Source organism: Mytilus galloprovincialis, chromosome 11 (assembly GCF_965363235.1).
Source record: "Mytilus galloprovincialis chromosome 11, xbMytGall1.hap1.1, whole genome shotgun sequence".
Taxonomy (NCBI): Eukaryota; Metazoa; Mollusca; class Bivalvia; order Mytilida; family Mytilidae; genus Mytilus; species Mytilus galloprovincialis.
In genome coordinates this window covers 14,648,463-14,713,087 of record NC_134848.1, presented here as the reverse complement: position 1 = coordinate 14,713,087, position 64,625 = coordinate 14,648,463, and the positions used below count along the sequence as shown (strand labels likewise).

Genomic DNA, 64,625 nt, shown 5'->3' with positions numbered 1-64,625 from the left:
ATTGGTTTCCGGACAATAACTTTAGTTTAAGTGAATGGATCTCTATGAAACTTAAACAAAAGGTTCAATACCACAAAAGGAAGGTTTGGATTGTTTTGGGGGGTAATGGTCTCAACCGTTCAGGAATTAGGGGCCAAAAAGGGGCCAAAACAAGCATTTTTCTAATTTCTGGACAATGACTTGTGAATAAAATTTTTGATTGCTATGAAATTGTACCACAAGGTTCAATACCACAAGGTTCAATACCACAAGTAGAAGGTTGAGATCGATTTTGGGGGTAATTGCCAAAACCGTTCAGGAATGAGGGGCCAAAAAGGGGCCCAAAACAAGCATTTTTCTAGTTTTCAGACTATAACATGTGTTAAAGTGTATGGATATCTCTTAAATTGTACCACATTTTACAAATATAAAATTTCTTAACAAATTTGGGGGGGGGGGTAAAAAAAAAATGGGGGGCCAAACTTTTTTTTCTTCCAGATTTACGAAATTACCAGTTTTTTTGGAAAAAAAATTGGGGGTAAAATATTTTTAGGGGTGGGGGGGCAATTTTTTTTTTTTTTTTAAATTTAAGGATTATTCACAATTTATTTTGCTATTTCTTTGTCTATAGTCTAAAAACAGAGGATTGGACTTCTGCAGTCGTATCTAGCTGCGCTCGGCGAAAAAAAATAATCTATTTTTTGAAAGTGATTTTTTACGCATTATTCTCTTATTTTTTCCCATGTTTTTTTTAATCTTTAAAAAATAGTAAAAACATTCTTTAAAATGAATGAGAACAGCAAGGTTTTCTTTTGATTTTGTGTTGATGTGTATTCTGCATGATTTAAATGTTAAAGTTTCTTGAAGTAACATGTCCAAGTTTTCACCAGTTCTTTCCAGTGAATTTGACTACATGACGATAAATAACACATGCTATTAAACATATAATTTACAATGATAATTTTGATAATTTTCTTTAAATTTTAAGAAGGGGAAATTCTGTAAACATTTAACGTTTAGCGTTACTTTTATTAATTATTAATTATTCAATATTCATTATATTTTTATACCACACATTTCTCTAATCTTCATTTTGTTTGCCGTTATTCTCTAATCTTCATTTTTTGAAGAGCATTATTCTTTATTCATTTAACCCCATCCATATATTACAGCTATCTAGATGCACAATGATAAAACTTGGCTAACATGGGTATAAACATGTTAAACCCAGCCTTTTTTTAACCTGTCCTAAGTCCGGAACCTCTAGCCTTTGCAAGTCTTGCATGTTTTTTTTTAGTTTAGTTCATCTGTAATGTTTTTGTGTACATTTGGAGCTTGGTCAAACTCGCCTATGAGTACATGAGTTCCCGCTGTGTTGAATATTGTGGTCAGGTTGTTGTCTCTTTGACACATTCCCTGCTTCCATTCTTTTATTCTATTACAGAAAGCTCCAATTTTTTGGGGATAATTTCTCATAAAATATTATAAATTATGTTAAATCATCATTTTTTAATTTCTACTAATAATTTCATTGGTCCCAACCTGTGTGATTAAAACTTGTAGGAGTGTTTAGCCCTTTAATGATTGAACATTGCTGGTTGCGGGATCAGCAGAACAAGACTGACAATTTTAGAAAAATCTGACAAACCAGGTCTTTTTGAACTATTGACCCTGAAATATAACATTTTAGTTCATTTCTCAGTTTTGCATATCACGAAAACTATAAGAGCTTGAATAAAAGTAAATCATAAGAACAAGATAACCAAAGTCCAATAACTCTTCCATAAGACAATAAATTATAAAAACGAACGATACTTTAACTACATTCCGTCTGCCAAGGAAATTGGTCTCATTTGCACTACCACATCTTCTTACCATTATAATGTACATTGAGATTCCATCAATGACAAGTTATCGTCATAGGAATTCGGGAAGAAGAATACGAAGGACAAGAGAAAAATTTGATGCCCCTGTAACCTTTGACTATATGACTAATAAAAGTTTGAAAAAACGTTTTGTTTAATGTATAAATCTGATACAAAGTGAAGGATATTTGAAATTTGTAAAAATAGAATGTACTTGACATGTTCAGTCACATCAGTACCATTATCTGGTCAATAAAATAACATGTTTGCATCATTATCATATACATTGGTCATAATCTCAGTACTGCTTTTGTTGTTTAGGAAGTGATGTAATATTGCCTTCTTTTTCTAAGCACTGTGTAATTAACAATTTAGTTAATAAACATGTTTATAATGAAATTCCTAGCTCATGTTTGATTAGAGTTTTGTGGCTTTCTTGTAGTAAGCTCCTGATATCAGTTGAAATAACAATACTTTGAGGCTCAAAAGATGGATCTTTGTGTAGTACACACCTTTTCTTAGTATGGTAATGAACAAATTCTTTCTTGAATGACATTTTTAACAACCCTGCTTCATTTACATACTGTCTGAATTCCTTCCTAGCAATAACTATATCTTGCGGTTCTTCCGGTACCTCCATTATGTTTTGTCTAAATTTCTTACCGCAACCATAACACACCATTATGCGTGTGTTCCTTAGAAAGCGAAAAATGTAATTGCTTTCTGCACTTTGATCTAATACAATACCATCTACTGTTGTCACTGTTGCTGTTGCATTAGATGTTTTGTGTCTTTTCCATGTAGACTTGTCAGTGGGCTTTTTCCCAGCAGTAGACGGTAGTGTGCTGTTGACTGCTGCTGTCAATGTGAAGTTATTTTTGTTCCTGTTGCGCCAGGTTATAAACAAGTTTAACACTCCAATGTCTTCAGCCCTAGCAACTGCATGTTGGCATATTTTGTACAGTTTGTACATGTAACAATCGCATGAAACTCGACCTGATTTTCTTGTGTATTCAACATAGTGGCTTGTTTTACTATTAGACATACTGGTCACACGTCGTGAGTCTTGCTGTCCAGGAACCTTACAAACTGCATGCTCAATTAATAGTATGTCACCTGCCTTTGACCACATATCTGTTAAAACTGATGCTGGAACATCAGAAAATGTACAGGACTCAGCTGGCTGACTAATACAAATGTTCTGATTTTTTTCTGCTACAACATTTACAATTTCTTTCTGCTGTACTTTACATCTGTTAACCTTTGCAATATGTCTTTTCCTCTGCTCAGATGTCCAGGTTGCCCATGTCTGCATTGGAACTTCCAGATGCTGATATTCCCCTTTGAATCGGTAATTTCCTTCCTGTACAATTGCCATTTTTAGTTGATTTTCCTGTGATTCAACATAATCTTTAGCCTCTGTGATAAATTTAGGCAGTGTAAGGTTCTTCCCACAGACTTTTTGCATAGCATTGTTGATGCTTTCATTGTCATTGGTTGTATACCACTCCAAGGATGAAAGGTCAGCCTTAGATCTAATAGTTTGTATCATTGTTTGTTTAAAGGTTTCTTCCTGGTATGTCTTAAACCATTTCAAGAAACCTGGACTCATATTTTCCCATTTGTCCTTCAAAGAATTAACTTTGATATCAAACTCAGCATGTGTCAGACTATCTACCAACCCCAGAATTTTAATTGATGCACTTTCACTTTTCCCAAATATGTCTGCCAGTATCAGTGACCTGTTGTGCAGAGATACACCCATGTTGATTAATTTGTTCTGAATATTTTTCCTCATGTGGTTGAAACACCTTAACTGTGTATGTCCTTCAAACGCCATTAATGCGGCATTTGTCAGTGCTATCTCTCCATCACTACCAATCGCTTTGATGCATTTCAGTTCTTTCTCTGCAGAAATCAGGGTGGAGAAGAAATTAAAGTATGTAGTAGTTTCCTTCTTCTTATGAACACATATTGGTCCTACAAATACTGGACTTCTGTTAATCATATGTTTACCTGGGGTAATGTCTTGCAAAAGTGGATGTTTGTATGTTGTTATTGTTACATCAAAATTGCCGAAATGAAATGTAGGGTCAATACCTACTATACTACATGGATGTGTTGTGCAAAATCTTTTTAAATCATGTAATTGCTGGTTAGAAGCTAACACAACTATGAAGTCTGGCCTGACATCAAATTTTCGTATGAAAGGCTGTTCTTGATTGTCATACATGTGACGAACTTCTGTAGCCTCATCCATCTCCTCTTTATTTGTCCTTCTTATGTTTTTGACCTGTTGTTCATTCCTAGGATAGGAACTAGGTCCACAAGATTCTATACCACCGTTTTCATTAATGACGCCTTTCATGATTGATTTGGCTGATGTTTTTGACTTACTAAGTTCAATCATTCTATTCAGTGTGCTTGGAGCCACTCTACGGTAAGGTGCTGCATGCTTTGACTTAGCATTCCCATGAGGTTTGAGTACAACTGGTTCTATATCTCTCGAAAAATAGAACTGCAGAATGGCATGTGGATATCCATGAATCTCTATTATAAGCCGGCGGAAATTTGGTGTTTCTTTATGAAAGGAATATGTTCTCCAAAGCTCATAAGAAGATCTGTTTGTTACCTCGGTTGTTTTCATTAGTTGTAATTTGCCTGTATGATCTACTCTGTATCTGCGTTTTGCCTTGTTTCTTATACGCCAGACACCATTTCCATCCGCTCGAATGTCGCGTGGGTCTTTTAAGTTCTCTCTGTTGATGATGAAAGCAGCTGGTTTTTGTACATACTGGGGAACAGATACACTGTGTGGATATTTTTCAGCATTAATAATAACCTCAAATATTTCCTCAACGTTCAAACCTCTATTTACAGTTGTAAAAGACTCAAACAGATCATTAAACAATTCACCTGGATAGCTTGTGAAATCTTGAACCTTTTTGGTTTTGGTGGTTTCAACTAATTTACAAACATTGTCTTCTGTTAATATCTCTTCAAGACTGGGTAATGACTCGTCACTGCTTGACAACATTGGTAGTTGTCTTTTTACACGTTTTCTATATGGTGGTCTGTAAATAGAGTCACTGGAATCGCTCTCTATGGTTATGGCATCCTTAAATGGAGACTTTTCAGAAGATGACCATATAGTTATTATTTCATCAATTTCTGTGTCAGGTGTATTCTCAGGTGTATTGTCAGGTGGTGATGAAGGTTCATCTGAAAGAGAGAGGAATGGAATTAATATGATACAATCATAAAATATTTCTTCAGATTTAAGTTAAAATTGTTGCTAATTAACATGATCTGAAAATGTGCTTTGCCGTGCACAGCTTAATACGCCCGCAGGGGTTGAACCCTGAACAGTTTGGGCAAGAATGGACACAATATTCAAGCTTGATACAGGTCTGAATTTGAATTGTAAGGGACTGACCATTTAACTTGCGGGGGGGGGGGGGGCATGGTTTTTTTCGTACATAAATATTTTGATTCTGAATTTTGAGAAAATAAATAATTTGACCAGCAAGGGGACAAAAAAATATTCTGACAGAGGATATTTAGCATAAAAAATAATGTCAAATTTGCAAAAAAATGATTTGTTGCGCTACTTCCCAAAACTAAATAATTTGTGTGCGAAGCGCGCAAAAAAAAATTCTGACCAGAAAAAAAAACCATGCCCCCCCCCCTGCAAGTTAAATGGTCCGTCCCTTATTAAATATTTGACACATTTTAGGTTTCTGACATAGAGTAAAAGTAGTCAACAAACTTGAAATTGGTTAAAATATTTGAATTTATTTTTAATTGAAGATTTTTTCTGTTGCACAATACTTAGTAAATCTGTTTTCAGACTATATAATATACCAAGAATTAGCCAAAAAATGGAAAAAAGTTTAAAATTAAAAAAATAAAAATACACAATTGTAACAGGATGCTGTTACAAAGTCTCCCAAACAAAGCCCCTGTAATTATAAACCCTGTGGTACTACCCCTATATTTTTTCCCATTAAAACTGTCCGATCACACTTGCTTATAAAGGATTTGATGACAATGAAAATTTGAAATGATTATGTTTTCTAATGAAAGTTTTGTGGGGATCTTGACTTTAAAAAAAGGGGGGGTGACCTCAGAGTCTCCTTATATTTCATTTGATTTGTTTTATTGTCCTATACAAGAATATATATATATGGTTTAGGGGTGGGGATCTCTACCATTTACAAGTTCTCAAACAGGAGGGGGTAAGGGTTACCCCCGGGGACTTCCCCTATATTTCATTTGATTTGTTTTATTGACCCATACGAGAATATTTATGATTTTGGGGTGGGGATCTCGACCATTTACAAGTTATCAAACTGGAGGGGGTGGGGTAATCCCTGGGGACTACCCTATATTTCTTTTCATTTGTTTTATTGTCTCATACAAGAATATATATGGTTTAGGGGTTGGGATCTCTACCATTTACAAGTTCTCAAACAGGAGGGGGTAAGGGTTACCCCCGGGGACTTCCCCTATATTTCATTTGATTTGTTTTATTGACCCATACGAGAATATTTATGATTTTGGGGTGGGGATCTCGACCATTTACAAGTTATCAAACTGGAGGGGGTGGGGTAATCCCTGGGGACTCCCCTATATTTCTTTTGATTTGTTTTATTGTCTCATACAAGAATATATATGGTTTAGGGGTGGGGATCTGGACCGTTTACAAGTTATCAAAAACAATGGGGGTGGGGGTGACCCCGGGAACTCCCCCTATATTGCTTTTGATTTGTTTAATTGTCCCATACAAGAATATATATAGTTAAGGGGTGGGGATCTCAACTGTTTTCAAATTATCAAACAGGAGGGGGTCAAGATGACCCCCCAGGGCTCCACCTATATTACTTTTGATTTGTTTAATTGTCCCATACAAGAAAATATATAGTTAAGGGGTGGGGATCTCAACTGTTTTCAAATTATCTAACAGGAGGGGTCATGATGACCCCCCAGGGCTCACATGTTTATTCACCTTTCAGGAACAAATTAACAACACTTAAAAAGGACATTGACAGGAACATATCTGCAAAGTTTGGTGAAATTATATTTAGTGGTTCTCAAAACAAATATCAAATCATGAAAACTTAAGGAATGACACAGACGACAGACTTCAAGTGATGACAATAGCTCACAGTGTAAAAGTCTAATAATAAGAAAAAAACTTACCTTTCATTTCTCGTTCTGGTAAACCCCTAAGGGCTTCTGCATAAGTTTTCTTTAAAAAAAATTTCTTCGACATGTTGCTTTGCTGAACCAGTATCTAGCAGTGGCTTATTTATTGTCCAACATTGGAACCATTCCCATAACCTCAGTTTATTATATTTTTAAGATGTAAAGTGACACTATTAACCTCTGTACTGTTTCAAAATTGTTTAATTGCTGACATTGTGATAAAAAGTTTACTGATAAAAATGCAATTTTATTACCTTTTCCACATACACTTTCAACAAATTGTCAGTATATTTTTTTATTTTTGAAAGGGACCTATGGTTTGTTAATTTGATATGCTACATTTCATGAGTGTTACAAGGTTGTGTCTTAAATATTGAAACACATAAAACATTTTTTTTTTAATTCTGATAACAACAATTAAATGTATACATATTATGTCATTAAGATAAATATGATTCTTCAATTCAAAATAACTGAAATAATTGATAGATATTCATCAATGCAAGTTTTTATCTTGCAAGATCTGTCACCAAATAAGCAATTTTATATAATTTTTTTCAAATGAACCATAGAGAATTTAAAATTATTTTTTTTTGCATAAGACTGTCCTCTTTATGCCATTGTATTAGAATAACTGAAATTTGTAAAAACATTAATATCAATGATTAATGCATTAACAAGTTTCATGTATTTCCATAATATACATTTTTTTAGCTTTAATTAATTATTATATAATTTTCAGTTATTTTGTATCTCGTATCTCGTATCTCGTATCTTGTATCGCTGTATCTCGTATCTCTGTATTGCCTTTTACACCTTCCCATTAAGTTCCATGATAAGAAAAATATATAGTATGAGAATAGGGAATTTAACTAACGGATCCAGAAATCACCGTTATAAGTGGGGGCACACTGACGGCCTAAGAGGGGGGTGTCCGCTCTGGTCATGCTTCAGTGATTCCCTATATAATCAACCAAACTTCCCCCAGAAACCCGGGGGCTCCCTGGTCCCCTCTTAATCCGCCTCTGAATTTGAAACATCCTCTTTTATAATTTTGACGACTCCTCTCCCAAAAACAACAGTTAAAGATGCTTTTCGAGCATCTGTACAGTATTGTAGCACGCTATTCTTCCGACTAAACTTTTGTCTTCCAAAGGTAATCATTCAGTTTTGGAATGTTGACCTAGCTATTGAAATTCTATAATTAAAAAACACAAGTTGTGCACATTGACAACGCTCCAGTCTGAACACTCTTAAATTATCCAGTAAAACTGACAAGGAAACAATTATCAGTAACTGCATAACTTCAAATTAACATGTCATTTATATCAACTCCATGCAACTAGGTACACAGCTGCATTCAATGAAACATGATCACAGATAAAAATAGATGTAAATTCTGATTCAGATCCTTTCTTTTCGATACAACATATAAAAAAAAAGAAAAAAAAGGGGGGGGGGTGTTCAAAAGACGAATTATCTTTAATTTTAAATAAAACTGATGTATTGAAATTATTAAAAAGGTGAATGTGAAATATAAGCTTATAATATATTTTAGACGGTTCAATAGAAAAGGATATTGATGCATTTTTAAAAAGAGATCATATTACTCTAAGGGAGCTACCATTTGATTTTTATAGGGGGGTGGGGGGGGGGGTTGCTAGGATGAAATTTGAAAAAAATAGGCAGGACAGGAGTTTTGAGTAAAAAAAAAGGCAGGATGAGACACTTGCAAAAAAAAAAAGTCAGGACTACATTTTAGGTAATAAAAAGTCAGGATAAACTAAAAAAAAAAGCAGGACCGAACAGAGTGAAAAATAAAAAGGCAGGACAGAGATTACAGGTAAAAAAAAATGCAGGACAACATTTTTCATCCTGCCCCCCCCCCCCCCCCCCCCATAAAAATCAAATGGTAGCTCCCTAATATACCTTTAACTTAAGGGGAAAAAAATACATCACCAAAGATTAACCAAATATTTTAACTGACAATACTACTGTGATAAAAAGTTACTAAACATCTTTACACATTAAAGACATGAATTTAGGAACACGAACATATATATATATATATTTATATAACTTCAGTGAAAATTGAAAAACAGTTAGTGAAACATGTATATTGATTGGTAAATGCAAAATTATGCCCGTAACGCGTTCATCTCTATGTATACAACTAAACTGACATTTTCAGTTGGAATGATTTCGGAGAAGTAAAGGGTTTTTGTTTCTTTGATTAATAACTATCTAGGTTTTACAAAGTATTCAAAAAGTCTTGTTTTGGCCTCTATTATTATAACAATTTTAAGCAATATATCCTTAACCCCTAAATCGACCCAACCTTTCTTTTGTGGAATAAAACCTTGCATAATTTTTCATAAGGAGGGGCCCGTCGACTGACCTAAAAGGGGCGCTCCAGTCATGATTCAGTGATTCCCTATACAATCAATCATTTTGTTACCACAAAAAGGGGGAGGGGGCCTCTGGTTCTTATGAATCTTGTGCTTTAAATTATAGATATTACTAGTATACTGATATTCCGAAAATCATTAAAAATACCCATTTGTATTCTTCACCAACGCTAGCAGAGGGGCATTTTGTTTTCTGCTTTGTGCGTCCGTTCGTCGTCCGTCTGTCCCGCTTTAGGTTAAAGTTTTTGGTCAAGGTAGTTTTTTTTATGAAGTTGAAGCCCAATCAACTCGAAACTAAGTACATATTTTCCCTATACTATGATATTTCTAATTTTAATGCTAAATTAGAGTTTTGGTCCCAATTTCACTATCTACTGAAAATAGATAATGATAGTGCGAGTTGGGCATCCGTGTATTGTGTTTACATTCTTGTTTGCACTTTACTCCTGAACGGTTTGAGCTATACCCAACAAAATAAAACCAAACCCTCCCTCCGTTGTGCAAATATTTGTAGTATAATTTTAGAGATATCAATACACTTTTACACAAGTTATTGTCCGGGAACCAGAAAAACGTTGTTTTGCTTATTATGGCCAGTTTTTGGTACCTAATTCTTTTAAACCATGATATGGGACCATAACATTCAAATTCTTATTTAACGCTATCATTGATTACTCATCATTTGCACAGGTCTGATCTGCATTTCTTTTGTGCTGATTTTTTTTTATTTCTTTTTTGCCGAATTTGTGTTTCATTTGCGTTGTTTGTGTACATGTTACTTACAGGGTCGTTTTGATCATTATAAATCTCTTCCGTTAGCCAGTACATAAGTTATAAATTGGCAATCATAACATGTATATAACTGTTGTAACATACTCAAGAGGAGGTGAAAGTAGGCTTCCAAGCAGGATTATAAAAAAGAATTTAGATGTGGTATGGTTGCCAATGAAACAACTCCCATAAAAAGACAAAAATGACACAGCAATTAACAACTATGGGTAACCATTTGGCCTTCGACAATGAGCAAAGTCGATACCTCATAGTCCTATCTGACGATGCAAAAAAAATCAAACGAGAAAACGTACGGCTTATTTTTTGTACAATAAATGAACGAAAAAACAAATATGAAACACATAAACAAACGACAACCATTGAATAACAAGCTCCTGACTTGGGACAGGCACATTACATAATGTTTCGGGGTTAAACATGTTAGCGGGATCCCAACCATCGCCCTAACGTGGGACAATGCCAATGGTATAACTGTTTAAAAAAATACCAGTAAAATTAAGATAAAAGCACTCTGTTTACATCCATGAAAATCTGCACCGTTATTCTTACAGTTTTCAACGCGTGCAGCCGACCAGCAATGAGATGGCTAACTTGAAGTTCAGCATATACAAGTACAACATCTTAGAATGCATGGATGACGGCTTCGAGCGTCAGACATAATGTCAAACGTGAAGCAATCCTCGATTTCATGGGGGAAGGAATGGTCACCGCAAAACTGCGATAGCCATTTACCAATTTCACTTGAGTTTTCTCTCTACTAGCCCAACAGACTGGACCCCCACCCCCACCACACACACACACACACACCAGTTATTTCTGCGCCAGATGAAAACGACAGTAGCTTATTTGCAGGGAACAACAATTATTATGACAATTTATAAAATAGCGAACAGTAGAGGTTTGTAATAATCATGATGATAATAGTAATAATAATCGGTGCAAAAGAGAGATCGAATATTTTAAAAAATGTTGAAATTCAATACTGGTCCGAGCCATTTGTGACGATTCATCTCTGATATAAGTTTGATTCACAATTGACAAGAATTTTACATGAGAGGTGGCTGGACAGAAACACGGACACGTTCGGACGCCCATGAAAAAGTTTTATGTCTACCGCAACGCATGTCGCGTAGGGTGATACATTTAAGAATTATAAAGAAGAACAGTGCTTACTGCCAGGTTGGCAAAATATATATTAGAGCGATATTTTTGACACGATTATTAATAAGAACTTTTTTTTACATGTACATGCAATGTACTAATTTCCGAAGTTAACAAAAATGAATTCCGATCGTCATCCCGTTCACAAAAATTTATAAGTTATATCATACCGCCTATATATGATTATCACACAGTCATGTCCCATGGCGAACAAAGCGGGTGCAAATAGCAGAAAGAAGTGTGTTTTTTTTTATTAATTAACTAGTATGTGTTCACGCCATGTATCTAAAATTACGGCGAATGAAAAAAATAATGTATTGGCGAAAATGAAAAGATGTTCATCGAATGTTTTAGAAAGACTACATAAAAAAAGAGATGTGGTATAATTACCAATGAGACAACTATCCACAAAAGACCAAAATGACACAAATATTAACAACTATAGGTCATCGTACGGCCTTCAACAATGAGCAAAGCCCATACCGCATAGTCGGCTATAAAAGGCCCCGATGAGACAATGTAAAACAATTCAAACGAGAAAACTATGCCGGGCAATTCAGATTTAAATGAATATAGTATGAACTACATATGCATGCAGAAGATCCCTCCCCATCCCCCTTGTGACACCACTGCATAAAACAACATAGGTTTGCATACATTTCATTTAGCAAAAAGCAATACAGAAGTAAAACGTAAATTATGTGTGTCTATAAGACACGTTTAAATACCCCAGCCACAGTTGATTTAGTCCAATTATTAGTTATAATGTATATGAATGTATATTTGAAAAAAATATCCTATATATATATAAAAGAAGATGTGGTATGAATGCCAACGAGACAACTCTCCACAAGAGACCAAAATGACACAGAAATTAATAATTATAGGTTACCCTACGGGCTTCAATAATAAGATAGGCCAATACCGCATAGTCAGCTATACAAGGCCACGAAATGACAATGTAAAACCATTCAAAAGAGAAAACTAACGGCCCTATTTATATAAAAAATTGAACGAAAAAAAAATACTAGTATGTAACACATAAACAAACGACAACCACTGAATTACAGGCTCCTGACTTGGGACAGGCACATTCTTATATTATGTGGCGGGGTTAAACCTGTTAGCGGGATCCCAACCCCACTTAACATGGGACAATAGTATAACAATACAACATAAGAACGAACTATTAAAATCGGTTGAAAATGGCTTAACTCATCAGATGACAAAACTACAAGTGGACGTGGCCGGGTACTTGTACATCCCCCCAAGAAAAAGACACTATAGGAACATATCTCAAAGTACTCGCAGTTAACTGACAGCTAGTTCAAAGCCACCAACAACTAATAAAACAAATCATGTATCTAAGACTAAATATGGACTTGCACATCACTATTATGCGTATAAACATCCCAGTTGCGGAACTAGAAATTTTCATAAGTGGGTCTCAGTACTGCCGAAAAGGGGGCCTGTGCCAGTCATGTTTCAGTGCTTCTCTTTATAATCAATAACAAAAAAAAAAAGAAATAAAAGGGGGGCCACCTGCTACCGCATTCCTTTGATATGCCTCTGCATCCTACAAGATATCAAGGTCGTTGTTTAAAAAATTGTAGGAGTAGCTCTAGATGCTGGTTATATACATAATTGTTAAGGTTCAACTTCCTGGCATTTAAGAATATTTGACAAAAATCAAGATGCATATATAGGAATACATGCATGAACATCTCAATTGTATGTTCAGGAAACCTCTGAAATATTAATTAAAACTATAAATTTATAGTTAAAAAAATGTCGGAAGAGGAAGCAGGACAAACCATGATCTCTCTCTGCATTTTATAATAAAATGTATCCAACTACCTTGAATTTTGAGGATATTTGACTTAAAATGTTTCAGTTGCAACTCAAAAACTGTACGAGGTGATAGCCAGACAAATCAATCTATAGCTTGACGAACAGACGAACGGGTAGACGAACGAACCTGTAGGCGATAAATTAATATACCCTTCGATGAAAGTGAGGTCATGAAATAAGCTTGAAATTGTAGTTAATACTTATAAAAAATCAAAACCTCATAGTGCTCAGTTTGCTTAAACATTTCTCTTCAGCTTTATAGCCATGAATTCTAAGATTTCTAAGATCGTAATAAATTTGAGTTTCTGAATTTCAGGGATGCGATGGTTGCTTTCTGTCAAATTGGGTTTTTTGTTTTGTTCTTGTTTTTACATACTCTAGGCTATTATTCACATTTTGTCATATCGGGACATTTTATAAATTGTTACGTATATACATTTCGCATGTGTTGGTTTATTGTCGAAGGTCGTACGTCGAGTTTTTCGATTGAATCGATGGGTGCATGGATAGTTACAATACATGTGTCGGATCGGCAATTATAGAACATTTTCTGTTGTATCCGTATTTTGCGTGGAATTCTCGCCGCGTTGAAGACCCAATTGCCTTCGTCTATCGTCTGCTTGTTTTCGAGTCGTTGTCTCTTTTACTTATTCTCAATAGCTGCAAATGTTAAATAACACCAAGATTAAAAGCGCCAACAGCTAGTGTATAGTTCGGTTGGTATAGGCGGATCCAGTGGGGGAGGGGCGTGTCCCCCTCTAGTGGGATTTTTTTAAGTGATTATATACTATATAGGGAATCACTGACTTGAAAGACCCCCACCCACCTTAGGTCAGTCAGCACCCTGTCATGTATTTATTAAAAAAAAAACAAATATATTGCCATTCACTCTAAAAACGAAGCTAAATACTTAAACCCTCTTTTAAGAAAAGTAATATTGTTTCATTTTTACAATTTATTCTCAATAGCTGCAAATGTTAAATAACACCAAGATTAAAATCGCCAACAGCTAGTGTAAAGCTCGATTGGTATAGGCGGATCTAATTTTTTAATTTTTTTTTGGGGGGGGGGGGAGCCCGGGGCCCCTGTTTGTGGGATTTTTTTTTATTGATTATATACTATAAAGGGAATCACTGACTGGAGATACCCCTCACATTAGTTCAGGCAGCACCCTGTCATGTACTTGTTTAAAAAAAAACAAATATATTGCCATTCACTCTAAAAAAAAGAAGCTGAATACGTAAATCCTCTTTTAAGAAAAGTAACATTGTTTCATTTTTACAATTTATTTTCAATACTGCAACCAAGATTAAAAGCGCCAACAGCTAGTGTATAGCTCGGTTGGTATATTTAATAGAAAGATATTTGTAAATATGGTAAATAAACTCATCATAAATACCAGGATTGAAATTTTACATTTACGACAGACGGGTATTTCGTCTACAAAAGACTCATCAGTGACGCTCGATTAAAAAAATGTTAATAAGGCCAAATGAAACTGACCATTTAACTTAAAAAATGGCGAAGTGCAAACATTTTTTTAGTTTTTCAACGCTATCCTCTTGACCACATAATGTGTTTTCATCAAAATTGGAAATGATAATATTTTATAAAGAAAAATCTTTACCTACGTCGCATTATATATACTAGTATACTAATATATTGTGTTGTAAAATGATGCTCTTTATGGGTTCTTGATTAGAGTAATAAAAATTTCTATACAATTAACAAATTCAAAATATACTGCTTTACAAAAAAGTTAAACAACAGATACATTCAAGTCAAATCTATCTTAATTTCTGTCAAGTTTTTCCATTTTCAAGTAAAGAAAATCACGCATTATGGTTCCATTTCTTTCCTGTAATAATTAGATCACTTGCATACTTATAACACACACACACAGACAATATGTATTGTTTATTTGTTGAAATATATTAAAATATGCGCTGCTGAGCTTATATTACTCAGTATAGTATATAGACGTGTATACCAAAGACAAATTTATATTGTTTAATTTCCTGTAGTGTTTGATAATGACCCAGTGACCTACAACTTTTATAATAAATAAACCACATAGGCAACGCTTCTGAATCAGTATAAAAAGTATGAATTATTTGTTAAACTAGTGTAAAATGTGGTGTGAAATAATTGGTAAAGGCAACGATATCCGGCTAATTAAATTGACCCGATGAGCTGACATGATGTTGAATTTATTTTGGAAATATTACACTTAATTTAACTTTACAATTTTTCATTATGTTTGTTTAGTCTATGTATTTGCCATAATCAAAATTGTTTTTGTTTGTTTTGCAAATAAAGAATTATTATGTTGAATATTTTAATGAGAGAACCTTAAATAATCCATTATTTTCATTTTGTTCTTAACTGAAAAAAAAATGGTAATACTAAATCCATTATAGCACAACCAAGTAAAAAAGTGTCCTTTAGTTTATACTTCAATCATAAATGAGATCATAGAACATTTCTAATCCGACAAAATGAAGATTAATAAAAAAAAATCGTTTAGGAGGGATATGCGTTGTTAAATGCTGTGCAAATTCCCCTATTCAATCATTCTTCTGGCCAATTATTTGAAAAGGGGGGGGGGGGCTTTGATAACTGTTACCCTAGCTTGCCCTACAACATAATACCCCCTCCCCCCCCCCCCCAAAAAAAAAAGAATATAGATTTCGTATTCATATAAGTCTGAAAATCAAACCCAATAGAGTTAGAATTAGATTGTTAGGCTGACAAATATTTTTTGTCAATTTACATTTGCACAAGTCTGTCTACATGTTCACCAGTTTTTCAATCATCCACTATAGTCTGTTTTTACTTACACAAGTCTTTCTTATAGCCCCCTAGTCTGTCCATATGATTTTCAACAGTCTGACTATGTCACTACGTTTTAACCGCGGTCTCTATGTGTCCGTCAGTCTGTCTCCGTGTTTACAAGTCGATATACATGTTTACCCGCCAGGTTACGTTTCTAACAGTTTGCCTTCATGTCCTACACGTCCACCAGTCTGCTTATATATATATACCAGTCTGGCTACAAGTCTACAAGAATATTATTTGCATCATTGACTAAGTCTGTCTGGATATGTCGTCTGGCGGATTTGCTTGTCTCTCACATTCTGAAGATGATGATATTCCTCGTAGTGAAATCGTTAATACAATGTACCAGTACTTAAGTCTATCAGTTTCCATCTCCATGCAAGACTCGGGGTCTGATGAAGGTTCTAAAACAATTAAAGATTCGTCTATACAGTCCTTCTGAAAGTCTTCTCGGTCAGAAGCAAAAGAATGCCCGGTTAGCGCCTCTGGATTTGCACGGGGCATGTGGAGGACCAGTAGATATCGACACACCAAATTCAGTTATTCGACGATGAATTTCAACACCTATCTCATTTAACACCAACATTACACAATAATGTCAACATGGAGTCGGTAACTGAGGTAACATTAAGTTAATTTAGAAGTCAATATCTTGTATATTTCTGTATACAGTTTATAATGCATATATCACTGTCATGAATCAAGGATTTGTATATTAATAAGGGTCTTACTATCATCGGAACTTTGTTTTTTTTGGTAACACGCCATTATTCCGACAGCCCATTAGTCCGACAGCCCATTGGCCCGACAACCAATTAGTCTGACAACCCAATAGTCCGACAACCCATTGCTCCGACAGCCCAATACTCCGACAACCTATAATTCCGACACTTATCAAGTCAAGTATCAGGATATCAGGGTAAAATAAAATGTGTCTGTCTGTATTATTACGTTTATATTTGTAATAACATATTTTAAGAAATAACTCCGTATATATAATACAAGGCTAAGGTAGTTCGTATACTTTCAATGTTAATTCTCAATTCGAAATCTGTATATAGAATAAAACAGAAAATAATATTTTATTTTCCAAATTAAAGGATCTATGTAAATCAAGAACAACCATTGATGGCGCGAGCTACTGATGATACCCTGCCCAAAGATTTCGGTAGATAGAAAGTTTTTGAGTTGTGAATCTGAAAAAGCATTACACAGTATAACTGACTTATATAAACATTGAAGCTAAATATCAGAAATCATGGTATTGTAGTACCTGAGAAAAATGTGTCAAAAGTTTTCAACTTGGCTGTCATGTAATGAGTAATGAGTTTGAAAAAGCATCACACGATATAACTGACTTCAATAAACCTTTCAGAAATCATTGTAATGTAGTTCATGAAAACGATGCAACGAAAATAGTTATGGGACGGGCGGCGAACTGACGGATGGACGGTTGGACGGACGGACAGACAGAGATAAAACAGTATACCCCCACTTTTTCGAAGCGGCGGTCTAATGATTGTGTCAACATTAAGACATTACAATACTAATATGATATAATAATATTTATAGCACTATAAGCCTCAGTCACAATCGGAGCTAAGACAAAATATAAAAAAAAAAAATACGTATGAATATCAATTAACAGTCAGGATCAGTCAGTATCCAGACATGTACTACATTATTCAAAAGAACTAACGATATGATCCTCATTTTTTTCTCCATAATAGTAAAGTTTTCTTGTGTTCACTTCGAAATTAATCATATTTGTCTAACGTTTTAAAGTTCTAATATGTGCTAGAAATATGGCGAAAGAATTCCTCCCTCAAATTATAATGAAGTGAGCATTCGATTGAAAAATGACGCTCATCCTAAACTTTATCAGCTGTACAATACGATTTTTTGAGTATTTAGCATTTTCAATTCTTCATGTAATGGAAGAGCACCGATTCTGAATTAACATATAAATTACCTTTCTAAAAATCAATGATATCTAAATATGTTTCTTCTTGAAACCAATTTTTAAATGAAAAATAAGTTTCCCACAAAACACATATTACTAAGTTTTTACAATTAAACAATTTGACAAAGACACAAGGACAAAAATGTCACACATTGTCTTATTCTACTAGTTTGTTATTGTCTTTTATACTGCACTTGTTCTACTTGAGCAGTCAAAATGCGTTGACTGTATATTTCTATGACATATACAGTCACTGACCCGATATCACCTTTCCTTATGCATATTTAGATAGAAATTGCCGAAATATTCATGTCCGTCATATTTGTTTTTCGTAATAAGTTTTGTTGTAAATCATCAGTCCTGCATCTCCACCAATCATTAAAAAAGAGGCATATCTTTCTAGAAGTTAAAATAATCTTAGGATACAAAATCGGTCTCCCAACAAAATATTGAGTGTCATCTCTCGGATTATGTCTGAACGATCGCTATTAGAAGTGCTATGTACTGTCTCTGTATTTCGTGGATTCACATTCCCGAACATGATACCGTATTCATGATTGATCATGATTTGAATTGCTCATCTTTTCTGAGCACATATTTCGTCCTATTTGTCTTCTTATTTTTTAGGTTCTGGGTACGTATTTGTCTCTTTGTTTTTCTTATTTTGACTGACACTACTTTATCCCATTATTTCTGCAACAAAATAAATTTAAATAAAACTCAGATGAGTGATACAAGGAGAGAAAGTGTTGCGACCAAAGAGGGCGGGTAGTGTTTTCCAACTCTGATATATTATTTATTTATGTAGTTCATAGTGGGGGAACCTCACTCCCCTGATACGCGAAAAGGGGGATTCGAAGATCTAGTGAAAAGAAGGTAGATCAGGACACACGTGCAAGAAATAGCGAGCTAGAACAGCACAGACTGATAGTAGACACACAAACAACGAAATATAAAGATAAATAAAGTAACTAGACACGCAAAACGAAAGAGGGGCGAGGTTAAGGACTGAGCAGTTGTTATAATCATGTGTATCAACCCCAATATACTGAGACAAAATTAATGTCCGCATGCAAAAAATAATTGGAATCAAAACGGACAACCACAAATATCAGAGAGCGGAGTTGGTTTTTTTAGAGAAAATTTATCCATACACTAAGAAAAACGCATATTGTCGGAATAATGGGCTGTCGGAGTAATGGGTTGTCGTAATAATGGGCTGTTGGAGTAATGGGCTGTCAGAATAGTGTGTTGTCGGACTATTGGGCTGTCGGAATAATGGTTGTCAGACTAATGGGATGTCACCATTTTTTTAACCCTCCCCCTTTTTTCCAATATCCGTTATTTTTTCGTTTTCTATTTTAAAATTCACTCTCTTTAGTAATATATCCGTGACCGCTGTGGACAGTAAACTTGGAATTGATAGTAAATAGCAAAACCAAGTAATTTGTAGTGTATTTATGTTCTAATGACACGTACAGACAGACGCGAAAAAAATAAATAAGGCAGCAACCATTTGATTTTCTGGGGGGGGGGGGGGGGGCTATGGTTTTTTTTTCTGGACAAATTTTTTTTTCGCCTGCGGCGAAAAACAATCTATTTTGTTCGCGACAAGTCGAAAACAATTTTTTTCTTTTCAATTTTAGCATTACATATAGTGGCAGCTGAGGGTGAAACAAACAATTTTTTTTTCTCAGAATCGAAAACAAATTATTTTTTTCTCCAAAAACTGGAAACAAACTTTTTTTTCCAAAAAAAACCATAGCCCCCCCCCCCCCCCCCCCCCCCCCCCCCAGAAAATCAAATGGTTGCTGCCTAATAGAAAACGAAAATACAACAGATTTTGGAAAAAAGGGTAGGGTAAAAAAAATGTCCTGTACCCAAGTACCTATGCTCACTATTAAAGCAATAATTTGACAAATATATATTAAGGGTTATACTAATATGTGAATATTATGAGTCCAGGTAACTCGATCAACTTGATTTGTACGTATGAAAAATTATATTTATTATCTGGTCATGTCCCGCGTTTTTTTGTAATGTTGTTATGATAACAGTGTAAGTTAAGACCAAAAAGTAGACCAGGAAAAAACTTTATTATCTTTACTAGTTAATTTCTGGAGATCATGTGTCTGTCATTTATTCTGTTATTCACATCCTTTAAACAATTATATTATATACGCATCATATCAATCTATCAATTAGGATACATTATTTTAGTTGGCTTAATAACATATTATTGGTATTTTAGTGCGACCGTGCACCTTTCGGTTGTCTCGAGTGTTTTCTATTACAGCAATGTGTCGTCATGTTGCGGGATTTTCAAATCCCAAAAGAAGAACACACTTCAAATTCAACATGAATTTCGATTTGGTAACCGCATTACTTTAATATAGATCATTATATATTACATAACCTTACACAATCAATTTACTTTTTATGATTAATCTGATATGCATGCCCAATTAATTATTATTCCCAAAACCTTATAAAAAGGAGGGGATCGACATGGTCAAGGTGTCGTGCAAACCCAATTATTGTTTATTGTCACGGAATAATTACAAACTGTGCTATAGTTTTTAAGATTATTGGATAATTGACTTGTTCTATAGGTACATGTACCCTACTTACCCAGGTGACACTGTAAGACATAATAGTGTCCTGTGAAAAAGTGTCCATGTGGACACTTTTTCATAGAATTTTGGTATTCAATAATGTCCATTACCATGGAATAGTGTCCCTCAAATGGACAGATATCTACTGCAAAAAGATATGAAATAGTGTCCACCCACAGGACAAATTTTCATAGTAGTTCCTATTAAATTGTGTCCTCCAAGGGAAGTAATACAAAGGTCATTAAAAAGTTTTATTATACATGAATTATCATTAAAATATGAAGGATTGATGAGAAATTGATAAATATACAAATGTAAACAAACAAATAATGGATAGAAGTGAATATAGAGAAATTTAAGTTCTAAGAAATTTCCAGCAAATGGTGATGACAATGAAATAATAACAATAAGAAGTGTAAAATCAAATCTGAAGAACTTTACTATATTTATTATGTCAGAGAAGAAAGCAATAGAAAATAAATAATGTCCATTGCCATGAAATATTGTCTCCTAAGTGGACAGCATTTTACCGCAACAGTTATGAAATATGGTCCATCTACAGAACAAATTTTTTTGTAGTCAATGTTATAAAATTGTGTCCTACAAGGAAAATAATACTGAACAGCATCTGATACTTATTTGTGTTTGAATTATATATGTATATAATTATATTGAAAGATATAAATATGAATATAAGGATGGTATGAGTGCCAATGAGACAACTCTATGTCAACAATGGTCAAATTAACAACAAATTAAAGTTCGCAATTAAAGTTAAAATGTGTCCAGTAATAACAAGGCAATGGATATCATTTGATACTTTAATCATATCAAAAATTGCCCAGGCGGACACAATGTCCTGCGAAAAAACGTCCACCTGGACAATATTATGGTAGTGAATAATGTCCATGTTCATGGACACTTTTTCATACCTGAGGACATATTTTCATAGGAAATTGTGTCCAGGACACATTTAAATAAGTAAATGTTGTCCATGGACAGTATTTATTACGAAAATGTGTCCGGAGGACATTTTTTCATGGGGGACATTATTAAATCCTACAACACTACGAGTTGTACTCTTGATATTGGTATAAATTCAAATCACAGGCACTTGTTTCTATCCATTTGAAGACCCACTATTAATGTATATATATTTACCAGAAATAATGGTTTTAAGCGGAGAGGTGAAAAAATTAGTTGGGTACCTTCTCGAAAATATACGTTGATAGTGGGTCTTCCAATGGATAGAAACAAGTGCCTGTGATTCAAATGCTTATTGATATATTAAAAGAAGATGTGGTATGTCTATGATTGCCAATGAGACAGCTGTCCACAAGAGACCAAAATGACACAGACATTAACAACTATAGGTCACTGTACAGCCTTCAACAATGAGCATAGCCCATACCGCAAAGGCCCCGATATGACAATGTAAAACAATTCAAACGAGAAAATTAAGATACACATTGTACATGTTGTATATGAAGATTAATTAGATAATAAGGTAAACAATGTGGTATGTTTCCAAAATAAATGCTATCCGCTAAAGACCAACTGATGTTGATCCAATTACTAGCCAAACAAATGATACATACATGTAGGTTACCATACTTCCTTCATTTATATTATGATTTTTTTGGAAACATTTCAAACCTTTACATGCTGTTTATATACATGTTACTACAGTTCAGCGACTCAAGTTTAAAAGGCATTTATATAAAAGAATTTAAACTTAATATCATTTTGTATGAACATCATGCTGAATATTTACATTCTCTCAAAAAGTTTTTATTTTACTTAGCTAATAAAGAAGATGATGGATTCCCAAACAGAAATCTTGATGACAGTGAAAAAATTGAAGAATTGCACCAACTGTTACAGAGAATCGATTTCAAGCAGAAACAGCTGCTCAAAGATAAGGGAATACAACAGCCATCCATGTTCCTTCACATATGAAGGTATATATTGTATATATATATATATTGTCTACATTTTCTGAATTTATGATTTTAAAAATCTTTCAAAAGATAAAATGTACATTGTAAGTCATGTAATTCAAATAGAGACGTGCCATTGTCTTTGATAAAAGATAGAGTTACATGTATGCCTTTTTAGTATTATCAGCTTATATACTTACTTAGCCTTGTTAAAATCTATAAATATACCTTATGTATATATTACATGTATGTTGAAATGTCTGTCAGAATATATACATGTGATCATAATGTTTCAAATAGCCAAACATTGTAAAATATATATATATGTATATATATATATAACTCGTCTAAACATCAACCCAACAATGTTAGATCTGTAAATTTGCTTTCGCAAATTTTTGGTTCTTCCCTCACCGGGATTCGAACCCATGCTACTGTGATATCGTGACACCAAATCGCCTGCACTGCAGCCGTCCCGCTAGACATATATATATATATATATTGAGTATTGGGAATCCTGTACACTCTTTCGGAATAGACCAAGTTTAACAAATATAATATGAATGTTTAAATTCAACTAATTATCTCCTGGCAATACACATTTATTTTAGGAACTTTTTATGTTTTATTTTGCAGTAAGCAGCTGTTTGTGATGCTTATAGGCATAAACAATCTAGTCTGGACATGTAAAACAGCAGCTGGTTCTATTTTGAAGTAAGCTATTTGATGATTACATTAATTTGACATGACCAGACCAAGTCTTGGGATAAATTAATAGTACTCATTGTCATGATTGTACTAGCTTTTTATTGTTTTATATATTTTATGGAAAATACTGTTAGTTGAGGCCTGCAAAAATTAATTTATAAGGAGATGAAGTGTGGTTGCCAATGAGAGTAGAGACATCTAACAAATAGCATGAATAGAGTCATGGAGGATTGAATTCATACTCATTTTTATTAGAGTGTTACAAACAATTGCAGGAAAAAAAAAACAACAACAAAAATCAAAATAATTGTGTATTTAGTAGAATTAGCCAAATCAAACAATAACTGACTTAAATCTTGTTTGAAATTTTCACATTTCTATTGATTAAATATTATTTTATAGATCAAATAATAAATAGATAAAAGGGCAGTAATCCAGTCTCAGATTTTTGTTTTGGTTATATTGTATACAGCTGATTGTATTTTAATACTATTTACAAATACTTCTTATATGTCAAAAGAAAAAAAAATTGCTGTATCTGATATTGTGATTTATATGGAAATTGATAAAGACAACAAACTCAATAATGAGCTATTCCAATATCAATCTCCCTAGGGAAAAAAGGGGGTGCTACTTAATTTTAGACCTCCATAGTGCCCATAGACACATCAAACACTTGCCAAAATATAAGCCTGAACCCCTGAGGGGATCACACATCAAATTATAAAAGTTGTATATATTCTACACCGTGAATAAGACCAAACAATGATAGAAGGAGTTAGTTTTAAAATATAATTGAAAAACTAAACTGATACAAATCAATAATTTTTTTGATGCTGATAAATAAATCACAATGTGTAATAGTTGCAATAAATTGTTATGCCAGCCTACAATAGTAGAAGGGGTTTATGTTTAATGATCTATGCTTTTGTTTGTTTATTCTTTCATCTGTTCTGCTTTAGGTTCAAGTTTTGGTAAAAGTTTTTGGTCAGGATAGTTGTTAATGATGTTAACGACCAATCAACTTAAAAATAAATACACATGTGCCTTATGTTATGATCTTTCTAAGGATAAATTAATGGTTTAACCCCAATTTCATGGTCCACTGAAAATAGAAAATTTATCACAACTTCTAGCTATTCTTTATATAGAGTTATTCCACGAGATATTTTTGGGTCACTCATTAGAATATCTTTTTTAAAAATATATGATTTTGATTACAACTGCATTAAGATAGAATAATTGCATGCAGAAAATTATTGCTTTTGTCACATATATATATCACTTGTCAATTTAATAAAATTAAACATTTTTTTTATTACTTTATTACAGAAGCTACAAAATAGAGCTAAGGCCCTTTAAGCCAAGAAACTGCCAGTGTCAGAAAAGGACAAACTTAGAAAGGCCATGCAAATTGATTTAATGTCAAGTTGGGACAGTGATTCTGTAGATAAACTCGCCTGATCACAACTGGGATTTGACTGTCACAAGATTTTAAATCTTACATGGATAAACTAAAGTCATTTACTAGACTGTAAATACCAGAGACAGCTGAATGCACAAGGCAAAGAGCTGAGGTCCAAGTAAATCAGAGAGGCCTTGTCACAAGAAATGTACAGAACTTGCATGGGTTTTTACTTAAGGGCATATGACAAAAAATTGAGAGATATCAATAAAAATTTCTTTAAATTTTAATAAGGACCAATTCAAAGGTACACTTTTGGAATTTGCAAGAACAAAAATACCTTCATGTTTACTTTTGAATTATAGTTGACAGTTTTCAGTTTAAGGGGGGAACCCTTAAAATGAAGTGGTTTGGTTTATTGAATTTGATTATTTTTTAAAGTAAAAAAATGAATTACTGCTCTTTTATTTCAACATTTGCATTTTCTATCAAAATTATTTACAAGTGCAGCATATCGGTGACATCAGATTATGTTATTGTGTTTGGTTAAGCTACATATTTCTTTTTACTTAAACTTTCTGTTGCCTTTTCTAATTAATTAAATGCTGAATAATAATTTGAGTGTGGCTCATTTCAGTGTCTTGTATTTGCTGTCAAGATTTTTCCTGTAAGATTTCACATTATTTATAATCGCTTGGTCAAAGGGAGATAACTTTTTGATTCTTCACATTAGATAATCTGCGAAGAGGATTATGTAAAATGTAAATAGTTGAAAATTAATTTTATGGTTCAATAAAATCAAAATAAGTTATTGCCATTCATTATAAATAAATTTCTATCAAAAATAAGGCTCAAATTTTTTTTAATTTTATTTATATGAATAATAACAAAGTACACACATCATGCACATGTTGACTTCATCAAATTTGTAAACAAAATATATTTATAAACATATAAACTTATTATTTTCTTCAATTGTCCAAGTACATTCAATATTGATAATTTTTTGCTTGACATTACATAATTTTGTTGATAAAAGTTTATTTGTGTGCTATTTTATTCAATTGTACATATTTTAAGTATTACATTACACCTTATTATTTTTATTCTTGCATACAGCATTTGGAATGAAATTTTAATCAATGTTCGAGCAGCAGGATTTTTTTTTTGTCGAGCCTGCAACTTTTGTTGCAGAAAGCTCGACATAGGGATAGTGATCGGGCGGCGGCGTTAGCTAACATTTTTTAAAAGCTTAATATTTTAGAAGGTGGAAGACCTGGATGCTTCATACTTTTTATATAGATGCCTCATGTTACAAAGTTTCCGTCAGTCACATGTCAAATGTCCTTGACCTCATTTTCATGGTTCAGTGACCACTTGAAAAAAAAGTTCAGATTTTTTGTAATGTTGAATTCTCTCTTATTATAAGTAATAGAATAATTATATTTGGTATGTGCGTACCTTGCAAGGTCCTCATGCCTGTCAGATGGTTTTCACTTGACCTTGACCTAATTTCATGGATCAGTGAACAAGGTTAAGTTTTGGTGGTCAAGTCCATATCTCAGATACTATAAGCAATAAGGCTATTATATTTGGTGTATGGAAGGACTGTAAGGTGTACATGTCCAACTGGCAGGTGTCATCTGACTTTGACCTCATTTTCATGGTTCAGTGGTTAAAGTTAAGTTTTTGTGTTTTGGTCTGTTTTTCTCATACTTTCTGCAATAAATCTACTATATTTGTTGTATGGAATGATTGTAAGGTGTACATGTCTAGCGAGCAGATGTCATCTGACCTTGACCTCATTTTCATGGTTGAGTGGTCAAAGTTAAGTTTTTGAGTTTTGGTCTTTTTATCTAATACTATATGCCATAGGTCAACTATATTTGGTGTATGGAAATATTTTATGATCTATATGTCAGTCGCGCAGGTTTTATTTGACCTCGACTTCATTTTCACGGTTCATTGCTCAGTGTTAAGTTCTTGTGTTTTGGTCTATTTTTTTAAAACTATAAGTAATAGGTCAACTATATTTGTTGTATGGAAGCATTGTTAGCTGTACATGTCTGCCTGGCATGGTTCATCTGACCTTGACCTCATTTTCATGGTTCATTTCTCTTTGTTTAGTTATCTTGGTTAATGTTAAGTTTATGTGACAGTTTTAAATAAAGCTTTATACTTAGGACTATCAACATAATATCAATGATAAGTAAAGAAGGCGAGACATTTCAGTGTGTGCACTCTTGTGTATTTACGAATTATGTTAATCATGTAAATAATGTTATGTTTTTTGTTTTTTGCTTTTTGAAGTTTTTAAAATTGACAAATAATGCTAGCAGGGGAGATTATTCATTAATATTTTTATGATGCCAAACTTAAAATTTAAAGGTGCCTATGTTTGCTATTTGTTATAACCCAATTGTTATGATTCTTAAATAATCTATACAAGTAAGCATGTTGATTTGTCAATAACCATTATTTTATTAATTAGTTTGAATTTGATGAGGTTCTTTGATGTAGAACTTGACTTTTTTTTAAACAAAAGTGTTTTTTTTATTTGTTTTAAATGTTTTTAAAATTGTATAACAAACTTTTTGACATTTTATTTTAATTTATCACCAAAACAACTCTAATTTGTCAGTATCTGAATAAAATTAATTTGTTAGATACTTTGTTTCTTTTATTGAAGTATATACAAAGGGAGATAACTCAAAATTGTTTTTTTTTATTATTCTGACCCGATTAGAAGTGATGAAAATAACTATGCCCTGAAAATAACTATGCCCTAGACAGGATGACAATAAGAAAATGCCAGAAATTGTTGTGTATGGTTATGTTTTGTCCAAAAGTTTTTGTTATCTCCTGTATTGTATATTGCTGCCATTGTCAAAATCCAAATCACACATAGAGATAGCCTTGTCCTATAGTTTATATCTGGTGTTTGTGTTTTTTGTATGTCTTAGATTCTAACTCTTCAAGTTCTTATATAAATTCAGATGCATTGCCATTTTAAACATATAGGTAAAGGCATATTTACAAAATGGTATTGAGCTTTGCAAATGAGTAACATGTATTCGTTGGATTATTGTTTAAGTTTCATCTTAAAAATACAGTCTTCAATGTTACTGACAAATTATACATTTGCACATTGCCATTTGAAACCACAAATATTATTCTACTGTAAATACACAGAGCAGCAATCCATGACGTTCAAGTCTAATACTTTGTAAACATGGATCAGAAAAGTTGGAGGATCAATGTTATATGTACAGTAGCTACAAAGTTATCACCATTAAAAATTCCTGTTTTTCCTAATTTTTGTTTTTTTATTTAATTAGATATTTCCAAACCAGATATTTGGATTAAAGTAAAAACAAATCCCCAACATCCCTTTTCCAAAAAAAATAAATTTTAAAAGCAGAGGGAAAAATTCTGCCTTTTCTTTATTATTCATTTGCACTATTGTTTTGTAAGTAGTTAAACAGGATTATATTGACTTTAAATTGCATTAAATTTGATGGAAGTTCTAATTTAAATAAGTCATAAACAAGAAATTTATTTGAATTTACATGTAATTAAATTACATAATTAATCAAATTTAATTTATATTTAAAATTCTTTAAATTTGAAATTTATTGAAATTTAATTTATATTAAAAGATCTTTAAATCTCAAATTTATTCAAATTTAAATTATATCAAAACTTCTTTAAATTTAAAATTTATTCAAATTTAATTAATATTAAATATTCTTTAAATCTCAAATTTATTCAAATTTAATTTACATAAACATTTCTTTAAATTAGAAATTTATTCAAATTTAGTCTATACTTAAATTCTTTAAATTTGAAATTTATTTAGATTTAAAAATACCTTTAAACTAGGTTGAAATTTGGGAATTTATTTGCAATATTAAATTTAGTTTAAATCTATATTAAATTAGAAATTTTCCAGCAAAGTAAATGCATAATATTTTTTGTAATTTGAAATTTAATATGCATAACATATGCATTTAATTTTATATTAAATGCATCATTTCATGCAGTGAGGATTGTTACTAAAACAAACAAATAAACAGACAGACAGACAGATAGACAAGCATATTAATGACAAAACGATAGACATTAAACAATACAAACATGTAGCATTGCATTTGGTTGAGACTTACAAAGAGAGCGAGAGCGGAAACAAATATCGGGACGTACAAATAAACGGACAAATATCGGGACGTACGGATGGACAGACAAATATCGGGACGTACGGATGGACAGACCAATATCGGGATGCACGGATGGACAGACAAACAACGATAAACCTTACGGGCGGCTACAACGGGGACATGAACAAATTTATCACGTACATTACATTTTAATGCGTATCTCCAGTTTGTGTTCCTATGTGTCTCTGTAGGTCAGTATTTTAATGCATTTAAGTTCATGTATACCTCATAGTTATAAGGTTTATCACCAATAAATGTTTTATTATTTCTTTAAGTTTATATTATCATCAAACCCTCTACTAAATACATCATATGATCTATGATTATTTCCAGTAAGTCAGTGTTTTCATGTGCCTCTTTAATGCATTTCTTCTGAAAACAATTTTCATGTTGTTTGTCATAAGGGTAGATCCTCTGTAGGTCACTTCTTCAAAATTATACATTATTTAAAACAAAAATAAGATTTATCGCAAAAATCACTAGAGCATGTTCTCATGTATCTAGTATGTCAATTACAACTCTCACTGAACTCACAACTGCATGCCTGCATATATCTCGTTTATGAGTTTTATTTCACGTATGTATTCAAATGTGTCCCTCTAAGCTAACATGATGACTTAACCGTTTGCAATATACACCACAGTCATGTGGTTTGGCACTTGTATGAGTTCTCATGTGACTCTGTAAACTACCATGTTGACTAAACCCTTTACCACATACACCACATTCATGAGGTTTCTCCCCTGTATGTGTTCTCATGTGAGTCTGTAAATCACCAAGGTGACGAAATCCTTTACCACATACATCACAGTCATAAGGTTTATCGCCTGTATGTATTCTCATGTGTCTCTGTAAAGTAATACGCTGAATAAACCTTTTACCACATACATTAGTCATGAGGTTTGTCATCGGTATGTGTTCTCATGTGATTTTTTAAGTAACCAAGCTGACTGAACCGTTTACAACATAAGTCACAGTTATAAGGTCTATCACCTGTATGTATTCTCATGTGTATTTGTAAATTATCATGTCGACTAAACCGTTTACCACATACATCACAGTTATGATGTTTATCGCGTGTATGTATTCTCATGTGTATTTGTAAACTATCATGTCGACTAAACCGTTTACCACATACATCACAGTTATGAGGTTTATCGCCTGAATGTATTCTCATGTGTCTTTGTAAGCTACTCTGCAGATTAAACGGTTTACCACATATATCACATTCATGAGATTTGTCATCTGTGTGTATTATCATGTGTCTCTGTAAAATAGCATGAAGACTAAACACTTTACCACATACATCGCATTTATGAGGTTTATCACCTGTATGTGTTATCATGTGCTGTTTTAAACTACCATGCTGACTAAACCGTTTACCACATACATCACAGTCAAAAGGTTTATCACCTGTATGCATTCTCATGTGAGTCTTTAAACCACTATGCTGTGTAAACCCTTTACCACATACATCACAGTCATGAGATTTCTTTCCTGTATGTGTTCTCATGTGTCTCTTTAAACCACCATGCTGACTAAACTGTTTACCACATACATCACAGTCATGAGATTTCTTTCCTGTATGTATTCTCATGTGTCTTTTTAAACCACCATGCTGATTAAACTGTTTACCACATACACCACAGTCATACGGTTTATCCCCTGTATGTATTCTCATGTGTCTTTTTAAACCACCATGCTGATTAAACTGTTTACCACATACAATACAGTCATAAGGTTTATCCCCTGTATGTATTCTCATGTGTCTCTTTAAACCACCATGCTGATTAAACTGTTTACCACATACACCACAGTCATAAGGTTTATCCCCTGTATGTGTTCTCATGTGTCTCTTTAAACTACCATGCTGATTAAACTGTTTACCACATACATCACAGTCATGAAGTGTTTCATCTGTATGTGTTCTCTTATGAACCTGTAAATTACTACGCTGACTAAACCCTTTACCACATACATCACAGTTATAAGGTTTATCACATGTATGTATTCTCATGTGTATTTGTAAACCACCATGTTGACTAAACCTAAGTTACCACATACATCACAGTCATGAGGTTTATCACCAGTATGTGTTCTCCTATGTCTCTTTGAGTCATTACATTGAACAAATTCTTTCGAACAAACATCACATTTTTGTTTATCCCCAGTATGTGTTCTTTCATGTCTCTGTGGAGTATCGTCGAGAATAACTAAATCCTCTACACCATACATCATGTTGTTAAGGATTATCTCCAGTCGAAACGAAGTTGTATAGTAAAAGAAAATAATAATAATATATTAAGAAAAATTCTAGTATTGAATGACCAAATGTTTAAATGTTCACAATGGTCAAGCAGGTTCCGTAATCGTTTAGGTTTCGATGTGAACGTGAACTGAAGTTTGAGGGTTTTTTTTATAGTTTTTAATATCATACTTGTTCTGTTCAATGTTGTTAATTGTCTGCAGGGTACATGTATCAGCTTCATTGCAGTAATGGTCGTTTAAGTTTTTGCCAGTGGTCACTTCTATCATTGTTTTATTCACAATACCATTTTACCGAAGGTTACATGTACAATTGTCAAAAAAGATTGTAAAAAATCGTCATCCGACTCATGGGAGGTGTCTGTTATCATTATGTTGTTTACATAATGTACTATTATATTATTCATGAATGAATGTCACTGTGCTGCGTATTCTTGCGTTTTTTTGTACTGCATTCCTGTCACGTAGCTTTGTTATTTTAGTGATATGTTTAACATTGCACTATACAAATAAGTGGGAGTTTTGACTAGCCATAAAACAAGGTTCAACTCGCCATTTATTTCTTGAAATGTCCTGTATTAAGTCCGGAATATGTCCGTTATCTACAGTCCGTTTCTAAGTATGTAAGCGTTTTCTTTTGTTTTAGTTTATTGTGTCTGCTATTGCTATTTAAGAAAAATTCACTCTTCGTATGAAAAAAATCCATACCAAAACATGAAGAAGAACTTTGACCAATGAACCAATAAAATAAGGTCAATATCAGATGAAACATGCCAAACTGACATGCACCCATTACAGTCATTCCATACACCATATATAGTTATCCTGTTGTATACAGTAATTGAGAAACGGACATAACCTTAACCTTGATCACCGGTCCATGAAATGAGGTCGAGTGATTTCTGTCTGGCGAACATGTAAACGTTGCAAGGAACCCATATACCAAATATAGTTATTCTATTACTCTAAAGAAGTAAGAAATTCACATTCCAAAAAAAAAAACACTCTTCAGTATTGAAGCAGTTACTGAACCATGAAAATGAAGTCAATGACATTGAACATATGACAGATGGAAACTTCGTAAGATATGAAGCATCCAACTCTTCTACCATCTGAAATATAAAGCTTTATTCAAATAGTTAACGCTACCAGTACCGCCTGAAAGTAATACCTATGTCAGTCCTGTATACTGCGACATTTGACAAAAATGGACTTCGTAATGATGAATATGATGAAATTGACGAAACATACACTGATCAATCAATTTATGCTATAACATCATCAACATAGTAAAATACCGGGACGAACTCTCATACACTAAAACAAAATTGAAATTAAAATAATAATAGTATAAATTCTTTATTTTATTTAAAGAGGCTAAACAATTATATTTGTTACAAAATATATAGGAATTTCTCGCTACATTGAAGACCTGTTGGTGACCTTCTGCTGTAGTCTTTTCTATGGTCGGGTTGTTGTCTCTTTGACACATTCCCCATTTCCATTCTCAATTTTATCTCTCCTGAGACCACACACACATCACAATACAATCAAAAACAGATATCATGCTTAATTAATATGTGTCTCATATGTCTATGCAAATTATCACTAGTATGTGTTCTCATGTGTCGGTAAATTATCACTAATATGTGTTCTATGTACAATTAAGTTATCACTAATGATTTATCATGCGTCTACGAAAACTATCACTTATTTACTATTATCATGTGTTCTCATGTGTCTACAGGTATGTAAATTACCACAAGTATGTGTTATCATGTGTCTATGTAAATTATGACAAGTATGTGTTATCATGTGTCTATATAAATTACCACAAGTATATGTTATCATGTTTCTATGTAAATTATCACAAGTATGTGTTATCATGTGTCTATGTAAATTACCACAAGTATGTGTTATCATGTGTCTATATAAATTATCACAAGTATATGTTATCATGTGTCTATATAAATTACCACAAGTATATGTTATCATGTGTCTATGTAAATTATCACAAGTATGTGTTATCATGTGTCTATATAAATTACCACAAGTATATGTTATCATGTTTCTATGTAAATTATCACAAGTATATGTTTTCATGTTTCTATGTAAATTATCACAAGTATGTGTTATCATGTGTCTATATAAATTACCACAAGTATGTGTTATCATGTTTCTATGTAAATTATCACAAGTATATGTTATCATGTGTCTATGCAAATTATCACTAGCATCTGTTCTCATGTAAATTATCCATGTTATCATTTATTTATTAGTATGTGTTCTCGTGTTTTTTTATTATGTAGATTATCACTCATATTGAGCCCCAACCTCAACATGCTCAATCTCATTTAAGAGTGTTATCCCCATTATGTATTCTAATGTGTCTCTTTGAGTCAACATGCTGGTTAAAACCTTTACCAAATACAGTCAAGAGATTAATCACCTGTATGTGTTCTCATGTGTCTCTTAACATTTCTAAGCTAGCTACTAGCTAAACCCTTTACCACACACCATAGTCAGGAGATTAATCTCCTGTAAATGGTTTCATGTCAATATGTACATGATATAAGTTACAAAACCCTGTACCTCATACACTATAGTTATAAGGTTATTTGCCTGTATGTATTTTCATACATTTTCACAAATGTGAGGTTATCATGTTTTTCCTATATGTATATACATGTGTCTCTTTAAATCACTTAGATGACTAAACCCTTTCCCACATATATCACAGTCATGAGCATGATGAGGTTTATTGCCTGTATGTGTTCTCATCATGCTCATGAGCCTCTGTAAATCACAAAGTCGACTGAACTCTTACCCACATACATCACAGTGATGAGGTTTATAACCTGTGTGTGTTCTCGTGTAAATCTGTAAATCACAAAGTCGACTGAAACCTTTACCATTGTTTATCATATCATGTTCATCACCAGTGATGATTTTTATGTGTTTCTTTGAATTACTAAACTTGTTAAATCCTTTACCATGTTTACCACAAACAAACATTACAAATGTGAGATTTATATCATGTACATGTGTTGTACCTGTATGTATTTTCAAATGTCTCCTTAAATTACTTAAAATAAAGATGACTAAACCATATGCATTGCAACATACATCACAATCATGTGTCCTTATGTGTTTCTTTGAATAACTAAGCTAGCGAAACCCTTTAACAAATACACCACATTCATGAAGTTAATTTTTATTATAAAAGCACAAATTAATAACCATGATAACACCAATAAGGGGGTCAAAAGCTTAATAACATGTATCTGTACTCATGTCAATAAGTGTTTAACTTTTCTGACTTTTCAAACTCTGTACCATATACACAACTGTCATAAAGTAAATTGCATGGTATGTATGCCCATACTTCCTTTTAAACTACTAAATCAAATGTAAATTGACTAAATTCTTTGTCATCTCAAATGTGAGGTTTACATGTTCATGATGTTTAACCTGTATGTATTTTTATATGTTTCTTGAAATTACCAGGATCACTAAACCCTTTACCATGTTTACCACATGTCACATTCATGAGGTTTATAATCTGTATGTGTTCTCATGTGAATCTGTAAATTACCAAGCCGACTAAACCGTTTACCACATACATCACAGTCAAAAGGTTTTACTTGTATGTGTTCTCATGTGTCTCTTTAAATTTCCAAGCTGACTAAACCGTTTACAACATACATCACAGTCATGAGGTTTATCACCTGTATGTGTTCTCATGTGTGCCTGTAAATGACCAAGTCGTCTGAAATCTTTACCACACACATCACAGTCAAAAGGTTTTTCATTTGTATGTGTTCTCGTGTGAATTTGTAAATAACGAGGCTGACTAAACCGTTTACCACATACATCACAGCCATGAGGTTTATCACCTGTATGTGTTATCATGTGTCTCTTTAAAGTTCCAAGCAGACTAAACCGTTTACCACATACATCACAGTCATGAGGTTTATCACCTGTATGTGTTCTCATGTGTGCCTGTAAATCATTAAGCCGACTAAACCCTTTACCACATATATCACATTCATATGGTTTATCACCTGTATGTATTCTCATGTGTCTTTGTAAAGTTCAAAGCAGAGTAAATCGTTTCCAACACACATCACAGTTATGAGGTTTATAACCTGTGTGTATTCTCGAGTGTCTCTCTAAACTGCCTTGCTCACGAAACCCTTTACCACATACATCACAGTCATAAGGTTTGTCACCTGTATGTATTGTCATGTGTCTCCGTAAATTACCACGCTGACTAAATTGTTTACCACATATATCACAGTTATGAGGTTGTTTACCATTATGTGTCCTCTTGTGTCTTTGTAAATAACTAATCTGACTGAACTCTTTACCACATACATCACAGTCCATGGGTTTATCACTTGTATGTGTTCTCACGTGTCTCTTTAAGTGACTACCTTGAGAAAATTCTATAGCACACACATCACATTTATGAAGTGTTTTACCAGCCTGTGTGTTTATGTGTCTCTGTGGAGTAGGGTTGAGTGTGACTAAATCCTGGACTCCCTCTAACATCTTATTGATGTTTATCTCCAGTATGTGCGTTCTTATACAACTCTGGAAGGAACAAACAAATATATAATAAGTACATACATGACATATATATAATAAAGACGCATTGAAGATCTTTTGGTTACCTTCTGCTGTTGTCTGTTCTATTGTTTGGTTGTTGTGTCTTTGACACATTCCCCATTTCCATTCTCAATTTTATATAAACCTTTTGATACCTTTCTGCAATTTACAGTCAGAAAAAAATAAAATAGCCAGAAGTCATACATGTAATTATAATTATCAATTATTTTGACTTCTGCGACCTAAAATCTAGATCGAATTTTTTTCATGCATTGTAACTTGGATGGAGAGTTGTCACATATTCTTATAATTACCAGTCAGGGGACTTACTTAAACAAGTGATTTTCTAAATCACTGATTTAAGTAACATTATTTCCATAAAGGTTGGAAGTTAGAGTTGTCTTTCTTTAATAATCACCTATTTTAAAAGTAGTACAAATTAATCACTAGAAGAAGTGATTTAATATTAGTGTAGCTTTAAATATAGAATACTAATGATCCAGAGACTAATTATGTTTCTAAACTTATCAGAACCAACATCTGTGTTGTCTAGGATGACCGGGTCATTTCAGGTGATGACCTTGTACTGAATCTAGGATAATGACATAAAAATCACTTGTTTAAGTATCAGACCTCAATTTCCTTCCCAAAAATCACTTCTTTAAGTATCATTCTTTTAATAACCCCCACTAATTTCAACACCCCCGAACAGTGAAATTTTAATTTTTATCGCGAACAGTAGAATTTTATTACATAATCTGAAAGATGAAACCTTGAACTTCACAGGAAAAATACTCCCACTGCTGTGAAAAATCTTTTAAGAAAGTATCAGTTCATTATGTAAAGCTATTATTATAGCATTTTTTCAACTTAAATAGAATTTTCAGGTAAATGATAGCATCAAAGGCATAAACCTTGCTACTTAAAAAAAGCAAAAAGTTCATATTTTTAAATTTTACTAATTAAAAGATGTTATTTAAACATATGTGTTTAAAATTTAGAAAAAACTATAAAATCCCAATTTGTGACAAAACCTCGAATTTGCTACTCAAATAAGTGATTTAAAAATCACTAATTTCAGTAAGTCCCCTGACTGATTACCATGATTACATTAGATGTATGTTTCATTATAATATTTTATTCTGATTGGCTAACTGCAAATCACGTGTTATTCCGTAAGCAGTTGCATTGCTCAATACAACTTTTCACTCATGATAACACGTGCTCCAACAATAAAGTGCACAGGTGAATTAAATAATAAAATATATATATATAAAATTCGTGTTTTCATGATCATAGCTAAAAATGTAATTATAAGTATTGAATGCTTCTTTTTGTAACTTTATAGGGTTGTAAAAGCGTTGACCGTGCGTACATTTCTAGAATGAAGCGCTTCCGCGTTTCATACAAAATGTACTTCGGTCAACGCTTTTACACCCCAATGAAGTTGTTATGAATATGGTATACTCGGAATTACATATAACTAGTCTTACTATTACCAATGTACATTCGGACAACTACCACGTCATATTAAGGAAATCCGGGATTCCCCAAGGTGTATTTGGCAGTCATTACCCTAGTTGTTATCCAGATCGGACGTCCCCACATTGATGAGCGGCATATTAGACGACTAATGACTCAAGCATAGGATTATTATATTTAGGTAATATAACGCATACACATAACCCTATAAAATCATTACAGTGGTGTCAGAAGTGGCTCATAAAGGAGAGACAATCGAGAAATTATCAAGCCCAGTAATAGAACACCATGCAACATCATGCCATTCCAACGTTGTGAAAGAAGATGCAGTTTACACAATCGAATGTCCCAATACCAATTACGAAGCGTATTGGTTGGGTGAAGATGATTGTAAAATGCACAGAGAGGAAAGTTCCACTCCCAAGTGCGAGCGAAACAGATTGTTTAGGTGAAAATGATGATGATAAAATACAGACAGAGGAAAGTCACAGTTCCAACTACAAGTCAGATGCAATATGTGAAACCGAGGAAAAGGGACAGAAAAAACTTACTAATTCCCACTGTTTCAACGAACAAAAACATGATTGTGATAACAAAATAAATAAAAATAAAGTCAGTGCAGCTAAACCATGCAAAGAAACATCGAGGTTAATAACTCGACACAAACTCCATCTACTTGTTCAAGCAATGGTAAAAGACAATAATGACTTAGATAAAAAGAGGTCAACAAACAGAAAGGAACATATTTTAGAAGAAAACATAAATACCAATGAAGATTCACAGTGTATACTGAAATACGACCAGGTCATGCAATCTCAACCCAAACACGAGGAAGGAGGAAATAAAGACTTGAAACATTTTATCAAGTTAAATTCATACCAAAATCAGTTAAGTCAATCAGAACTAGAATTGCTTAGTAACACCATTGACCGCCTTACTCCAAATGCTGTATACTGCCAAAATAACCTGTTGACTCTTGAACTCAAGGATAAACAATATCGTTACTGGATGACCCGTAAGCATGATGGAGAAGATAGGGAAAGAGATAGTAATAAAGAGGGAAACAATTTTGAAGATACTCTGAATAACTGCATCAAAAGACAAGTTCTGAAGAAGGAACAATGGACACAAACTGGTGACCTATCATCGGAAAAAGAATCCAGTCTTACAAAAAGAAAGGAGGTGAAAGATCAGAGTACACAAACATCAGTTGATAAACAAACTCCAATGCACTTTGATCAAGAACATGAATGGAACATGCATTTTACACAGACAGCCATCAACCATCGCAATACAGTCAAAGCAGAGGATGAACATATTGATCCTGGTTTCCTTGAAGGAACACAATTAACAGTCAGAGCTCAGACATAAACAAGTCTATTTCTGTTTTTGACTTAAAGAAGTCAAAACATGTATTCTTTATAAAAATGTGTTTTCAATTTTAGACTTATCTAAGTCACAAAATGACAGACTTGTTTAGGTCTATTTATGTTGATGAAAAAACTTAACTTGACTTGGTGGCCAAACTACACCACCTTTGACAGTAAAAACCTGTCTGAGAGTTCACAAGGACTTGATCTATCTATATTTAATTATCTAATTGAACATCCTTACTAAACACAGATGTTTTACCTCATTAAGTGTGGATCCAGGTGGTTGCATTGTAAGGTTAATTAACATGATCCCCGATTTTTTAGACTCTCATTCATATTTTTCTTTAGAAGACAAGGCATTGGCTTTCAATGTTGTCATTATTTGATTTAGATGCATGACCTTTTTATAAGTATGCGTGGGTCTTGAAGTTGACCAATTTTGGTAACTTATCTACTTGTAGGAGTTTATATTTGCAACTTTTTGATTCTGGTCAATCATTTCTTGCTTAACAATATTTGACTTATTTAAGTCGTATTTTGTCTTGCATTAAAGGGAGACAAATCCTAAAACTTACAAATTTAGACATCTATAAGTCAAAAGCAGATTCAGACTTATTTATGTCTGAGCTCTGACTGATTAAAAGAAAAAACACGTACAGAAAAACTTCAGGAAGCAAAGAGATGTACAAGAGCATACGAGAACAACAATATAGGTCGAGATAGTTTGAAAGATACAGAAAAGAAATCTTACGTAAAGACTAAAACGTCCAAATTCAAGCAAATAAAAAAGGAACAACAGATTAAAAAGATAAAGCACAAGTTGATCACCAACAAAAAAGAAAGTGATACAAGTAAAAGGAATATGATGAGCACAATAAAAAGAAAGGAAGAACTCGTAGCAAGGAGAATGTTACCAAAGACGATGAGTTGGGGTAAAGACGTGAAACTTAGATGGAAGAGACCTACGGCTAAACGATTCCATAGCAAAACATTGGGGAGATCGGATTGGAACTTGAACCTTGACAGAAATGATGTTCAGACTGAAAGTTTGGTCACGAACAAACAATTTGATATTTCTGCAACCGAAGATGAAGATATTGTTGCCATGCAAAAACTAGTTTCTTGAGTTGTGTTTTTATGTTTTCATTTGATTGAAAACAAATGTATATAGTTACTGTATTATTTATATCAGAATTACATTTATATTGAATGCTATAGTTACTGCCATGTATATAATTATGTACAAGTGTTGGTTCAGAATACTAGTTTATAAGTTTTTTGAATTTATATTCGAAATTTATATAATAATTTTCATATTAACAAATCATTAGGAATTTTCTTGTTTTTATAGGTAATAAAAAAAATGTCGTTCATTTGGATAAAAAAACGGGAATGCAAGACAACAGATTAACCCGATATCGTTTTTCCAGTGGACGATTCTATTAGGTTTTTGACACGTGTGTTGAAACTTATTTTCGTTCGACGTTTATGCATTTTTTCTTTATCAGTTTTCGTGCTTGAAGATCATTATTTACCAAGTTTTCTGGAATTGATTAAGAGCTACGCGAATCTATTTTTCTTGTTTCTGAAATGATGATTTAATTTCGTCTTTGTCCGTGCATCCCCTTTTTTTTTACTATAAATTACTAGACAATGTCATGCGTAGTTTATAACAGCTGAGCAATAATATTTCATCGAACTAAAATTTTAGAAATGATGATAAAATAGCATAACAAACATATTGCTAGAAAGGTGAAATATATATTGATTTTGCATATTTTTTTGTCTTCAAAGATGATTTTTTTTCTTTTTTTTTTCCCGACCGACCGACCCGACTTTTTCATGGGGAAAATCCGTAAACCAACAAATTAAAAAACCGTGGCCTTACTAAGCTTGTTAAATCCTTTACCACAAACATTACAAATGTGAGATTTATATGTTTCGCGTGTACATGTGTTGTACCTGTATGCATTTTCAAATGTCTCCTTACATTACTAAGATCATGAAGATGACTAAACCATATGCAACATACATCACAATCATGTGTCCTTATGTGTTTCTTTGAATAACTAAGCTAGCGAAACCCTTTAACAAATACACCACATTCATCAAGATAATTTTTATTATAAAAGCACAAATAATGCCAATAACAGGGCCAAACGCTTAATAACATGTATATGTTCTCATGCCAATAAGTATTTAACCTGTATCCTGTGTATGTGTTCTCATGTGTCTCTTTAAATTTCCAAGCTGACTAAACCGTTTACAACATACATCACAGTCATGAGGTTTATCACCTGTATGTGTTCTCATGTGCGCCTGTAAATGACCAAGTCGTCTGAAATCTTTACCACACACATCACAGTCAAAAGGTTTTTCACTTGTATGTGTTCTCATGTGAATTTGTAAATAACGAGGCTGACTAAACCGTTTACCACATACATCACAGCCATGAAGTTTTTCACCTGTATCCTGTGTATGTGTTATCATGTGTCTCTTTAAAGTTCCAAGCAGACTAAACCGTTTACCACATACATCACAGTCATGAGGTTTATCACCTGTATGTGTTCTCATGTGTGCCTGTAAATCATTAAGCCGACTAGACCCTTTACCACATATATCACATTCATATGGTTTATCACCTGTATGTATTCTCATGTGTCTTTGTAAAGTTCCAAGCAGAGTAAATCGTTTCCAACACACATCACAGTTATGAGGTTTATAACCTGTGTGTATTCTCGAGTGTATCCGTAAAGTGCCTTGCTCACTAAACCCTTTACCACATACATCACAGGCATAAGGTTTGTCACCTGTATGTATTGTCATGTGTCTCCGTAAATTACCACGCTGACTAAATTGTTTACCACATATATCACAGTTATGAGGTTGTTTACCATTATGTGTCCGTTTGTGTCTTTGTAAATAACTAAGCTGACTGAACTCTTTACCACATAAATCACAGTCCATGGGTTTATCACTTGTATGTGTTCTCACGTGTCTCTTTAAGTGACTACCTTGAGAAAATTCTATAGGACACACATCACATTTATGAAGTGTTTTACCAGCCTGTGTGTTTATGTGTCTCTGTGGAGTAGGGTTGAGTGTGACTAAATCCTCCCCTCTCTCTGACATCTTATTGATGTTTATCTCCGGTATGTGCGTTCTCATACAACTCTGGAAGGAACAAACAAATATATAATAAGTACATAAATGTACATGACATATATAATAAAGACGCATTGAAGATCTTTTGGTGACCTTCTGCTGTTGTCTGTTCTATTGTTTGGTTGTTGTGTCTTTGACACATTCCCCATTTCCATTCTCAATTTTATATAAACCTTTTGATACCTTTCTGCAATTTACAGTCAGAAAAAAATAAAATAGCCAGAAGTCATACATGTAATTATAATTATCAATTATTTTGACTTCTGCGACCTAAAATCTAGATCGAATTTTTTTCATGCATTGTAACTTGGATGGAGAGTTGTCACATATTCTTATAATTACCAGTCAGGGGACTTACTTAAACAAGTGATTTTCTAAATCACTGATTCAAGTAACATTATTTCCATAAAGGTTGGAAGTTAGAGTTGTCTTTCTTTAATAATCACCTATTTTAAAAGTAGTACAAATTAATCACTAGAAGAAGTGATTTAATATTAGTGTAGCTTTAAATATAGAATACTAATGATCCAGAGACTAATTATGTTTCTAAACTTATCAGAACCAACATCTGTGTTGTCTAGGATGACCGGGTCATTTCAGGTGATGACCTTGTACTGAATCTAGGATAATGACATAAAAATCACTTGTTTAAGTATCAGACCTCAATTTCCTTCCCAAAAATCACTTCTTTAAGTATCATTCTTTTAATAACCCCCACTAATTTCAACACCCCCGAACAGTGAAATTTTAATTTTTATCGCGAACAGTAGAATTTTATTACATAATCTGAAAGATGAAACCTTGAACTTCACAGGAAAAATACTCCCACTGCTGTGAAAAATCTTTTAAGAAAGTATTAGTTCATTATGTAAAGCTATTATTATAGCATTTTTTCAACTTAAATAGAATTTTCAGGTAAATGATAGCATCAAAGGCATAAACCTTGCTACTTAAAAAAAGCAAAAAGTTCATATTTTTAAATTTTACTAATTAAAAGATGTTATTTAAACATATGTGTTTAAAATTTAGAAAAAACTATAAAATCCCAATTTGTGACAAAACCTCGAATTTGCTACTCAAATAAGTGATTTAAAAATCACTAATTTCAGTAAGTCCCCTGACTGATTACCATGATTACATTAGATGTATGTTTCATTATAATATTTTATTCTGATTGGCTAACTGCAAATCACGTGTTATTCCGTAAGCAGTTGCATTGCTCAATACAACTTTTCACTCATGATAACACGTGCTCCAACAATAAAGTGCACAGGTGAATTAAATAATAAAATATATATATATAAAATTCGTGTTTTCATGATCATAGCTAAAAATGTAATTATAAGTATTGAATGCTTCTTTTTGTAACTTTATAGGGTTGTAAAAGCGTTGACCGTGCGTACATTTCTAGAATGAAGCGCTTCCGCGTTTCATACAAAATGTACTTCGGTCAACGCTTTTACACCCCAATGAAGTTGTTATGAATATGGTATACTCGGAATTACATATAACTAGTCTTACTATTACCAATGTACATTCGGACAACTACCACGTCATATTAAGGAATTCCGGGATTCCCCAAGGTGTATTTGGCAGTCATTACCCTAGTTGTTATCCAGATCGGACGTCCCCACATTGATGAGCGGCATATTAGACGACTAATGACTCAAGCATAGGATTATTATATTTAGGTAATATAACGCATACACATAACCCTATAAAATCATTACAGTGGTGTCAGAAGTGGCTCATAAAGGAGAGACAATCGAGAAATTATCAAGCCCAGTAATAGAACACCATGCAACATCATGCCATTCCAACGTTGTGAAAGAAGATGCAGTTTACACAATCGAATGTCCCAATACCAATTACGAAGCGTATTGGTTGGGTGAAGATGATTGTAAAATGCACAGAGAGGAAAGTTCCACTCCCAAGTGCGAGCGAAACAGATTGTTTAGGTGAAAATGATGATGATAAAATACAGACAGAGGAAAGTCACAGTTCCAACTACAAGTCAGATGCAATATGTGAAACCGAGGAAAAGGGACAGAAAAAACTTACTAATTCCCACTGTTTCAACGAACAAAAACATGATTGTGATAACAAAATAAATAAAAGTAAAGTCAGTGCAGCTAAACCATGCAAAGTAACATCGAGGTTAATAACTCGACACAAACTCCATCTACTTGTTCAAGCAATGGTAAAAGACAATAATGACTTAGATAAAAAGAGGTCAACAAACAGAAAGGAACATATTTTAGAAGAAAACATAAATACCAATGAAGATTCACAGTGTATACTGAAATACGACCAGGTCATGCAATCTCAACCCAAACACGAGGAAGGAGGAAATAAAGACTTGAAACATTTTATCAAGTTAAATTCATACCAAAATCAGTTAAGTCAATCAGAACTAGAATTGCTTAGTAACACCATTGACCGCCTTACTCCAAATGCTGTATACTGCCAAAATAACCTGTTGACTCTTGAACTCAAGGATAAACAATATCGTTACTGGATGACCCGTAAGCATGATGGAGAAGATAGGGAAAGAGATAGTAATAAAGAGGGAAACAATTTTGAAGATACTCTGAATAACTGCATCAAAAGACAAGTTCTGAAGAAGGAACAATGGACACAAACTGGTGACCTATCATCGGAAAAAGAATCCAGTCTTACAAAAAGAAAGGAGGTGAAAGATCAGAGTACACAAACATCAGTTGATAAACAAACTCCAATGCACTTTGATCAAGAACATGAATGGAACATGCATTTTACACAGACAGCCATCAACCATCGCAATACAGTCAAAGCAGAGGATGAACATATTGATCCTGGTTTCCTTGAAGGAACACAATTAACAGTCAGAGCTCAGACATAAACAAGTCTATTTCTGTTTTTGACTTAAAGAAGTCAAAACATGTATTCTTTATAAAAATGTGTTTTCAATTTTAGACTTATCTAAGTCACAAAATGACAGACTTGTTTAGGTCTATTTATGTTGATGAAAAAACTTAACTTGACTTGGTGGCCAAACTACACCACCTTTGACAGTAAAAACCTGTCTGAGAGTTCACAAGGACTTGATCTATCTATATTTAATTATCTAATTGAACATCCTTACTAAACACAGATGTTTTACCTCATTAAGTGTGGATCCAGGTGGTTGCATTGTAAGGTTAATTAACATGATCCCCGATTTTTTAGACTCTCATTCATATTTTTCTTTAGAAGACAAGGCATTGGCTTTCAATGTTGTCATTATTTGATTTAGATGCATGACCTTTTTATAAGTATGCGTGGGTCTTGAAGTTGACCAATTTTGGTAACTTATCTACTTGTAGGAGTTTATATTTGCAACTTTTTGATTCTGGTCAATCATTTCTTGCTTAACAATATTTGACTTATTTAAGTCGTATTTTGTCTTGCATTAAAGGGAGACAAATCCTAAAACTTACAAATTTAGACATCTATAAGTCAAAAGCAGATTCAGACTTATTTATGTCTGAGCTCTGACTGATTAAAAGAAAAAACACGTACAGAAAAACTTCAGGAAGCAAAGAGATGTACAAGAGCATACGAGAACAACAATATAGGTCGAGATAGTTTGAAAGATACAGAAAAGAAATCTTACGTAAAGACTAAAACGTCCAAATTCAAGCAAATAAAAAAGGAACAACAGATTAAAAAGATAAAGCACAAGTTGATCACCAACAAAAAAGAAAGTGATACAAGTAAAAGGAATATGATGAGCACAATAAAAAGAAAGGAAGAACTCGTAGCAAGGAGAATGTTACCAAAGACGATGAGTTGGGGTAAAGACGTGAAACTTAGATGGAAGAGACCTACGGCTAAACGATTCCATAGCAAAACATTGGGGAGATCGGATTGGAACTTGAACCTTGACAGAAATGATGTTCAGACTGAAAGTTTGGTCACGAACAAACAATTTGATATTTCTGCAACCGAAGATGAAGATATTGTTGCCATGCAAAAACTAGTTTCTTGAGTTGTGTTTTTATGTTTTCATTTGATTGAAAACAAATGTATATAGTTACTGTATTATTTATATCAGAATTACATTTATATTGAATGCTATAGTTACTGCCATGTATATAATTATGTACAAGTGTTGGTTCAGAATACTAGTTTATAAGTTTTTTGAATTTATATTCGAAATTTATATAATAATTTTAATATTAACAAATCATTAGGAATTTTCTTGTTTTTATAGGTAATAAAAAAAATGTCGTTCATTTGGATAAAAAAACGGGAATGCAAGACAACAGATTAACCCGATATCGTTTTTCCAGTGGACGATTCTATTAGGTTTTTGACACGTGTGTTGAAACTTATTTTCGTTCGACGTTTATGCATTTTTTCTTTATCAGTTTTCGTGCTTGAAGATCATTATTTACCAAGTTTTCTGGAATTGATTAAGAGCTACGCGAATCTATTTTTCTTGTTTCTGAAATGATGATTTAATTTCGTCTTTGTCCGTGCATCCCCTTTTTTTTACTATAAATTACTAGACAATGTCATGCGTAGTTTATAACAGCTGAGCAATAATATTTCATCGAACTAAAATTTTAGAAATGATGATAAAATAGCATAACAAACATATTGCTAGAAAGGTGAAATATATATTGATTTTGCATATTTTTTTGTCTTCAAAGATGATTTTTTTTCTTTTTTTTTTCCCGACCGACCGACCCGACTTTTTCATGGGGAAAATCCGTAAACCAACAAATTAAAAAACCGTGGCCTTACTAAGCTTGTTAAATCCTTTACCACAAACATTACAAATGTGAGATTTATATGTTTCGCGTGTACATGTGTTGTACCTGTATGCATTTTCAAATGTCTCCTTACATTACTAAGATCATGAAGATGACTAAACCATATGCAACATACATCACAATCATGTGTCCTTATGTGTTTCTTTGAATAACTAAGCTAGCGAAACCCTTTAACAAATACACCACATTCATCAAGATAATTTTTATTATAAAAGCACAAATAATGCCAATAACAGGGCCAAACGCTTAATAACATGTATATGTTCTCATGCCAATAAGTATTTAACCTGTATCCTGTGTATGTGTTCTCATGTGTCTCTTTAAATTTCCAAGCTGACTAAACCGTTTACAACATACATCACAGTCATGAGGTTTATCACCTGTATGTGTTCTCATGTGCGCCTGTAAATGACCAAGTCGTCTGAAATCTTTACCACACACATCACAGTCAAAAGGTTTTTCACTTGTATGTGTTCTCATGTGAATTTGTAAATAACGAGGCTGACTAAACCGTTTACCACATACATCACAGCCATGAAGTTTTTCACCTGTATCCTGTGTATGTGTTATCATGTGTCTCTTTAAAGTTCCAAGCAGACTAAACCGTTTACCACATACATCACAGTCATGAGGTTTATCACCTGTATGTGTTCTCATGTGTGCCTGTAAATCATTAAGCCGACTAGACCCTTTACCACATATATCACATTCATATGGTTTATCACCTGTATGTATTCTCATGTGTCTTTGTAAAGTTCCAAGCAGAGTAAATCGTTTCCAACACACATCACAGTTATGAGGTTTATAACCTGTGTGTATTCTCGAGTGTATCCGTAAAGTGCCTTGCTCACTAAACCCTTTACCACATACATCACAGGCATAAGGTTTGTCACCTGTATGTATTGTCATGTGTCTCCGTAAATTACCACGCTGACTAAATTGTTTACCACATATATCACAGTTATGAGGTTGTTTACCATTATGTGTCCGTTTGTGTCTTTGTAAATAACTAAGCTGACTGAACTCTTTACCACATACATCACAGTCCATGGGTTTATCACTTGTATGTGTTCTCACGTGTCTCTTTAAGTGACTACCTTGAGAAAATTCTATAGCACACACATCACATTTATGAAGTGTTTTACCAGCCTGTGTGTTTATGTGTCTCTGTGGAGTAGGGTTGAGTGTGTCTAAATCCTCGACTCCCTCTAACATCTTATTGATGTTTATCTCCAGTATGTGCGTTCTTATACAACTCTGGAAGGAACAAACAAATATATAATAAGTACATACATGACATATATAATAAAGACGCATTGAAGATCTTTTGGTGACCTTCTGATGTTGTTTGTTCTATGGTTGGGTTGTTGTGTCTTTGACACATTCCCCATTTCCATTCTCAATTTTATATAAACCTTTTGATACCTTTCTGCAATTTACAGTCAGAAAAAAATAAAATAGCCAGAAGTCATACATGTAATTATAATTATCAATTATTAGGACTTCTTCGACCTAAAATCTAGATCAAACTCTTTTTGTGCATTGCAACTTGGATGGAGAGTTGTCACATATTCTTATCAGTCAGGGGACTTACCTAAACAAGTGATTTTCTAAATCACTGATTCAAGTAACACTATTTCTATAAAGGTTGGAAGTTAGAGTTGTCTTTCTTTAATAATCATCTATTTAAGTAGTACAAATAAATCACTAGAAGTGATTTAATTTTATTGTAGCTTTAAATATAGAGTACTAATGATCCAGGGACTAATTATGTATCTTAACTTATCAGAACCAACATCTGGTCCAAGGACACAGTTATCGTCCTTTGGTTTTCGTTGTCTACGAATATAGTCCCTAGTGTAAACAGTGTATAACTTGCATGTCTTATTTGATACACTTTCCCAATTTATTTCTTGATATTAAATGCATGAAATATCAAGTAGGGGGATGTAATTACATGTAAAAAAAAAATTGGGTGCTGAATCTTTATGTTAAGAAGTAAATTGGTCCAGTTCTAAAAGGTCAAATTTTAGCACGTCTGAAGCTGTCAAACTGAATTTTACACCCCCTTAACACAGAATTGTCAATATTTTGAGTTAGAGCTGGTAGAAGTTTCTATAATTTTGATATTATTTGTCTCACTGGTAGTACACTACACTGTAAAAATCTTTTTGAGAAAGAGCAGGTGCGATTTTTTTAATTTGAATTTATTGTCTAAAAGAAATGCACTACGAAATAACTGTGTTCTCGGGCCTAAGAGATGGATTCCTGAAATCTAGATTCTGTACTTTGGCAACTTTCCTGAATGATTTGCTGGTTTCAGTTTGTCAAACTCAATCAAAGTAAAGGATTTACATCTTTGGTTTACAGAAATTCTGTTAAAATGTGCCATTTTGGCATTCTACGGCTATAATAAGCATTTTAAAGCAGTTTACATTTTATGGCTAAGAGGCATGCTGACTTTCTATCTGACAGCTTTTTTGTTCCTGATATTTGTGTTTCTATGATTAAATCAAATTTAATTAACCATTTGTGAACTCTGGATATAGAGAAAAGTAGATTATCACAGAAAAAAAGTGCAGATATTTGTATTCACGGCCATGGTTAAACGGCCTAATAGATGTATGTAAAATGTGAAGACTCAAGAGCTTTGTACATCAAATCTGTAGTCCATCACAAATATTTCACTAAATCTGTAAAAAAAGCACTTTATTATACTCAGTACACCTTACTCCTTTCATAGGCTACCATTTTTTTTCTCTGTATGATAGTAAGTGGTCCAACTTTATGCCTATTAAGGCTAAAACTAAATGCAAGTTTTCCATTGAAAAGTGAAAAAACTGGCCATCAGACCATATTGTTTCTAAAAAAATTAAATGCAAGAGTCCTTTTGCAATTAGACTTCTTGTATCATAACGCCTTAGCATAGAAATGAGCAAAAAGTTACACATTTTCATTTCTAATAGCTTCTGTGTGCATTTTTATATGTCAATATGGGCTACCGCCTAAATCGACTCTAAATAATTCTCAGTACTACATGGCCCAAGACCATTTTATACTCATGTGGTATGCTTTTTGACACTTTTCTATACATTTAAAGTACATTTTATATATATGAAAGAATAAATTAGGCATAAAAAACTTCAAAATCTTCAAATTGGCTGAGAAAAATGCATATTTATATAAGGCGTCCCTAAATTGGAAAATCTCTATTTTCAGGCATAGGCTTATATAAATTTAACTTTGGAATAATTACAATACATCTGATAAATAAAAGAGTGTTCAGATGCTTTTAATACTTAATATTTGATATTCAAGAGCATTTAAAAAGCAAATTTTTGCAAAATTTAAAATTTTAAGGCCAAAATCTTGACAGTTGAAGATATTTGATTTACACGTCAAAAATAAACATTCAAATGTCTATATTAGAATGACCCTAGTGTCTCTAATATATGTCATATGGCCATGAAACTTGGCAACCTATCTCACAATTGCCTAAGCTTAGGTTATGCAAAGTTTTATAAAGATTGGTCAAGTCTTTCTGTCCTATTAGGTCCAAGGACACAGTTATCGTCCTTTGGTTTTCGTTGTCTACGAATATAGTCCCTAGTGTAAACAGTGTATAACTTGCATGTCTTATTTGATACACTTTCCCAATTTATTTCTTGATATTAAATGCATGAAATATCAAGTAAGGGGATGTAATTACATGTAAAAAAAAAATTGGGTGCTGAATCTTTATGTTAAGAAGTAAATTGGTCCAGTTCTAAAAGGTCAAATTTTAGCACGTCTGAAGCTGTCAAACTGAATTTTACACCCCCTTAACACAGAATTGTCAATATTTTGAGTTAGAGCTGGTAGAAGTTTCTATAATTTTGATATTATTTGTCTCACTGGTAGTACACTACACTGTAAAAATCTTTTTGAGAAAGAGCAGGTGCGATTTTTTTAATTTGAATTTATTGTCTAAAAGAAATGCACTACGAAATAACTGTGTTCTCGGGCCTAAGAGATGGATTCCTGAAATCTAGATTCTGTACTTTGGCAACTTTCCTGAATGATTTGCTGGTTTCAGTTTGTCAAACTCAATCAAAGTAAAGGATTTACATCTTTGGTTTACAGAAATTCTGTTAAAATGTGCCATTTTGGCATTCTACGGCTATAATAAGCATTTTAAAGCAGTTTACATTTTATGGCTAAGAGGCATGCTGACTTTCTATCTGACAGCTTTTTTGTTCCTGATATTTGTGTTTCTATGATTAAATCAAATTTAATTAACCATTTGTGAACTCTGGATATACATGTAGAGAAAAGTAGATTATCACAGAAAAAAAGTGCAGATATTTGTATTCACGGCCATGGTTAAACGGCCTAATAGATGTATGTAAAATGTGAAGAGCAGGGGTTCAAATTAACATTTGATACTGGAAGGTCCAGGACCTTTGACACTCCAAACTGAAAGGTCCACAACCCAAATTCAAGGTCCTACTTTTACTTAAAATATTTTATAACTCCGTAAGATACAACATTACTGTGCTTTTGGTGTTAGGTTGGCTTGTTTCATCGTCAGTGTCACTGTTGTATAATATGTTCAATAACAGATATAATTGTCTTGTATATTATGAATTCAAATAATCTGTTTTTTTGTATTGGGGAGGGTGTCACTGTGGGTGGGTTTGTGGTCTTAACAATTGGTAATTAATTACTAATCATACCATTATCTCGCTTCAATGTTTGGGTTTTACTATAATATAAAGGGCTATGTGTCTCAGTGGCGGATCCAGGGGGGGGGGGGGGGGGGGTTCCGGGCCCCCTTTATTTTTGCCGATCAATGCATTTGTATCGGGACATATGTTTTGCACCCCCCCTTTGCCCTGGGTTAGCACCCCCCCTTTCGAAAATTCCTGCATCCGCCCCTGTGTCTCTTTTTTAATATTGTTAGATTCATACCTGAGTATACAATTAAAGTTTCGCTGTCATGAATAATAAAGATGAAAATAAATTTTGAAATCGTTTATTTGAAATTTTTATATAAAGATAGTCGGCATAGTAAAATTTTTATTTTCTTTCAAATCGAAGGTCCGTCGGTCGTAGCTAGTAACCAAAATGAAAGTCCGCCTGCAAAAGTGGAAGGTCGCGGACCTCGGACCACCGCTAATTTGAACCCCTGGAAGAGCTTTGTACATCAAATCTGTAGTCCATCACAAATATTTCACTAAATCTGTAAAAAAAGCACTTTATTATACTCAGTACACCTTACTCCTTTCATAGGCTACCATTTTTTTTCTCTGTATGATAGTAAGTGGTCCAACTTTATGCCTATTAAGGCTAAAACTAAATGCAAGTTTTCCATTGAAAAGTGAAAAAACTGGCCATCAGACCATATTGTTTCTAAAAAAATTAAATGCAAGAGTCCTTTTGCAATTAGACTTCTTGTATCATAACGCCTTAGCATAGAAATGAGCAAAAAGTTACACATTTTCATTTCTAATAGCTTCTGTGTGCATTTTTATATGTCAATATGGGCTACCGCCTAAATCGACTCTAAATAATTCTCAGTACTACATGGCCCAAGACCATTTTATACTCATGTGGTATGCTTTTTGACACTTTTCTATACATTTAAAGTACATTTTATATATATGAAAGAATAAATTAGGCATAAAAAACTTCAAAATCTTCAAATTGGCTGAGAAAAATGCATATTTATATAAGGCGTCCCTAAATTGGAAAATCTCTATTTTCAGGCATAGGCTTATATAAATTTAACTTTGGAATAATTACAATACATCTGATAAATAAAAGAGTGTTCAGATGCTTTTAATACTTAATATTTGATATTCAAGAGCATTTAAAAAGCAAATTTTTGCAAAATTTAAAATTTTAAGGCCAAAATCTTGACAGTTGAAGATATTTGATTTACACGTCAAAAATAAACATTCAAATGTCTATATTAGAATGACCCTAGTGTCTCTAATATATGTCATATGGCCATGAAACTTGGCAACCTATCTCACAATTGCCTAAGCTTAGGTTATGCAAAGTTTTATAAAGATTGGTCAAGTCTTTCTGTCCTATTAGGTCCAAGGACACAGTTATCGTCCTTTGGTTTTCGTTGTCTACGAATATAGTCCCTAGTGTAAACAGTGTATAACTTGCATGTCTTATTTGATACACTTTCCCAATTTATTTCTTGATATTAAATGCATGAAATATCAAGTAGGGGGATGTAATTACATGTAAAAAAAAAATTGGGTGCTGAATCTTTATGTTAAGAAGTAAATTGGTCCAGTTCTAAAAGGTCAAATTTTAGCACGTCTGAAGCTGTCAAACTGAATTTTACACCCCCTTAACACAGAATTGTCAATATTTTGAGTTAGAGCTGGTAGAAGTTTCTATAATTTTGATATTATTTGTCTCACTGGTAGTACACTACACTGTAAAAATCTTTTTGAGAAAGAGCAGGTGCGATTTTTTTAATTTGAATTTATTGTCTAAAAGAAATGCACTACGAAATAACTGTGTTCTCGGGCCTAAGAGATGGATTCCTGAAATCTAGATTCTGTACTTTGGCAACTTTCCTGAATGATTTGCTGGTTTCAGTTTGTCAAACTCAATCAAAGTAAAGGATTTACATCTTTGGTTTACAGAAATTCTGTTAAAATGTGCCATTTTGGCATTCTACGGCTATAATAAGCATTTTAAAGCAGTTTACATTTTATGGCTAAGAGGCATGCTGACTTTCTATCTGACAGCTTTTTTGTTCCTGATATTTGTGTTTCTATGATTAAATCAAATTTAATTAACCATTTGTGAACTCTGGATATACATGTAGAGAAAAGTAGATTATCACAGAAAAAAAGTGCAGATATTTGTATTCACGGCCATGGTTAAACGGCCTAATAGATGTATGTAAAATGTGAAGAGCAGGGGTTCAAATTAACATTTGATACTGGAAGGTCCAGGACCTTTGACACTCCAAACTGAAAGGTCCACAACCCAAATTCAAGGTCCTACTTTTACTTAAAATATTTTATAACTCCGTAAGATACAACATTACTGTGCTTTTGGTGTTAGGTTGGCTTGTTTCATCGTCAGTGTCACTGTTGTATAATATGTTCAATAACAGATATAATTGTCTTGTATATTATGAATTCAAATAATCTGTTTTTTTGTATTGGGGAGGGTGTCACTGTGGGTGGGTTTGTGGTCTTAACAATTGGTAATTAATTACTAATCATACCATTATCTCGCTTCAATGTTTGGGTTTTACTATAATATAAAGGGCTATGTGTCTCAGTGGCGGATCCAGGGGGGGGGGGGGGGGGTTCCGGGCCCCCTTTATTTTTGCCGATCAATGCATTTGTATCGGGACATATGTTTTGCACCCCCCCTTTGCCCTGGGTTAGCACCCCCCCTTTCGAAAATTCCTGCATCCGCCCCTGTGTCTCTTTTTTAATATTGTTAGATTCATACCTGAGTATACAATTAAAGTTTCGCTGTCATGAATAATAAAGATGAAAATAAATTTTGAAATCGTTTATTTGAAATTTTTATATAAAGATAGTCGGCATAGTAAAATTTTTATTTTCTTTCAAATCGAAGGTCCGTCGGTCGTAGCTAGTAACCAAAATGAAAGTCCGCCTGCAAAAGTGGAAGGTCGCGGACCTCGGACCACCGCTAATTTGAACCCCTGGAAGAGCTTTGTACATCAAATCTGTAGTCCATCACAAATATTTCACTAAATCTGTAAAAAAAGCACTTTATTATACTCAGTACACCTTACTCCTTTCATAGGCTACCATTTTTTTTCTCTGTATGATAGTAAGTGGTCCAACTTTATGCCTATTAAGGCTAAAACTAAATGCAAGTTTTCCATTGAAAAGTGAAAAAACTGGCCATCAGACCATATTGTTTCTAAAAAAATTAAATGCAAGAGTCCTTTTGCAATTAGACTTCTTGTATCATAACGCCTTAGCATAGAAATGAGCAAAAAGTTACACATTTTCATTTCTAATAGCTTCTGTGTGCATTTTTATATGTCAATATGGGCTACCACCTAAATCGACTCTAAATAATTCTCAGTACTACATGGCCCAAGACCATTTTATACTCATGTGGTATGCTTTTTGACACTTTTCTATACATTTAAAGTACATTTTATATATATGAAAGAATAAATTAGGCATAAAAAACTTCAAAATCTTCAAATTGGCTGAGAAAAATGCATATTTATATAAGGCGTCCCTAAATTGGAAAATCTCTATTTTCAGGCATAGGCTTATATAAATTTAACTTTGGAATAATTACAATACATCTGATAAATAAAAGAGTGTTCAGATGCTTTTAATACTTAATATTTGATATTCAAGAGCATTTAAAAAGCAAATTTTTGCAAAATTTAAAATTTTAAGGCCAAAATCTTGACAGTTGAAGATATTTGATTTACACGTCAAAAATAAACATTCAAATGTCTATATTAGAATGACCCTAGTGTCTCTAATATATGTCATATGGCCATGAAACTTGGCAACCTATCTCACAATTGCCTAAGCTTAGGTTATGCAAAGTTTTATAAAGATTGGTCAAGTCTTTCTGTCCTATTAGGTCCAAGGACACAGTTATCGTCCTTTGGTTTTCGTTGTCTACGAATATAGTCCCTAGTGTAAACAGTGTATAACTTGCATGTCTTATTTGATACACTTTCCCAATTTATTTCTTGATATTAAATGCATGAAATATCAAGTAGGGGGATGTAATTACATGTAAAAAAAAAATTGGGTGCTGAATCTTTATGTTAAGAAGTAAATTGGTCCAGTTCTAAAAGGTCAAATTTTAGCACGTCTGAAGCTGTCAAACTGAATTTTACACCCCCTTAACACAGAATTGTCAATATTTTGAGTTAGAGCTGGTAGAAGTTTCTATAATTTTGATATTATTTGTCTCACTGGTAGTACACTACACTGTAAAAATCTTTTTGAGAAAGAGCAGGTGCGATTTTTTTAATTTGAATTTATTGTCTAAAAGAAATGCACTACGAAATAACTGTGTTCTCGGGCCTAAGAGATGGATTCCTGAAATCTAGATTCTGTACTTTGGCAACTTTCCTGAATGATTTGCTGGTTTCAGTTTGTCAAACTCAATCAAAGTAAAGGATTTACATCTTTGGTTTACAGAAATTCTGTTAAAATGTGCCATTTTGGCATTCTACGGCTATAATAAGCATTTTAAAGCAGTTTACATTTTATGGCTAAGAGGCATGCTGACTTTCTATCTGACAGCTTTTTTGTTCCTGATATTTGTGTTTCTATGATTAAATCAAATTTAATTAACCATTTGTGAACTCTGGATATACATGTAGAGAAAAGTAGATTATCACAGAAAAAAAGTGCAGATATTTGTATTCACGGCCATGGTTAAACGGCCTAATAGATGTATGTAAAATGTGAAGAGCAGGGGTTCAAATTAACATTTGATACTGGAAGGTCCAGGACCTTTGACACTCCAAACTGAAAGGTCCACAACCCAAATTCAAGGTCCTACTTTTACTTAAAATATTTTATAACTCCGTAAGATACAACATTACTGTGCTTTTGGTGTTAGGTTGGCTTGTTTCATCGTCAGTGTCACTGTTGTATAATATGTTCAATAACAGATATAATTGTCTTGTATATTATGAATTCAAATAATCTGTTTTTTTGTATTGGGGAGGGTGTCACTGTGGGTGGGTTTGTGGTCTTAACAATTGGTAATTAATTACTAATCATACCATTATCTCGCTTCAATGTTTGGGTTTTACTATAATATAAAGGGCTATGTGTCTCAGTGGCGGATCCAGGGGGGGGGGTTCCGGGCCCCCTTTATTTTTGCCGATCAATGCATTTGTATCGGGACATATGTTTTGCACCCCCCCTTTGCCCTGGGTTAGCACCCCCCCTTTCGAAAATTCCTGCATCCGCCCCTGTGTCTCTTTTTTAATATTGTTAGATTCATACCTGAGTATACAATTAAAGTTTCGCTGTCATGAATAATAAAGATGAAAATAAATTTTGAAATCGTTTATTTGAAATTTTTATATAAAGATAGTCGGCATAGTAAAATTTTTATTTTCTTTCAAATCGAAGGTCCGTCGGTCGTAGCTAGTAACCAAAATGAAAGTCCGCCTGCAAAAGTGGAAGGTCGCGGACCTCGGACCACCGCTAATTTGAACCCCTGGAAGAGCTTTGTACATCAAATCTGTAGTCCATCACAAATATTTCACTAAATCTGTAAAAAAAGCACTTTATTATACTCAGTACACCTTACTCCTTTCATAGGCTACCATTTTTTTTCTCTGTATGATAGTAAGTGGTCCAACTTTATGCCTATTAAGGCTAAAACTAAATGCAAGTTTTCCATTGAAAAGTGAAAAAACTGGCCATCAGACCATATTGTTTCTAAAAAAATTAAATGCAAGAGTCCTTTTGCAATTAGACTTCTTGTATCATAACGCCTTAGCATAGAAATGAGCAAAAAGTTACACATTTTCATTTCTAATAGCTTCTGTGTGCATTTTTATATGTCAATATGGGCTACCGCCTAAATCGACTCTAAATAATTCTCAGTACTACATGGCCCAAGACCATTTTATACTCATGTGGTATGCTTTTTGACACTTTTCTATACATTTAAAGTACATTTTATATATATGAAAGAATAAATTAGGCATAAAAAACTTCAAAATCTTCAAATTGGCTGAGAAAAATGCATATTTATATAAGGCGTCCCTAAATTGGAAAATCTCTATTTTCAGGCATAGGCTTATATAAATTTAACTTTGGAATAATTACAATACATCTGATAAATAAAAGAGTGTTCAGATGCTTTTAATACTTAATATTTGATATTCAAGAGCATTTAAAAAGCAAATTTTTGCAAAATTTAAAATTTTAAGGCCAAAATCTTGACAGTTGAAGATATTTGATTTACACGTCAAAAATAAACATTCAAATGTCTATATTAGAATGACCCTAGTGTCTCTAATATATGTCATATGGCCATGAAACTTGGCAACCTATCTCACAATTGCCTAAGCTTAGGTTATGCAAAGTTTTATAAAGATTGGTCAAGTCTTTCTGTCCTATTATAAGAGATGGATTCCTGAAATCTAGATTCTGTACTTTGGCAACTTTCCTGAATGATTTGCTGGTTTCAGTTTGTCAAACTCAATCAAAGTAAAGGATTTACATCTTTGGTTTACAGAAATTCTGTTAAAATGTGCCATTTTGGCATTCTACGGCTATAATAAGCATTTTAAAGCAGTTTACATTTTATGGCTAAGAGGCATGCTGACTTTCTATCTGACAGCTTTTTTGTTCCTGATATTTGTGTTTCTATGATTAAATCAAATTTAATTAACCATTTGTGAACTCTGGATATACATGTAGAGAAAAGTAGATTATCACAGAAAAAAAGTGCAGATATTTGTATTCACGGCCATGGTTAAACGGCCTAATAGATGTATGTAAAATGTGAAGAGCAGGGGTTCAAATTAACATTTGATACTGGAAGGTCCAGGACCTTTGACACTCCAAACTGAAAGGTCCACAACCCAAATTCAAGGTCCTACTTTTACTTAAAATATTTTATAACTCCGTAAGATACAACATTACTGTGCTTTTGGTGTTAGGTTGGCTTGTTTCATCGTCAGTGTCACTGTTGTATAATATGTTCAATAACAGATATAATTGTCTTGTATATTATGAATTCAAATAATCTGTTTTTTTGTATTGGGGAGGGTGTCACTGTGGGTGGGTTTGTGGTCTTAACAATTGGTAATTAATTACTAATCATACCATTATCTCGCTTCAATGTTTGGGTTTTACTATAATATAAAGGGCTATGTGTCTCAGTGGCGGATCCAGGGGGGGGGGTTCCGGGCCCCCTTTATTTTTGCCGATCAATGCATTTGTATCGGGACATATGTTTTGCACCCCCCCTTTGCCCTGGGTTAGCACCCCCCCTTTCGAAAATTCCTGCATCCGCCCCTGTGTCTCTTTTTTAATATTGTTAGATTCATACCTGAGTATACAATTAAAGTTTCGCTGTCATGAATAATAAAGATGAAAATAAATTTTGAAATCGTTTATTTGAAATTTTTATATAAAGATAGTCGGCATAGTAAAATTTTTATTTTCTTTCAAATCGAAGGTCCGTCGGTCGTAGCTAGTAACCAAAATGAAAGTCCGCCTGCAAAAGTGGAAGGTCGCGGACCTCGGACCACCGCTAATTTGAACCCCTGGAAGAGCTTTGTACATCAAATCTGTAGTCCATCACAAATATTTCACTAAATCTGTAAAAAAAGCACTTTATTATACTCAGTACACCTTACTCCTTTCATAGGCTACCATTTTTTTTCTCTGTATGATAGTAAGTGGTCCAACTTTATGCCTATTAAGGCTAAAACTAAATGCAAGTTTTCCATTGAAAAGTGAAAAAACTGGCCATCAGACCATATTGTTTCTAAAAAAATTAAATGCAAGAGTCCTTTTGCAATTAGACTTCTTGTATCATAACGCCTTAGCATAGAAATGAGCAAAAAGTTACACATTTTCATTTCTAATAGCTTCTGTGTGCATTTTTATATGTCAATATGGGCTACCGCCTAAATCGACTCTAAATAATTCTCAGTACTACATGGCCCAAGACCATTTTATACTCATGTGGTATGCTTTTTGACACTTTTCTATACATTTAAAGTACATTTTATATATATGAAAGAATAAATTAGGCATAAAAAACTTCAAAATCTTCAAATTGGCTGAGAAAAATGCATATTTATATAAGGCGTCCCTAAATTGGAAAATCTCTATTTTCAGGCATAGGCTTATATAAATTTAACTTTGGAATAATTACAATACATCTGATAAATAAAAGAGTGTTCAGATGCTTTTAATACTTAATATTTGATATTCAAGAGCATTTAAAAAGCAAATTTTTGCAAAATTTAAAATTTTAAGGCCAAAATCTTGACAGTTGAAGATATTTGATTTACACGTCAAAAATAAACATTCAAATGTCTATATTAGAATGACCCTAGTGTCTCTAATATATGTCATATGGCCATGAAACTTGGCAACCTATCTCACAATTGCCTAAGCTTAGGTTATGCAAAGTTTTATAAAGATTGGTCAAGTCTTTCTGTCCTATTATAAGAGATGGATTCCTGAAATCTAGATTCTGTACTTTGGCAACTTTCCTGAATGATTTGCTGGTTTCAGTTTGTCAAACTCAATCAAAGTAAAGGATTTACATCTTTGGTTTACAGAAATTCTGTTAAAATGTGCCATTTTGGCATTCTACGGCTATAATAAGCATTTTAAAGCAGTTTACATTTTATGGCTAAGAGGCATGCTGACTTTCTATCTGACAGCTTTTTTGTTCCTGATATTTGTGTTTCTATGATTAAATCAAATTTAATTAACCATTTGTGAACTCTGGATATAGAGAAAAGTAGATTATCACAGAAAAAAAGTGCAGATATTTGTATTCACGGCCATGGTTAAACGGCCTAATAGATGTATGTAAAATGTGAAGAGCAGGGGTTCAAATTAACATTTGATACTGGAAGGTCCAGGACCTTTGACACTCCAAACTGAAAGGTCCACAACCCAAATTCAAGGTCCTACTTTTACTTAAAATATTTTATAACTCCGTAAGATACAACATTACTGTGCTTTTGGTGTTAGGTTGGCTTGTTTCATCGTCAGTGTCACTGTTGTATAATATGTTCAATAACAGATATAATTGTCTTGTATATTATGAATTCAAATAATCTGTTTTTTTGTATTGGGGAGGGTGTCACTGTGGGTGGGTTTGTGGTCTTAACAATTGGTAATTAATTACTAATCATACCATTATCTCGCTTCAATGTTTGGGTTTTACTATAATATAAAGGGCTATGTGTCTCAGTGGCGGATCCAGGGGGGGGGTTCCGGGCCCCCTTTATTTTTGCCGATCAATGCATTTGTATCGGGACATATGTTTTGCACCCCCCCCTTTGCCCTGGGTTAGCACCCCCCCTTTCGAAAATTCCTGCATCCGCCCCTGTGTCTCTTTTTTAATATTGTTAGATTCATACCTGAGTATACAATTAAAGTTTCGCTGTCATGAATAATAAAGATGAAAATAAATTTTGAAATCGTTTATTTGAAATTTTTATATAAAGATAGTCGGCATAGTAAAATTTTTATTTTCTTTGAAATCGAAGGTCCGTCGGTCGTAGCTAGTAACCAAAATGAAAGTCCGCCTGCAAAAGTGGAAGGTCGCGGACCTCGGACCACCGCTAATTTGAACCCCTGGAAGAGCTTTGTACATCAAATCTGTAGTCCATCACAAATATTTCACTAAATCTGTAAAAAAAGCACTTTATTATACTCAGTACACCTTACTCCTTTCATAGGCTACCATTTTTTTTCTCTGTATGATAGTAAGTGGTCCAACTTTATGCCTATTAAGGCTAAAACTAAATGCAAGTTTTCCATTGAAAAGTGAAAAAACTGGCCATCAGACCATATTGTTTCTAAAAAAATTAAATGCAAGAGTCCTTTTGCAATTAGACTTCTTGTATCATAACGCCTTAGCATAGAAATGAGCAAAAAGTTACACATTTTCATTTCTAATAGCTTCTGTGTGCATTTTTATATGTCAATATGGGCTACCGCCTAAATCGACTCTAAATAATTCTCAGTACTACATGGCCCAAGACCATTTTATACTCATGTGGTATGCTTTTTGACACTTTTCTATACATTTAAAGTACATTTTATATATATGAAAGAATAAATTAGGCATAAAAAACTTCAAAATCTTCAAATTGGCTGAGAAAAATGCATATTTATATAAGGCGTCCCTAAATTGGAAAATCTCTATTTTCAGGCATAGGCTTATATAAATTTAACTTTGGAATAATTACAATACATCTGATAAATAAAAGAGTGTTCAGATGCTTTTAATACTTAATATTTGATATTCAAGAGCATTTAAAAAGCAAATTTTTGCAAAATTTAAAATTTTAAGGCCAAAATCTTGACAGTTGAAGATATTTGATTTACACGTCAAAAATAAACATTCAAATGTCTATATTAGAATGACCCTAGTGTCTCTAATATATGTCATATGGCCATGAAACTTGGCAACCTATCTCACAATTGCCTAAGCTTAGGTTATGCAAAGTTTTATAAAGATTGGTCAAGTCTTTCTGTCCTATTAGGTCCAAGGACACAGTTATCGTCCTTTGGTTTTCGTTGTCTACGAATATAGTCCCTAGTGTAAACAGTGTATAACTTGCATGTCTTATTTGATACACTTTCCCAATTTATTTCTTGATATTAAATGCATGAAATATCAAGTAGGGGGATGTAATTACATGTAAAAAAAAAATTGGGTGCTGAATCTTTATGTTAAGAAGTAAATTGGTCCAGTTCTAAAAGGTCAAATTTTAGCACGTCTGAAGCTGTCAAACTGAATTTTACACCCCCTTAACACAGAATTGTCAATATTTTGAGTTAGAGCTGGTAGAAGTTTCTATAATTTTGATATTATTTGTCTCACTGGTAGTACACTACACTGTAAAAATCTTTTTGAGAAAGAGCAGGTGCGATTTTTTTAATTTGAATTTATTGTCTAAAAGAAATGCACTACGAAATAACTGTGTTCTCGGGCCATCTGTGTTGTCTAGGATGACCAGGTCATTTCAGGTGATGACCTTGTACTGAATCTAGGATAATGACATAAAAATCACTTGTTTAAGTATCAGACCTCAATTTCCTTCCCAAAAATCACTTCTTTAAGTATCATTCTTTTAATAACCCCCACTAATTTCAACACCCCCGAACAGTGAAATTTGTATCGTATCGCGACCAGTAGAATTTTATTACATAATCTGAAAGATGAAACCTTGAACTTCACAGGAAAAATACTCCCACTGCTGTGAAAAATCTTTTAAGAAAGTATCAATTCATTATGTAAAGCCATTATTATAGCATTTTTTCAACTAAAATAGAATTTTCAGCTAAATGATAGCATCAAAGAAATAAACCTTGCTACAAGTTTAAAAGAAGCAAAAAATTCATATTTTTTCATTTTACTAATTACAAGATATTATTTAAACATATATGTGTTTAAAATTTAGAAAAAACTACAAAATCCCAATTTGTGACAAAACCTCGAATTTGCTACTCAAATAAGTGATTTAAAAATCACTTATTTCAGTAAGTCCCCTGACTGCTTATGTATAGTAAATAAACATAAAACTGATGGTCTTATAAATTTTAAATCGTAACTAGAAACATATAAAATACATACATGTATATATGTTCCAGACCATACGAGTATTTGGACCGTACGCGTACGGTCCGGACCGTATACGTATACTCGTACGGTCGGACCATACGAGTACGGTCGAACCGTATGAGTATACGCGTACGGTCCAGCTGACCATACATGTTTTGGGATCATATGGGTTAAATTCAAACAAACATTTATGCAAATCTTTATTTTTCGTTATACAAATTGTTATAATTACAGTTAGATGGATAAAGATAAGCGAACAATTGAAACTAAATATTTGTTTATCCGGTAATTCTATTTTGTTACTCAAGGTGACACTGGTTTCCACAAAAAACGTCATATTTTTTTTACATTAACGTGTGCTGTTCATGCATGTTCCTTTGCATATATATGCAATTTTTTGTAAAGGTCCTAAATATTCTTAAACTATTGTTCTCCCACTCTATGTTTACTTCCGATAATTTCAATTTCAATGAGCATACTAGGTTGCTATTAATGAATTACTGACATGCTAAATACAGGAGATTAACAGATTAAATAAGCGTGATTTTTTTAAATAGTCATAATATGAAAAGTTTTTATTTCAATTACTATTGAACTTTTTATATTAATTTCAGATATAAGTTATGTTAATCTGCCATATACATTTGTATCTAATAAACTTGACCAACTTCTTAATATTTGTCAGACCGTACGCGTACGGTCCGACCGTTTGCGTATTTTGAAAAAGTACGCATACGGTCCAAATACCCATACGGTCTGGAACATATATATATGCAGGGATGATTCCACTATATAGTTTAGAGCCGCTTGGCGGCCCTAAAATCGACCAGCAGCCCAAAACAGTATTTGTGAAATATAAATTCCCAATTCATGAAAATAAAATAAAAATTGGTATTTCCGGAAAAGTTTAGGACTTTTATTCGTTATAGGTTGAAAAATAGACCGAAAAATATAGGCAAAGTATACATGGTATAGATATTTATGAAGTGTCCTATATTTTGACTTTAGTGGACGATTTGATTATGTCAATATGTATCATATGTCTCCGTCATAACTAGTCCAAATAATTATGACGCCATGGACAATGAGGGAACTAAAAAAATCTAAATATAAAAATACCCTCAGAAGACGGCATGATTATCTACGTCATAACACAACAGACCAGTTCAAATGTAAGTCTGTGCACGTGAATAGTCAATACAAGATTCTTAAGTCTACATTGTATAAACATCATCAAGTCTACCCATGTATTGTTCACTCAAGTTTGTAAAATATAAGATAAATCATTGTTTTCTTTATATTTACCATGTTCACAGCTCATGTTCACTCACATTTTTCTTTACAGGGAGAATTATAAGTCGAGGGAAAGAAACCAACGTTATCTTTCTTTTTACATGTCCCCTTACCTACCTTACCTGTAAGTTCCGCCTATGCCAGGCGAACCATTAAATTGTGTATGTAGGGATTTGGTTATGGTGTTACAATACATAGTAGCGCTGCTTGTTCAATCGTTTGTTAAAAGATCATCATAGCTTAAGTTATGTCCTGAAATACTATTCCGACTCAGACTAAACTTATAAAGCTTATTTCTCGAGCTTATTATTTATTATTATTTAGAATTACTCGACCAACCTTGAACAAAGTCGCC

The 64,625-nt window shown here is 33.2% G+C and overlaps 3 protein-coding genes and 1 long non-coding RNA gene across 4 annotated transcripts; 1 reads left to right on the top strand and 3 right to left on the bottom strand.

Moving 5' to 3' along the window:
* Nucleotides 1-20,353: 20,353 nt before the first annotated feature.
* On the top strand, nucleotides 20,354-27,398 carry LOC143051712 (uncharacterized). Its single transcript, XR_012970874.1, has 4 exons — nucleotides 20,354-20,438; nucleotides 22,485-22,641; nucleotides 23,257-23,334; nucleotides 24,661-27,398. It is a non-coding gene; the product is annotated as an uncharacterized LOC143051712 (long non-coding RNA).
* A 2,165-nt stretch (nucleotides 27,399-29,563) lies between these two features.
* On the bottom strand, nucleotides 29,564-31,340 carry LOC143051693 (uncharacterized). The gene has a single exon (XM_076224604.1). The coding sequence runs from the start codon at nucleotides 30,965-30,967 to the stop codon at nucleotides 29,840-29,842; it is 1,128 nt and encodes a 375-aa protein (XP_076080719.1). The 5' UTR covers nucleotides 30,968-31,340; the 3' UTR covers nucleotides 29,564-29,839.
* Nucleotides 31,341-40,812: 9,472 nt separating this feature from the next.
* On the bottom strand, nucleotides 40,813-41,850 carry LOC143051700 (uncharacterized). The gene has a single exon (XM_076224611.1). The coding sequence runs from the start codon at nucleotides 41,847-41,849 to the stop codon at nucleotides 40,881-40,883; it is 969 nt and encodes a 322-aa protein (XP_076080726.1). The 5' UTR covers nucleotide 41,850; the 3' UTR covers nucleotides 40,813-40,880.
* A 5,050-nt stretch (nucleotides 41,851-46,900) lies between these two features.
* LOC143051698 (uncharacterized) lies at nucleotides 46,901-64,366 on the bottom strand. Its single transcript, XM_076224610.1, has 2 exons — nucleotides 64,283-64,366; nucleotides 46,901-47,902 (listed from the first exon to the last, which is right to left on the bottom strand). The coding sequence occupies exons 1-2, from the start codon at nucleotides 64,283-64,285 to the stop codon at nucleotides 46,928-46,930; spliced, it is 978 nt and encodes a 325-aa protein (XP_076080725.1). The 5' UTR covers nucleotides 64,286-64,366; the 3' UTR covers nucleotides 46,901-46,927.
* Between the last annotated feature and the right edge of the window lie 259 nt (nucleotides 64,367-64,625).

What these genes read in the sequence shown, in the direction of transcription:
- LOC143051700 (XM_076224611.1), bottom strand. Translation starts at nt 41,849, where the DNA reads ATGAGAACGCACATACCGGAGATAAACATCAATAAGATGTCAGAGAGA.
- LOC143051693 (XM_076224604.1), bottom strand. Translation starts at nt 30,967, where the DNA reads ATGAGAATACATACATGTGATAAACCTTATAACTGTGATGTATGTGGT.